A 72,089-nucleotide genomic window follows, 5' to 3' on the forward strand; every position below is an offset into this window, starting at 1 on the left:
TTTATATACATATATATTAATTGCTGATTGTTATTTTTTTCCTTGTGTAGGAAGCATGTAGAAAGATAAATGGTTCTCTTTTAGAGATTGAAACAGAAGAGGAACTCAGTCTTATTGTGAATAATATAACTATCATTCAAGGTACACCGAGTTTTCAAATACCCATAAAGAATTGCATATTTTTTCCTTATGATAGCACTCGATTCCTTTTATTTTGTTTGAATAGGTAAACTTTAATGTCCAAACATTATTTTAATTACAGATATTTGCATTTTGAAAACTCAGACTTGATGCCTATCATGAAATTCATATATATGGCATAAATGGCACTAGAAAGCAAATATATATATATATATATATATATATATATATATATATATATATATATATATATATATATATATATATATATATATATATATATATATAAAGTTTTACGTGGTACAAAGTGCAAAGTGATTTGTTATCTGACTGCTGTGAAATTGCTTTTTCAAAAAACAGTGGATTTCAGATATTTTTCCATTTACTAAAATATTTTTCGTTTATATTTCCATTCAGGCTACAGGAAAACCCCACCCGTCTTTCCATTTTATCTGGGAGCAAACATTATTGAAGATCAATTTGTGTGGGAAACAACCAATATGAGCATTGATTCATCATTCCTTCAAGTGAATCTAAATAAACAAGAAAACTATAAGTGTCTTCTAATGGATAATCAATCAGGCTCAGTGAACTTAAAAAAATACCTTTGCGAAGAGGTAAAAACTGTTCTTTGCGAAATGAAATCTTGTTAAATAAAACACATTCCTTTTCCCCTCAAGATTGTCTCTCCATAAATAAAGCGAAAATTCTAATATCTAACTTATACTTGAGAAGCTTAGTGTTCACATCGAAACAAAGTATAACAGCGTATTTGAGAATACTACCACTTATACGAGCCTGGTCTCGAATAAGTGAGTTTATTTCAGTAACCCTATTAATATTTATCTATTCCGGATAAGTTACGTATATTCGGATATATATAAATTTTCACCCTTAGTCACAAGCTATCATTCCGGATAATTTAAATCAATTTGTATATAATCTAATAATAAGTTCTTTTCTACCTCCTTTCTCAAGAATCGAAAATCGAAAGTCATGGAAAATTTTTTGGAGTTGAATTGTGACAATGTTTTAAATTTTAAAATTAAATAAGTTTGATTTTTAGTATAACTATTGAGGGTTGTAGTTTCAAAGCAAATTAGACGTATCAATGGCGAAATTTGACTTTGGCCTGATTGGACTTTTTCGTAACTGATTAATTTTTAGGCGATATTGTAATGTGTGAGTTACAGATAACAGGAATAAATTAAAATCAGTTTGGGGTCAAAGGATCGTTTAACTTGAGTTATTATTTTTAGGAGCGAAATGTTAAACTTCAAGTTCATCATAGCTATAACGGGAGGGGGGGGGGATAAAACAAGGAATATTCTAAGAAGCCGGGCATACTAGACGGATTTTAGTATGTTTTCTACATAGATTTATCGTGCTCGAAGGAGGTATATTGATTCGCATTTGACAAAATGTAATCGTTGTTAAATCGGATAAAGCATTCACGAGAACTTTTTGAAGTAATCAAAGTACTGTATGTACTGAGAGGAGGTTTATCAAGTTGTATTTAAGTGTTATGCTCTGTTTGCAGACTTGTATCATTTCATTTGTTTTTTGGTCTTTTGAAAAAGTTTGGAACAGTATTGTTTCTTATCTTTTCCTATTTTTTTAATACATGTTATCCTGGCATTTACATAGAACATTTTACCAAGAGAACAAAAAGGTCTAAGGTTTTTATAGGTGATATTGTATGAACTGATTTTCCTATTACATAATGGGAGGGGAGTCAATTTGTATATTATGTTACACAACATTTGGGAACTCATGTGGTCCACATGGTCAATTACTGCATAAAAATCCTACTAATAAAAGCAAAATCGTAGTTTATTGAAATAGGATGAAAACATTTCTTATTAATTTTGCGAACATTTGTCTCACAGTGAGCAGTCAAACCGCAGCGAAGCTGTGGAAATGTATTCTTCATATGCTTTAGAATAGGTATGCAAACTTGTAGGGTTCAGACACAAGCAAGGAACAAATTATATTGGTACAAAAGGTAGTAAGTACAATAAAAAACCTGATTGACTCGATGACAGAACGATCAAACCGTAATACTTGAAGGACTCTGATGTACAGTGTTGGGACAGTTATTGGGTGACGGATTTCATGCTCATAAAGGTTATCATTGAGGTCATTTGAAATTCTCTCCATTCCCTGCAGCTGGACAAAAAAGTTAGTGGATTTATATGAAAGACCAGAAAAGCAGAGGAAAATATCTGACGGTAGATATATCTTTCCAAATATTTCATTGACTTTTTTAATACAAATTAGTTTACTTTAGTTAATCAAAGGTCCTACTCTAAATACGCTGAAATTCGCGGATTACCAATATCACAGATGAATCTACCGTTGTCTCGCTTCTAGACAAGCTTTGAGCTATAAACTTAAAAGCAAAATACTTTTATGAAAAAAAAGTAAGACACCTAGTAACAAACAAAATGATCAGAATCCTTAAATAAATAGATTCACGTGTATTGAACCCCTGAGAGCAATAAAGTTTTGCCTAGAATTCTTTTGAATTATTAAGCTGCTCTGAAATGCCTTTATGTCATACTTTATATATACTAGAAATAATTGAAACAAGAAGCCCATGGGCCACAACGCTCACCTGAATAACCTTGGCCATGCTTTTCTTCACCAGATTTCCCCCTTGTAATACCTATTGTTGCCCCGCCCTACCCCCGTTGAACATGATTTGAACAATTTAGAATCTACACTACCCCAGGATGCTTCCACATAAGTTTCAGTTTTTCTGGCCCAGTGGTTTTTGAAACGAGGGTTTTAAAGATTTTTTCCTGTACATTTCAATGTAAAAATGGGATTCCTTATCGTGGTCCCGCCTTACCCCAGGGGGTCATGATTTGAACAATTCAGAATCTACACTACCTCAGGATGCTTCCACATAAGTTTCAGTTTTTCTGGCACAGTGGTTTTTGAAAAGAAGATTTTTAACGATTTTTCCTAATAGTATATATTTCAATGTAAAAAAATGGACTCCCCATTGTGGCCCCTCCTTAACCACGCGGGTCATGATTTGAACAATTTAGAATCTACACTACCCCATGATGCTTCCACATAGCTTTCAGCTTTTCTTGCCCAGTGGTTCTTGAGAAGAAGATTTTTTAATGAACCTAACCTATTTTTGTCTTTTCTCCCCTTGTGAGGGGACTTGTCCCTTCATTTTAGCAATTTAAACTCCCCTTTCCCCAAGGATGCTTTGTACAGCTTAAGTTAACATTGATCAAGCGGTCGGATTTTGAGAAAAAGTTGAAAATATGAAAAGCTTACAGACGGACGGACGGACGATGGACAATGGGTGACCAGAAAAACTCACTTGAGCTTTCAGCTCAGGTGAGCCTAAAAGAGAGATTCGTGTGCAAAGTTTGTAAAAACCGAGGTCACATGCCTGGCCATCTAACGTGCACTTGATACGAACACCAAGTAAAGGTTGTAGCCTTTGACAGTGATAATCACATTTTGTAAAAATTCTTTCCTCCGTGACCTTAATATTTTTGAAGTGTATAAATCGGCATACCACACATTTCACTATACAAAAGATCTTAGATGTGGAGACTTGGACGCCGCAAAATCTATAAAGAGGCAAAAAATGCACTTTCCGCCAAACGCATTGGCGATAAAGTGAAAGTAAATGATCAGTGGAACGAGAAAGATGTGCGAGTCTGTAATGACAGATATTAAAAACAAATGCGTTCAAGTAAAGAAAAAACTCTTAGAAGGGTTTTCACATGTAATAAACTAATAAGCAGTTCAAAAGATTTCATGGTAATACATGTATGTGATGAAATGACAATTTAAATGCTTTTTCGTTAAATAAATTAATGATTTCTATAACCTGTTGCAGCTTAATTTCTATTTTATTTCGACTTTTGAAAAAAAAAAAATTAATTCAATCATACAATCAAATATAGACTAAAATTATATGAAAAATAATAAATTTTGCCATTACCCTTTACTTTATTATTTGACTTACTACATGTATCCCTTGCATAGCCTGTGACTTGGAAAATGTTATTCTGTTCTGAATTTCATAATTGACGAATTGCCGAGTTTGTGCTCATCGACAAGTGGGAGATGGGACTTGACAAAACCGGTATAGAAAAACTTCAGATTGATTTGGTCAGAGCCTGTTAGGAGTATCTTAAGTATAGTGGATAAAAAAATTAGAAACCGTTAATGAGTGATCAATGGAGTTAGCCTTAGCAGAACTCGTTTGCTCTGGAGTCGCGAAGTCAGGAGTTGATCCTTACGTCGCGGGTTCGAATCCCACTGCGGGACGTGGAGACCGGTCCTTCAAATGAGACCTTATAAACTGAGATCCCGTGTCGGAGTAGGTGCTAGTACGAACAAAATTCCTTACTGCTTAACGGCCGTACGTTCCGAGTACAGGTCTAAATTTGTAGCCCTCCACCGCCAAGTGGTGGCGTCTCAATATGAGTAAAAAATTCTCGATGAGATATTAAGCAAACAAACGAAATCTCCGCAATTGAACGGACTTAGTCTGGACTTCAATACCTGCGGTATAGCTAATTTACATATATATAGGATTTTTCTTATTAGGCAATAATATACATTTTATACTGTTTATTTGATATTACATTACATGAAATTAATTAATTTTTGAAAATAAATTAAATTTTATTTCAGAAAATATTACACTCTATGCTATTTGAAAAAAAGATACATGTAGATATTGCACTTTTTCAAGAAACACATTTTTACCCAAAAATTTGTATTTAGGCATAGTCTCGAATGGTAGGAAAAAAAACATATCATTCTTACAGTGATTCTGTATTTAGAGAGGTTGTAACCATTCTATTGAGAGATATCTCTATATAATGATATATACCATATAACAATGCTTATGTGAGTAAGCGGGAAAAAGGGATTTATCTAGTATTTGTGTACATTGTAATAAAATAGAAAATGTGGAACACCTGTTTTTTGTAAATGTTATCGTGCAGCCTTTTTAGTATTTGAATACAGTGGAAACACATTTTCCCCCATAAAAACAGTTAAACTGAATACTACATATATTATGTAAATAAATCATTTTGTTTTTTACTCTTTGGTATTACGCTATCTAAATGTAAATATTGAGCAAAAGAGTTTTGAAAATCTTTTTAAAATGATATTATACTGCTATATTTATTATATTGTACCACAATACTGAGAAGAGACCTGTCTTCCGGTAGAGATGTCGTTAAGGGGAACAAATAGACTGTGACACGTAATTATGACTTCTTCTATCGACAGCTACATGAAGCAATGATTTACATATTAATTAGTACTGAATGTTCGTTTTTTTTTTTTTTTTGGAATATATGTAGTAAAATATTTATGTATACAAGTATTTAATTTTTAATCTCATGAATATGTTTTCTTATCTAAAATTTGAACTTCCTGTGAGATGTCATAGAGACAAAACTATTATTGTTTAGAAGGAGAATATAGTCAGGACTCTATACCTAGCAGCTGCTTTATTATTTTTTAGATGTTAATGTATAAATGCTGTTATATGTGAGAATCTTGGAAATAAATGGGAAAAATATTAAAAACTGATATATGATTTTGCAGAATTTCCTCCTTAGAAAGAGAAATATGAGTATCTCAAAGCAACAATACCAAATTAGATTTCAAAAGGACATTGTAATATTAATACTAAGACACAGTTTTTACACAGACTATAAAAACACTATCAAAAAGGCTTAACCTGGTATCAAAGTTCACACAATGTAGAAATATACAATTCAGTATTATTTCCATATTCAAATAATTATTGAAAACAAAATTATATGGATTCTTATGCCAAAATATACTAAGCCTTTTTTTACTTTTATTTGGCTGTATGTAGGCCCTATATATAAAGAAACTCAAACAACGTAAGTGTTCTAAACACTGTATGGTTGTATGTATATATAGCAACTCAAACAACGTAAGTGTTCTAGACACTATATGGTTGTACGTATATATAGCAACTCAAACAACGTAAGTGTTCTAGACACTATATGGTTGTATGTACTATATATAGCAACTCAAACAACGTAAGTGTTCTAGACACTATATGGTTGTATGTATATATAGCAACTCAAACAACGTAAGTGTTCTAGACACTATATGGTTGTACGTATATATAGCAACTCAAACAACGTAAGTGTTCTAGACACTATATGGTTGTATGTACTATATATAGCAACTCAAACAACGTAAGTGTTCTAGACACTATATGGTTGTATGTATATATAGCAACTCAAACAACGTAAGTGTTCTAGACACTATATGGTTGTATGTATATATAGCAACTCAAACAAAGTAAGTGTTCTAGACACTATATGGTTGTACGTTTATATAGCAACTCAAACAACGTGAGTGTTCTAGACACTATATGGTTGTATGTACTATATATAGCAACTCAAACAACGTAAGTGTTCTAGACACTATATGGTGGTGGGTCTTCTGTTTCAGTCTCATCTTTCTGTGCCTCGGGTAACATAACTGTTAATCCCTCCGCCCCCATTGTGCTCGTTACAGCTGACTCTGTCCCTGGTATCTGGCGTTGTTGATTAATCAAGGGAGATGCAGGGTTGGTAATGGTATTCTGAGGTGCTGCCAATTGCTGATTTCTCTCGGTGTCACAGGATTGGTAACGGCAATGTGTGGTGCTTGTGTTTGAATGTTTCCCGCTTGTGGGATAAATAGGACTTGCTGACCTAGCAAAAACATGGCCATGTACTCAACTAACAAAATACCAGCTACTAATTTAATCTTTTATCTATATCATGACAAGCACGTACATAAGTTTACCATCTGATGCTAATATATACATATGCACTCTTCTTTAAATTGATTAATTCATAATAATTAAATTCAACAAAAATAATTAGAATGAATGGCTTTTTATGAATTAATAGTGAATGATGGAATTTCCGTTTTGACAACCTGACTGAACGTAAGCGGCATTCGGATGTTGGAGAATAGCTGAGTTGTTTGGTCTACTTTGTCTACTTTTACAGGCAACAAAGATAATTAGAGATACCAGTAGTCCAATTCCAGCAACGGTTCCATAGGCAATTCCAAATCTATCAACTGTTGACCTGAAAAGAAAAAAATGCAAAATGAGATGAAGTAATGCCTACAGACAGGTAGAACTATTCTTAAGGATGGACGTTATAATCATATTTATTGTATTTAAAAATTAATGAAATTTCCAGAGATTCAAGAAGACATCAGAGATTTTTAGTTTGGCTATCTTATTTTAGAAACAATGTCAGGTCAAGGTCATTATCTTTTCCCTGGACACTAAGAATAAAATATTACTGGAAAGAGTCTTTTTATGCCTTCTTATATTTCAAAAGATTATTTTTCTTTCTTTTGCATTAAAAGTTGATATAACGTAGGGTCTATCAGATGACACAACCAATTTGAGATGAATAAATAACTAAAATAGATATTGGGCGACCAGAATTTCCTGTATTTTTTGTAAATTTTAAGGGATTATTATTTTTATTTATACTTGGTATATTTTGTTTTTCTTTAATTTTCACATAGTGTGAAGTACTCATATAAAGGGAAAAAAATTATACAAGCCAAATTTTTGACCGTTTTATAAGAGAGACGGACATTTCTTACTGATTTGTTTTCCTCAAAACTGTTTTAGATATGAAGCTTTCAAAAGCTAAGAAAATTGTAGTTAGTTTGATGTTTTCTATAGTATAAGTTCCTAATCATTAATTTCCTTGACTTAAGAAAATTCCTTTAAGTCTTTGCAATTGATTGTTAAAATATTATGATTCAATTTTAAAAAATTGAAAATGAAATATTTTCATACGTCGTCGGTCCGCCAGAAATATAGTTCCTGGTAGATTTTAAACTCATTTACCATGATTTCTATTTAAATTGCAGAAGGGGAGGAAAACATGTTTTTAAAAAGTCCCAGACATCAAAATATAAAAGACATACTAGTACTATGTACTGTACAAGCAAATGTACTTGGAATATTTCATTTCGTCAAACAGCAGACAAGAATACTTCCTTGATACACAACATTGATTTCACTTTCGGAATAATTACAACCTACCATTTCCTTCTTTATTAGGTCTTTGTTAATTATTTGTATTTCATGGTTCATCAAACACAAAACTGACGTCTTCAATAACTTGTTTTAGAAAATATATTAAAAATAATACAGTACCGCGTAACATTTTTAAGCAGTTATCGCGCATTTTTCATGGGTAGTGTTCATAATGAATCTACTGTATACAGTTGTCATTTTTCTTACAAAAGAAGAACAATTCATGTCGTCGTTAAAGATTTTGCATTCAACGGTGGCAAGAAAAGAAAGCGATAGTTTTACGGAAAAATGTTTCGTAATTGGGTAAATTAAATTTACTCGATTACAAGAAAGTTTAAGTAGAAACAAATTATATCAAAAAATGTGCTTTTCTTATAGATTTGAAATATTTCATCAAGTTTGATATTGAACTTTATGTTTTGTATCGAATGCATGTACAAGTTCATCAAAAATGTCCAGAGTCTAAAATGACGTGAAAAATAAAATCCAACGTTTATTTCGAGGAGTTAAATTGTGTTTTTTCTTCGATTACAAATTATACATATATGTTCATAATGTGCGAATCCAAATGGTGAGAACGAATGTAAGATTGATTAATTTACTCAATTAATTAATATTTTAAACAACACTTAGGATGTTTAACATATTTGTTTTTCTTAAAACATTTTTCACGAAAATGGGTCTAAGAGTGTATAGAGTAAGAGTAATTATAACAATCTTTACCATACATAATCGAAAGCGTTTTTTTTTTTAAAATCATTAAATGACAAGTAGTCTATAAATTTTTACTCATATTTCAAGTTAAAAGAGATAGCGATAGGGCACCAGTCATGCTAGTAGCGGAATTCGTACAAGCGTTACGTCAATACCTCCGTAGAGCTATTAAAGCTTAACGTTATACGTCACCAACATCATGCATAACGTCTCAGTGAATACATTCCATGTCCAGTGAAGTTCATTTTATCAGACAGTAAGCTTTGAGCATATTTCAGAACTTTGCACGGACGCCATCGGACTAAGATGTCCGAATAAAGTACGGAGGTCTGCTTAAAGTACGGTAGGTAAATGTTCCATATTAAACTCATGCACTTCTTCTGAACTTCACCGTCTTGCTTAATTACGTTAGATGTCCCTTGGACGTGAGTAACAACAGGGCAATTACCGGTAGAGAAACGGATAAACGGACACCGGCAGCACGAGCGTTAGTCTTACATTCGAAAACCTTTTTACTAGTTTCCCATGTATTCGACATTCATTTACACGGAACTCATTCGTCATTAAAACGGTAAAGTCCTTTTATGACCATTCCTTGTACTACAAATGTCTGTTTAATGCACCATGTTTGTCCGTTTTATATGCTTCGTGTATTGATTGCAAAAACCTTGAAAAGCGGTGACGGACGACTTTCATAAACGGAAACAAATAAATTGCTTTCTTCCATCCTTTGTTTTTTTATTTGTTTAACGTTCGATACCGTTATCCGGTTTGGTGTGACTGAACTATAAAGAATCCAAGTGTGCATTTATATTATCATAATGTTCTATATGTACCGTGATAATTTAAACATTGCGACATTTTATTCATAGGACAGCAGAAAAACATTTAATGCTATAAAACATTTACATCTAAAAATAAAATATAGATGTAAATTATGTTTGGAAATGAAAAACAAATGATCCAATCAGAATAAATTATTATCCTCCTAGAGTTCGTCTCATACCTCTTGCAAACTCAACACAGATAATAATTGCGTTAGTAGCAACAACTCAATGAATAAAGATTTTAAAAATCCTAATTTTTATTCAGTTATATTTTAAACAACAAAAGTATTTAATTGACGTCCCCATCAAGGATAATTACCTCAGAATTAGAAAAAAAAAAAAAAAAACAACAAACAAACATTAATTAATATATTTCATTATCAAGGAATAATATGCAGACATGTTTGTTTGAATATCATTATACTTTATGAATACAAGTGCAGACTTTAAATTAACAAAATATACTAATTTAAGAGTACTTTGAAGATACTGCCAAAAAAAATCGGGTAATGATGAGGCCCGGTGTAATGTTATTCACACTGAAGAGGATAAGATTGAAAGAATTTGTGGAATATTTAACTCTATTCTTTATTTTAAACTGAAAACAACATGGACATCTGATATCACTGTAACTTGCAATCGGTTTATATAACACAATGCATATGCAACACTGCTGTTTAGAAATATCAATTATTAAAAGATTACTCAAACATATTGGCATACCTTAAACGCTTGTCTGATGTGGACAACATGAATTCCTATGATATAGTTGAGAAAAGTTAGGCTTCATCAACATAAAATCGGAGACCAAGATATGTTGTTAACACGAGGGGACAAGTTGTCTACATGTAAATTGAAAACAACTCACCCTTTTCACTACCCTTAAATACATGTATAATTATATTGAACTACTTAACGTTCTGGAACTAAGACATCATTAATTTGGTACATTCCTAAGTATTAAACAGAAAAAAAAAACTCAAAATGACCCATTTCAGCTGATATTTTCCTTTAGAAAAAACTACGTCTACTGCCATCGATAAATTCAATTTTTTGATATTTACATGTATGTTGTGTGAAGGACAAGATAGGCTAAGACCTCTTTTGGCCCCTGGATTGGAGTGTCTTTTAGAATGATGCAACAGTTTATCAATAAAAACCTGTTGTCACCCCCTCCACAAAATGAGTATTGGTACTAAGTTATGGGAAGCACAGAGGTCACAGGAAGGTCAGAAGATATGTCGTTTTCCGAGTTTTCGCATTTTTATGCAAACTTTCATCGATTTTACACCACATTTTGTTTCAGAAAACATAGAGTACAACTTGCCTATCTTCCAAATTTATATATTTCATACACTAGTGTCAAATGCATCTTGTGTATAAAAATCTCAGATAGGCAAGCTTGTGCTCTATGTTTCCTCCACAGGTACTTGTGGACAGAACCCCCCCCCCCCCCCGATATTCAACCCGGGGCTTGTTGGACATTTTTTTCACAAATTATATTTATTACACTTATTCATCATGTGTACCATAGGAAAAAATCTTGAAAACCCCAAAATAATCGTTCCACTCAAAAATACCACACTATACATTATAAGGGAGAAAGGTATGCCACTCCGGTTTGTTTACGTTGTACCCCCACTGGTCTTTCTGGGTTTAAAAACATGTATTTATTTTATTTTAACCTAAAACGTCGGTTCACACTGTCTCTACATATATTTCTGTCTTAGTTCATGCTATCGGATTGACTCTGCATCTCGTAAGAATCCCACAATTAATCCTTAAACAGCATTGCAGTCAGTGCGTTGAAAAATCCTTAGGTAAACGCAACGGAAGTGCATAGAGAATATATTACCTAATATGATAACACCCGAGAGAGATTATTACGTCAGGTCAAAACTCTCTCGGACGTTATCGTAATAAGTGATACATTCTCTATGCACTTCCGGGATGAATAAGTGTAATGAATATAATTTGTAAAAAAAATGTCCAATTAACAAGCCCCGGGTTGAATATCGGGGGGGGGGGGGGGGTCGGGGGGGGGGGGGTCCTATCCACAAATACCTGTGGTTTCCTCAAGTGAAAAGCATAAAAAAAAATTAACGAAATTCCATCAGAATTGACTAAATCTTGGAAAATGTCCCACTTCAGCACCCTTGTGTCCTCCGTGTAAGCTTTGGATAAAAATTAGTGCTTGTTTTAAAACAAGCATCATTTTAAGTTTTTCACTATAAACTATCGCAATTTTAATTGTGTTCTGATTTTTACATCAAATAAGGGACCAGAATCGGCCATTACCATACCTTGTCCTTTCTTTAAAAAATCACATTGCTCAAAATCTTCGCGGGCGATGCATGTGGTCAATATTATTTGAAAATAAAATCCACTGAAAATTGATATCTTCTGCAACTTTTAAAGAAAAAGAAAATACAGGATAATGCACAGTTCATAACGTCACAATTAGCATTTATGAGGTCATTTTTTTTTCTTTTTGATAGATTCGTTGTCTTATAACAGCACGTAGAATACCGGGAGAGGGAGTAGGACTTGCCCTACATTATTTTTCCGAAAATAGTCTCTTGCTGTTAATTTAGTATGGAATTTCTTTTTTATTAAAAGGCTGGTCCTCCCACTATCTGTTGCAGTATGGACAGACCCCCCACCCACACAAGCACATTAACGAGGTTGGATCCTGATATTTAAAGTCTTAAACTTTTTTGTCAAGTATATTTTTAGTTTCTACACAGCTTAATTAAAAACCAAAACAAAAAATGGGGGTCAATATGCTTCTTTTGGCGCTACAGTACATTTAACATGACCTTTTTGCACTGAAATTTTTGTCTTAATCAAAAATCACATATTCGACCTTTTCCCTCCAATGTTTTTATCCAAATAAATCATGGGACAAAATAAACTATTAGCCTATTTGAAAAAAGATACATTAAAATTGTGACTAAGAAAAAGTTTCAAATTGCTTCGCATAATCAATTATTTGACCTTTCTGCACTCAGAAAATGTGATTTTACTGGCATTAAAAATTTAACAAGCAGGAAAATTATTTTAAAGTCTTAAACTTTTGCTGAATTTAAGCAGATTGATCAAAGTTATCTTATATATTCAGAAAGAAAAACAAAAGTGGGGGGTCTATGATGTAAATTTTTAGATATTACTAAAAAAGTGTTAATTTTATGTTAAAATTGGCTCAATTTTTTCCTGGACTTTCAGAATATATTTACTATATTTGTCACAATATAATGAAAGAATTCATAAGAAATAATTTAATAGATATTTCAGAACCAGAATAAAACATTTCAGTGCAAAAAACAGCTCTGTGTGCAACCAGCATGGAAAAATAGGAATTTAAACTCAACAGTACTGTATATACTTTAAAAGGGAAAAAAATGATCATTTTCTTCTAAAAACCTTCCGCCACAAAATATAGTTCCTGGCTTAATCTTATTTGAATGGAATTTAATCACGTTTTTTTTCATTGGATATAGTTTAATTTGCATTGTAGAATCCAAATTTAATGTTAGAACTTAAAAATGATGCAGAATTTTAGAAATAAAGGTCCAGACCAAAATCTGCTCAAAGGCTCAGGATCGAACCTCCTTAAGTAGATTGTTGAATGCGGAAAGGTTTTTTACTTCAACGTTTATCAGGGAATTCTATTTTTTGGCTAGTCAAAATATTTTTCTGCTCCCTTGCTCTGAAAGTCATTATTTTTTCTGCCCCCTTCCCAAATTTGAATAAAAAAAATATCTGACGTGCCTGCATTATAATAAATAAGAAGAGGAATTGAAAATTTTCAAGTGCAAAATTCAGATGATTTTTGATGAGATGGAAAATGTATATACTAGTATCATCTGCAAATTATTGAACATTTTTACTAACGATGCAAAGAAGAGAGCTTGGGATAACATGCCCGGAAAGGAGAAAAATGTTTTGTGTAAATCATCAGCTCATGCACAGACTGTTGAGGAACAAGAAATTATCGCTTATACTTGGGATACTCAGAAAAATAAGTATCACCACAAACTTAGGATAATCTTAGGACAAGATTTATGTCATTCTAAAGTTAGGAAAAACGTATGGCGAGGTCCTAAATTTAGGAAAACTTCAAGAAACTGAATTAAGACTAAGATATTTCCTAAGACGTTCTTAGGACACATCATAGTCCTAAGAGAGGTTTGTGAATATGTCTGATGGTATACTCAGTAACATTGTCAATATCACACTGTGTGTCGAATACCAAGAAACTGCATTTTCTCGAGCAATGAATCGAACCCTTTTTGTTACTGATATATTGGGAGCGAGAGAGAAATATAATTCAGACTCTGAAAAACAAATAATTATTTCCCTAAACTGCATGTATATCCAACAAACCTTAAGAAAAAAAAACGTAGTATCTTTTGCGAAAAGGGAAGTCAGAAAGTTTCAAAATGTTGAAGGGGGCGAGAGGCAACCGGTCTTTTAATGAAAATTTACGACAAAAGATTATTCTCGAAAAATGGTAAGGGAAGGTGCAAAGCCCCATTTTCCCCCGCTATAGATACTACGTGTTTGAGAGGTAAACATAAACGACAGAATAACATACAAATCTATACTTCAAACAAATACTTACAGAGAATATATACAAACATAGTTGTATCCTGGGTAGTACTCGACGTAGCAGTATGACCCTGCTTCACAGACAAGAGGAAGACAACAAAGCGCTTCAAAACAAACGTAAATTATAAGAACGCAATATTGCTGCGTATGTCCTCATTTTTATACACAGGTATATGTAAATACACCAGGAAAAAAAAAAAAAAAAAAAAAAAAAAAAAAAAAAAATTAATTAATAAATAGAATTGACGGAACAATATTACACATTGAATAAATTATAACTTCATTGTAAAATGACTTAACAGGAGGGTATTTAAAATAGAAAAAAATAGAGCATGGTACACGCTGTGTATATGTTTTACAGAACAAGGAAGTAAAGCCGTCTATTTATTTTGATTCTCAAGCAATGACGTAAAGATAACTTATTGATTCAATATGAAATGATAACGTACTTTGTAGATATAAACATCTTCCTTCATCTCATGTTTGAGATATCATTGTATATATTTACATAATTAATTCTTACCCAAATAAAATGTACTCAACATTTTATATCCTTAATTCGAGATCGTTACACATAGATGAATTCTAAATATAGATAAGATGGTAATTTAAACTAAGGACATCATCACACGTTTATACATGATACCTGTTTTCAGAGAGTATGTCAACTTTACCTTTACAGGTAACCCAATATCAATCCAATACTGCATTAAATTTTACAATCATGCGTACCTGAGTTCTCTTTTTTTTAATGCCGTAAAATTACCAAGAATTAAAAAAATGAACATCTTATTCTCTTATTGGATCCATCTCAATGTGCCTTCATTTCTGTCTCCAGGTAAGTTTTCTGCTACAAAGTCACCATAAACCCTAAACATGTCCTTTTGTACATATTGTCGTCGGCGACAATATGCACTTACATGTGTATCCTGAAAATTATACATGCCTTCTACATATTGTCGCTGGCGACATTATGTATGTACCCTCACTGCACATATTGTTGTCCCACGTTTATTGTTTCTGAATGATTATTTTTCGTAGTTTTGTGAACGTAGTTGATGTGTAAATCACAAAGACTTATCTCGTGGGCTATTTCATGCAGGGCGATTGTGAAGATACATGTAATGTCGTCCTGTACAAATTGTCGCCGGCGACATACCTATGACATTGTTTCAAGTTTAATAATGCATGTACATAGACTCATATTATTCCAATTATACAAAATACCTGTTTGTCCCCGAAGAACATTTTTTAATATCTTATGTTCTGTTAGAAGTTATAAATTATTAACCCAAATCTTTTAAGGGGTAGCGCGGAGCACAAAGGGGGTGAAAGTTTTTACATAGGAATATGTAGGAAAATCTTTGAAAAACCTTCTTGTCAAGAACCGTAAAGCCATTATTAATCACATTAATAAAGAAGCATCCTCAAGTAGTGTAGATTCAAATTTGTTCATATCTTCACCCCGAGGGTAGGAAGGGGCCACAACAGAGGGTCAAAGTTATACATTGGAAAATATATATATATATATATATATATATATATATATATATATATATATATATATATATATATATATATATATATATATATATATATATATATATATACGAAATATCTTTAAAAAAAACTTCCCCTCAAGAACAGCAAAGCCATTATAAGTAATTTTAATACAAAAGCATCCTAAGGTAGTGTAAATTGAAATTTGTTCATATCATGACCCCCGGGGGGTAGGGCAGGACGGGGCCACAACAGAGGACGAAGTTTACAGAGGAATATGTAGGAAATAAATGAATTAAAAATCTCCTTTCAAGAACAGCAAAGGCACTATTAGTCATATTAATATAGAAACATCTAAAGAAAGCTGATCTGGATTGATATAATTTTAAACAGTAATGGCATAATACATGATTGTACGTAGTCTATGTGCTTGAAGAAATTGTTTAAAAAACTTGACATTGTTTTAAAAGGCACCACACAATTTATTTATTTTTAACATAAACGTTTCACGGAATACAAAAATGTTTACAATCTCAAGCAAACAGTAACAAAAAGACACTGTTGATTTAGATAAAATTTTTGCACGCCATAATTATACAAATAGTCTCCAAGGAGAGGGCTTTAACAAACTATCCGGGTCAATTAATAAAATATATAAAACTATAAAACTAAGTATATATATATATATATATATATATATATATATATATATATATATATATATATATATATATATATATATATATATATATATATATATATATATATATATATATATAATGGACCTAGATGTGACATAGTTTGTTAGTTAACAAATATACTGTGCACAGCGTAATTTTTTGTCCTTTCCAAAAAAAACCCTTTTTAAATTCTCCCATACATGGTTGTGCTTACGAGATAACAAGTAATGCTGTCCTCTTTCAATTCACCCCCAGTTAAATTCTCCAACATGCAACGAGGGTGATAAGGGCGAATATAAAAGGGGGCTAAAAATTTTCCTGTACATAGTAAATACATTACAATAAATATTACTTATAAGCTTAATTTTTACATCTCATTAGTATGTTGTCTTCTTTTTCCTGAAATTCGTTCGTTTTGAATTGTGCTAAAAAAGAAATGATTTACAATCATATTCATGTAAAAATAACGTTTTAACAACAATTGTTCATCATTTGGAGTTTCCACAAAAGGTTTGAATATGACAATTGATAATTACACACTCTCTAGTCGATTTATGTCGAGAATGTCAAAGCATAAGACAATCTCAGTATTTTACAGAAATTTAAGAATATTAAAGGTATTATGTGATTAAAGAAGAAGGCACAGTTTTAGCTTCATTGTGCCCTAAAAAATTCAGTGTTTTCAAAAAGTTTTGAAATTGGCTTAAATATTAGTTGAGTATATGACTGTGAAAACTCAGGAAAGAATATTGCATAAAGGAGTACCATTCTGGAGATATGACGTCATTAATTTGATGCCTTTCTCTTAGACTATTTTAGACAGAAAAGTCTCAAAATGACCCATTTCATGGGTAATTTTTCTGAAGAAAATACTGCGCACAGCCGTCGCTCACTTTAATTTTTGGGTATGTTGAGTAAAATTCTTTGAAAAATCACATATCTCAAAATCTTTTCGGGCGATGCCCGTGGACAATATTATCCGAAAAAAAATTCTATTGAAAATTGGTGTCTTCTGCAACTGTTCAAGAAAATACGGGAAAATGCACAAGTTTATGAAGTCACAATTAGCATTTAGAAAGTCATGTGAGAAAAATGATTTGTATGTTCTTACTGCATGGAATTTCAATGATTCAGAAATCATGAGTTTTAATTTTTTACATCACCTTCATTTTTAAGAAAAACACAGGGCAAGATTTGTATTGAAACCGTACCTTGTTCTTTATTGATTGATTTTTTCCCCTTTGTTTAAACACCATAAATCGAAATGCTTCAGTACTTCCAACTATTACAAGATTCTAAACATACTTACTGAAGCATCTCATAGTAATGATACAAAGGTACATCTCAAAAGGGCATTCTAATAATAAGATACAGTATTTGTAGAAATATAAAACACCTTTGAGACAGCTCTAGAACAGGTTTTAATTATTTACCAAGCCCGTCTAATGTATTATTTATGTGTTTCTGTATGTTTCAAAACAAATCCATGCATGATATTTTATTCTGGGTGTTAATTTGTATACCCCCAAAAAGTAAATGAGTGCCTTTACACAATATATGGTGGTGGGCCGTCTGTTTTATTTTTATTTTCTTGAGTGTAGGGTGACATTGGTGAGGTTCCTTCTGCTCCCAAAGTACTTGTAACAGTTGAGTCTGTCCCTGATGTCTGACCTTGCTGGATTGTCAAAGGTATTGCAGGGTTTGTATTGGTAGTCTGTTGTACTGGTGTTAGAATGTTGCCTGGTTGTGGTGTAAATATCACCTGCTGGCCTGTTTAAAAATGGTACATGTACAAAAATTTCCAAACTCCTTTAATTATGTATTTTTATTACGTCATAATTAAAAGCATGTATATGTGAAGACAACAATCTATTAAAATTGTTGATAATATAATACATGTACCTCTGTGTGACAAACTCATTAAACTCATATTTCTTGAGTAAAAAAGGAACAATGCAACAAATTAGGAAAATTAATTTGCGAGATTTTTTCAGTCAATGATTGAAGGATGAAAATAAAAAAAAAACAAAAAAACAAAAAAAAAACAAAAAAAACAAAAAAAACAAAAACTAAACTAAAAAACACCCCTCCCCCCCCCCCCCCAAAAAAAAACCCACATGAGTTTCATTCAAGAATTTACCTGGCTGACCGTAAGCAACATTTTGATAACCAGGTTGAAGAAGTATTGTCGAGTTGTTTGGCCTTTGTCTACTTTTGCAGGCAATAAATATAATTAAAGCTACCAATAGTCCAATTCCAGTGACAGTTCCATAGGCAATTCCAAATCTATCAGCGTACGACCTGAAAAAAATCCAAAACGAAATTAGATAAACTTTTGACTCATATGATAGAGAGACACTGTTGTCTATATCCTTTATTCAATTTGAAAATTCTCGAATGAATGGGACATAAAACAATGTACAATCAATCAGTCCGTCAATCAATCAATCAACCCTTTTAAGACCCTTCTAGACTACATGTACTTACAAACTACTAATATTTGCTGTTCGTGTTTTCATCAAATGCAAACCTGACGTCAAAAATATAATGTAAAATAACAGAAAAAAAATCTTAAAGAAAAATGCATATGATTAAAATAGTGTTTAAATTGTTTTTTAAGAACCCATGTGTTCGTTCATATTATCCTAGCCTACCAATATGAGTTAATCAATTGAAATCTGAACATGTGTAATTCATGGTATCGTAAAGTTCAAGTTCAGCAATTCATCAATTGATGCTTGAACTATTTTAATGAAATTAAAATACATTGTATCTGGAGAGGATATACATTGTATTATGAAAGAAATTTGTGGGGGGAAAAATCAGTGTATTTTTCATAAGGGGAAAATAAGATAATAAGATAAAAAATAAATAAGATTAGCGTCCCTTACAAGGCGATTTCTCACCAATTTTTCATTTAAAAAAATTTAAAGTTCTTTTTCCCCCTTTGTTTTACTTGAAAACTGGTTTTGGGTAAACAATATGGACCTCCGATATATCACTGTACACGTAACTTGCAATGGTGTTAAAACTTTGCAAATGATAACAGAACTAATACATGTGCATCACACGCACTGCTCTTTAGAAATATTATTATTCAATAAAATTGTCATTAAATAACGATTTCCCAACATTAAACCGATTCAAAAATTAAACAAAAATATCTTAAGAAAGTTCAACGTATAACAGTATGTACCTTGAATTCTCACAAATTTTGTTTTATGATATGAAATAGAATTCAATCTATTTTCTTTCCTATGGCTAATAGTATATTTGTCAAATGAAAATAAGATGTGTATTTTAGAATCATTTCTACACGAAATGTACTTGTAATTTCCAAACTTTGGAAAATATTTTCCAAAATCGTCAAACATATCATAGCATACATAGAGGTTTTAATAGGATTTTTATTATAAATTCATTATTATTATTATTTATAGTACTTTTTGCATTTTCACTTTCATGCGTTTTGCACAAAAAGAATAAATTTCGAAATTCTTCATTGTTATTATGCATGCATTGCTTGACGCAGAAACAGAGGGGGAAAATATTCATAACGTCTTTTTTTCGAAGTCAATTTCCATTACATGCGTTGATTTTGTATGGAGGTAAACATAATAAACAGATTAACAGACCAATCAATACTTTAGACATACTTACAGATAATATCTACATATATAGGCGCTATATCTGTAGGAGTAGTAACTAGTGTAGCAGTACGTCCCCGCTTCACAGAAAAGAGGCAGACAGCAAAGCGCTTCAGAGATAAAAGACAACTATAATTAAGGAGGCAATATGGCTGAGTTTGTTATTTCCTCATTCTAATACATGTACACAGGTAGATACAGTACCAACCAGACCCAACCTGACACAAAGCAGTCCCAGAGCAGTCCCGGGGACTGCTTTCTGGGACTGCTTAAGCAGTCCCACAGCGGTCCCAGAGCAGTCCCAAAGCGGTCCCAGAGCAGTCCCCCAGCAGTCCCAGAGCAGTCCCCCAGCGGTCCCAGCAGTCCCAGCGGTCCCAGAAAGCAGTCCCAGCAGTCCCAGAAAGCAGTCCCAGCAGTCCCAGTGGGCGGGGTTAATTAATTTAATGGGCGGAGCTTACTCAGAATGAGATTATCAATAAACAATGTAACTATATAAAAGGCAGCTGAAATTGATGAGCAATTCTTTCTGAGTAGTATCAACAAATATTTACAATTCTTACGCAACAGTCATTTCTGAACTGTTAAGAAAATCACAGTACGCGTATATAAACAAATGGTAATTATTGAATGAAGAAGACGTTCACACCTATTAATAACATGAACATATTTATTTTTTTATATAGAAAATTAAACTTGAATTGTTTATTTCATACCAGAATTAGCTTTAAATAGATAATAATAATTATAGAGCAAGGCCGATTCCCATACTATATTCTGAATGCATTTTCATAAAGTATTGGAGCTTTTGAAAAATTCTTTGTTAAACATTGCCGAGTATTATATTTCAGTCATGATTATTTTCAATGACTTCCCAATTTAATTATCTTTAGATTCTCAGTTTTAAGTGTTTTATTATATAAATGTTCGAGTGTACATCTGTAAATCAGGCAAATGGAACCCTCAGATTATGTTCAAAATTAATTAATCCCGAAATAAATTTATACACAATTATTGAAACTAAGATTTTTTGCAGGACATAGATTGAAATTAGTGTCAATGTTGACCAGCGTGTTCAGTGATGTGTAACACTGATACCCAAATAACATACATTGACTTTCTGTTAATTATGCCCAAAGGCGATTGAAACCTCAGGTGTTGACACCATTTTATACAATCCCATTTTATTAACCGGCCAGGTAAACACAAACAAAAGAAATAAGAAACAAGTCACAATTCATATTTTCAAATGTTTGTTTTTTTAAATAAATGTACTCTTTTAATAACTTGTTCATAAATTAAAAACGAATTCATAAATAAATCCCCGAATAATTGTTCACATTGTTTATGTGACAGAAGAATGGTAGAATAATTTTATTTCATGGTCATTAAATAAATTACATGTATTAGGTTTTATTTGAGGGTGGTAAAAAATAGCATGGAGTGCTCTTTTTTAAGCATTGTATTAGCTTTTTCAATTAAGAAAAAAAATCCAGTACAGTACGTTCCTCTGAATACATGTATCTTACTGAAATGACAAGTTTGTTTGTTTGTTTGTTTGTTTTAAATAGTGCTAATGCAAACTTTGAGTACATATGTAATTTTACAGCATTAATTTATTAAATAGGCCTAGATAATTTTTTTTCAAACACCTGTATTGAAGTTTAATTTAAGGGATAAAAATCATCCCCTGACTTCCCTTTTTAACTACTTTTATTTTCTTAAAATCAATTCTATACTACAATTGTGTATATTTACAGCCTTCTGAAGACATTTAGTAATTACATGTATAACTATCTCTATTTATTTGATTTTTGTAAGAAATTAATACTGGTTTTTTTTAATATTTGTTTTTATCTTAAACACCTCACTGCAGAAAGTAAACAAAACAACAACAAGGAGCTGCAAATTCAGAATACACAAGGGGTGGAGCTATCATGTCACTCAGAACCTTTTTCACGCATGAGTGAACAAAGCAGTCCCAGAAAGCAGTCCCAGGGACTGCTGGGACTGTTGGGTCTGCTTTCTAGAGCAGTCCCACAGCAGTCCCAGAGCAGTCCCATAGCGGTCCCAGAGCAGTCCCACAGCGGTCCCAGAGCAGTCCCAAAGCAGTCCCGGGGACTGCTTTCTGGGACTGCTTTGGTGTCAGGTTGGGTCTGGTTGGTACTGTATGACACCCCCCTCCCAAAAGGAAACATTTTGAAATAGAACATATATATAAATATCAACTTTATTTTGAATGATGTACATGTATAATTAAAACCATTTAAAATTGGAGTAATTGAATTTCCATGGTGTTAAAAATTCAAACAATTCCATTATGGATGATTTATGACGAAACAAGGAAATGAAAACATTATTTGTTTATTCTTATTCTCGAGCGATGACGACTACACAGAAATTATTGATTCAATATAAAATAATTAATAAATAGTTGTGTAGATATACATCTTCATTAACTCATACTTAATAAATTGTTTTACATATTCATTACTTACCTATATAAAATAACAACATTTTTCTTCCCTGATTCGTCAACGTTTCACACCGACAAATTTTAAATTTAGATCATCATGTTATTAAAACTGCATAGGGAAATTATTGTAAATTATAAACACTGCTAACTATTTTCAGTGTATGTAAACAAGAACGCAAGCCAATCTAACCAGGCACATGTGCCGGTTAAATCGATTAAATGTTACAAAATTGTATGTACCTTGTGTTCTCCCTCTTTATAAGTGCTATCTTCCGGAACCCTACGGATTCAAAACGGGCAACAAAAATGAATTTTCTTAAATTGTGATGATATTACAAATTATCAATCTGAAATCACAAAGTTATCAAATGTAATGACAAATTAAAAAAATGTAATTACTAATAGCAATTTTATTATACATGAATTACAACTATTCATTCGAAATAAGAAATTCCAAATTTGCAAATTCAGATTTATAATTTGAAAAAAAAAAAATTGTAATTAAGAAGTACTATTTTCTCATTGCAGATAAATAGTTTAATTGTTATTTCAATTTAGAAAGGGTATTGTGCGACCCCAGCTTCCGTAGGATCCAATAACGCCATTTATCCGTTTTCCCCCTTAAGTTTTAGCTTTCAAAGAGACCTTGAACCTACCTCTGATAATTCTAAATATAATTTAAAGAAAATGCAATATTGAAAAAATAAGACGTAGTTAGATGTCTTGCAGATGTGTGATGCACGAGTTTTCGATGTTACAAATTACAATTATAGATGTTTCAGCGTTCAGAGTTGTGGCCCTTGTTCGGTGATAAAAAGTTTTTATCAGTTCCGCCTAAATGTGAGTTTTAAATTAAATTCAGTTGAGAAGGTGTGTGGAATGGATTTTAAAACGATAAGAACATAAAAAGGTGGGTTGTGCTTTGAAAATTCAGGGAGCAAAGCTGAAATACGTGAGCTATTTTGTGTTTGAATTTTATATGCTGGTATTAACGCTATGAACATTACTCACTGTGACCTGGATATGTGGTATGTTATTGTAGTCGTCCTAAACCTGAATTTTCAGTTATAAGGCTTATTAATCCAGGTACTGTTTAGTATGTAATTAGATTTGATTCCAAAAAGGTGTGTTGATATTATTGAATGAATTAAGTACTTATAATAAGAAATGGGGTCTTGAAGTTAATACAGATAAAAACTAAGTTTTAGTTTTTAGAAATGATAGAAGTTTACGAAATGAAGAAAAATGGGTTTACAATGGAAAAGAACTTGAAATATTAGATAGATTCAGTTATTTAGGAATGTGTTTCAATTATAATGGAAATTTAATATAACCCAAAAGCACGTAGCTGAACAGGGAAGAAAAGCATTTTATGCGTTGAACAAAAAATTATGCAACTTTGATTTTAATGTCGAAACCCAAATATCACTTTTTGAAATGTATGTCTGTAGTATTCTTAATTATGGAGCAGAGGTGTGGGAATTTCATAAAACTCCAGATGTAGAAAAAATACAAAGTCTCTTTTGTAAAAAGTTACTTCGTTTAAAAAAAAAAAGTGCCTGTAACAATCTTGTGTATTTCGAACTTGGAAGAATGCCTATGAGGGAATCCAGAAAATTAAAAATTATAAAATATTTTTTTGAAACTAAAGGGGACACAAAATATACTACTAAAATCATGCTTGGAAGAAAGATTAAAGAAAAATGGTATTTGGATCAGAGATATTCAAAATGAACTTAATTAACGGGGATTTGGCTATATATTTGATGCAGTTTTCAATTATAATACTTATATGTTAGTAAAACAAAGATTCCTTGAGGTGAATGACAATACTATGATTTCTAATATTTATAACAATGCACGTAGCCCGCTATACCAACATTTGGTTGATAATTTTAGTATACAATATTACTTGCGAAAACCTATTAATTATATGTACAAAATACAAATTGCTAGAATTAGACTGTCCATAATCTAAATGTTGAAACTGGTAGATATGTTAATGAAATTAGAAAAAAAAACAGATTATGTAAAATGTGCTCTTTCAATGTTGTCGAAGACGAATTTCATTTTATTTTACAATGTCCTTTTTATCATGACCTTAGATATAACTATTTGAAAAGGTATTATTATGAGAAATCCAGAGTTTGGAAATTAATTCAACTTCTAAGTGTACAAAATATAAAAGGAACTTTGTAATCTTGGAAAATATTTATATCAAGCTTCCATTAGAAGAATGAAACATTTGTAAATTTTTAAGTATTTTATAATTAAAGTTGTCTGTTAGAAAACACGTCCTACATAGTTACTTGCTATTTATTGATTATGCTCACTCTCATATTGTTATATTTTATAATATTGTATGTATGTTTAGTTATTACTATATGTAATCTGATGTGTCGTATGACGCAAAGAAATAAAGAACTTGAAAAACTTGATATCAGTGGTATTGTGGTATTGTGTAGTCCTTAAAAAAATGAGTGGATCTAACAAAAGAACTCTACAGGACATGTCAAAATCGTTTGCTGATGCGGCAGCTTGCACCTCCCAAAAAGTGAAGGAAGGATCGGTATCTTAAAACACAACCACTACCACACAGAAGCATCAAAATCCGTATCTAATATGCGTTTCAACGCCAACATTTTCATCTACTCATGCCTATTTAGATTTACACCACCAGCAGTTTAACCCTGGTTTTCAGCCCCACTATGTTTTAAATGCTCCTTTGACATTATCTCCATAGGATATTCTAAAAATTGCTGAGGCTGTTAGAGAGAGGTTCGTGAATCATTTCGCGAGGGAATTTCTTCCATGATTGAAAAAAAGTAGCCCCACTTCGTGAGGAAATAGACCATATATGAAATGAGAATAACGACATTCATCGACAGATTGATGAGCTTGAAGAGTACGGCAGACACCCGCTAATTTGCGATCGAGTATCAGGAATTCCTTAATCAAAAGGTGAAAACACCAATGAAAAAAATCCTAGAGGCTACATAAACCGCCGGAATTGAATTGTAAAAAAATGATATTATAAATTCTCACAGAGTTCGAAACCCCGAAAAATAACATTCAGAACTACGCCAAATCATTGCCCGTCTGAGACCTGTAGATTCTAAATTCTGTGCGCTCAGAAAATCTAGCAAATTTCATGAATGCGAAGAAACCCAGAGAATATCTCTCAAATCTAAAGATCTGTCTAAATTGCGGGATAGACTTCTCTCTCTCTCTCTCTCTCTGTGCGGACAGTTGTGTAGTCAAACACCTATATCAATAAAATATTCTTTTTCTGAAGAAATGCATTTATTTATTTACTTTATAAATCAATACCAAACGTTTTGGATTAAATTGCAACTGCAATACTGCAATGATTTGCAATGATATTCATGACAATCTATTTCTTCTTGGAGCAACTCTAGATCTGCAAGCTTACAATTACTTCATATGGGACAGAAGTTAAAAAAAAAATCATAGTTTACATACGTTTTACAAAAGTTGTATGAACAATCTAAAAATACCAACTTAAACAACTACAATTGTTTATTACGTATGGCAATGAAAGGTTTACTTAAAGATTGGGAATGCTATTCATCATTCAGATGTCATATTTGTTAAAAAAGAAAAGTATCTTCTAATGATTAATTGTCATGTTATGAAATATACATTCAAGAAATATATGTGTTACAAATAATAATTATTACATGTACATTATAAACATGCATGGCATACATTGAGCATTGTTCTTTCAATGAATGATGAAGGAATTCCATAATTCTATCTCTTTCCTACGGAATTTTAATATATCTAATAAGGGTGTACCTTTGGGGAGAATAAGCGTTTTTGTTACATTGCTGTAACGACTTTTACGCTACATTTATACATATTTGTTTTATATTTTGAAGAAATGAAAGCAAAATTAAAATAAAGAGAACATTCCAACATTTTTTTCCAGAACAAAGAATTCAAAATTCGTAATAATTCTTTGACTATATGATGTCAAGCAGACACGACCATTACCTAATCATTTTGGGTTTGATAAAATGATGTGGAAAAGTTTCCTTTTATTTATATAAAACTTGAAGTATTCTATACTTTGCAAATAGGAAAGGTGTGATCGGGCAATTGCCGAAAATACTTCTCTGCAGGGAAGAATAAAATCGAACAATGCAATGCATATCTAGTTTGCTATAGTAAAGTGGTAATGTCCTATCTGAAACTTTCTTTAATTGTACTCTCATTTTGTACTGCTTAAAATCAGTTGCAATAATTTACGATGTACATTATGATGTACATATTTAAGGGAAAAAATCGAGCTCCTAAACACGTAAGCAAAGGTCGGACAACTTAATTCCTCTGCTCACCTCTAGAGCGTTTATCTTTTAACAACCTTTGGGGAGCAGTATTCTGTGAACTGAACTATGAAACAACTTGCTGTTAATACAACTTCAGATGATGTTTGGACAGGGAAACAAAGCTTATGATAAGCTATATGGTTCAGAGTTTGGGAGAATGTATATACTTAATAATTAAGAAATAAAGCTTAAGAAATAAAACTTTAATTGTGATGTAAATACAGGATGGTCATGTGATCAATTCCCATAAAGCCTGAGGGGCTTTATGAAAGATTTTACTTTATTACTTATATTTATATTTGTGACTGATTAATTAAAAATAGTTGGGTAGTATAGTTTTAAACCCATAACACGATTCATTTTTTTTCAAGCCTCAGCGGAATAAATTGAATGTGTTGAACGTCGATCACTTATGACGTCACAATGAAATTACGTTGATCCTTGATGACTAAACACATGACGAATCTTGTTAAAGACAAGTTTAAATAAGCCTTGTTCAAATAGTGTTATATAAGGGAAAAACGTTTGCAAATATAAGTATTTTAACAGGGGTAAAAGCGTTTGCTCTAGAGTCGCTTAGTTAAGAGTTAATCCTTACTTCGCAGGTCGAATCACACTGCGGGACTTAAACATCAGAGGTGGGAACAGGTGCCATGGAGGAGTAAACGGCCCCTTTTGACCGGTTACACCCGCTGTGTCCTCATTGTCATGATCGGGCAAAAGGAAAAAAAACGTAGACAATTCAGTGTTTGAATAATGGCCTTACAATTAGTATAGAAAACGTCAGCCAGCATAACGATAGATTGCGTTTGCTGACAATGTCATTTTATCGACCATAGAACTTGCAGAATGATGACTTTAAAGAAGACTGTTGATATCCTTGTTTTATCAACTTGTTTGTAATCAGCTTGCCTCGTTCTAGAATTCGTTCATACGTGGAGCATGGTCTTGCGTATTGAATCAACTTGGAGATATAAACCCCATTCACACACATATCAAAAGAAATATTGGGAGGCAAAATCATTTCTGCACATGAAAATTCAAAACGTTACTGCTTAATTAAACACTAAGTGATAAACTTACTATAAAATTACTATACAAAGCACATTGGTCTGAATGGAAATGAAAATGTTTTTTCACAAAATAAGAGAAGGCAACGGAAAATGGCAAAGCTCTCCTCAGGCGTATAATGGAACTCTAAGGAACTCTAAGGAAATGGACACTATAACTAATAACAATGCTAAAAAGTGCTTGTCTTCCACCGAAGAAACAAATGTTTGAAATTGATAACTTTAGAATACATTGTAAGCTTTTTTAGAAAAAGCCGAATGCAGTCTTAACTCTTTGCAAATCATCTCTGTCAAACGACCCCTCCCCCCAAACACACATTTTCAACAACCTTCATTCTGGTTTTCCCTACTTTTTAAAAATCATCTCTAATCTTTATATTTTGAATAGCATTTTACTTTTAATGTCCTTGCCGATAAAAATTCTTGCTGAAAAAACATTCATTCACTTTTTTATGAATACTGTATTTTCATTAAATAAAAATCTTTTACAAGACAGCATAGCGTATATAGTGTTCCGATGCAGACATAAATTTATCTCTGAAGGTTATAGATAGAAATCACTGGCATTTCTATTGCTGTTAAAAGACAATTCCCAACAACCAAATATCAAATGAGCAGTCTTTCTTCTATTATAGAAGACGGTTACATCTGTATTGATCATATAAGAATTCGTAAATGGTATTATTGTTTATAAAAAAATAAAGAATAGTCATTTAACTTGCAGTCTAGAGTATTTTCGTTAATTAAGGTTCACTAACCCTCTGAATAAGAGAGATAATTTTTATTGGGACATATAACTTTTATTTTTCCATTTTCTGTTAAAAAAAAACAACAAAACAAAAAAAAAAAAAAAAAAAAAAAAAAAAAAAAAAAAAAAAAAAAAACAAACATGCATGGTAGGCTAAAATTGTATTATCATTTTAATAATAAACTGAATTACATATACAAATTAGTATTTAAGGAAAGATTTATATAAGTGAATAGAGGAATAAGGAACAAAAATAGCCACCAAATCACATTCCAATATTTAACATTATAAAAACATGTACGTGTATGTGTAATATCAATGCACAGCTCACATACTGCGTTTCAACAGAAAGAACTAGTTTATAGGTAAAGGTGTTATGTCATTTCTTGGGAATTAAGTTTCACAAGGTCTGGTGAAGGAATATAACTAATTCTTTTTTAATGAAATGATAAAGTTTCTGAATTTCTCAGTGTCATCAGGATGTTGATGCAGTTATTAACATTGAATAGCCGTAGACTCTTTTTTTGCGAAAGTTTGCTTCTTTTTAATTGTGCTTAAAACTTTGACCATGTAAATAGAATGATTTGTACAGTTTCATGTAAAAGCAGTGTTGTTTAAACAAAAGGTTTAAATTTGACAATTGGTGCTTACACCAACTCTAAGTGTAAGAAATCAAAAGAAGAGAATGATTTATATCATGAGTGTCACCGTATTTGAGAAAATTCAAGTACTCCCATGGTCAAAGATTTTCAGAAGGGCATTGTTATAATGAAAATGAGATAAAGTATTTGCATGAACTATAAAATATTCTTGGAAGACCTCTCAATAAGGCTAAGCCTTGTGTCTCAATGTAGAAATGCACATGTATTTCCATATTCATGTAATTAATGAAACAGAACTATATACATGTACTTTTTATCCAAATAATACTTTCTTCCATTGGCTTGGATGTACATGTAGCAACTCTGATTAAGTAATAGGGTGCACTAGGCACTATATGGTGGTGGATTGTCTGTTTCATCCTCGTCTTTTTGTGTCTCGGGTAACATGACTGTTAATCTTTCCGCTCTTCCTTCTGGTCCTAATACTCTCGTAACAGCGCTAGCTGATTCTGTCCCTGGTGTCTGGAGGTGCTGATTTGAAAAGGGTAATGTAGTGTTTGTAATGGTATTTTGCGGTGTTGCCGGTTGCTGATTTGTCAAAAGTATTACAGGGTTGGTAATGGCAGGCTGTGGTGCTGGCGTTTGAATGTTTGCCGAATGAGGGATAAGTATGAAATGCTGACCTGTTAAAATGGTACATGTACTCCACTGACAAGTTCCCGGCTATCAATTTTACAGAAGTTATGAAAATTTCTAATTCGTGCTTAATTCTGTATCTAGGTCTCTTATGATTGTAAACGTATATATAAAAAACCATCTGAAGTTGATATGTGTTTTTTTGTTTTACAACATTTATATCATTAAAATCAAAAGAATAGAATATAAGAATAATAAGAATGAAATGCCTTTAATCAGTTAATAATGAATTATGGAATTTTTTAACAACAATGATAAAGATTTCTTTTAAATTATCGGCATTACAGAATTTACCTAATTGAGAGTAAGCAACATTCGGATAAGCTTGTAAATATAATGCCGCGTTGTTTTGTCTTCTTTGTCTTCCTTTACAAGCAACATAGATAATTAGAGACACCAATAGTCCAATTCCAGCAAAAGTTCCATAGGCGATTCCAAATCTATCAAGCAGTGATCTGAAGCGACAATTGCAAGAAGAAATGATATAGCTCCTATGACTAGGTAGAAATTTTATTCTTTATTTAATACATCCATTATTTCGGAATATCAACATTACACAGCTGTCATCCTTCTTAGTTCTTTATGAAATATCTGTCTACATGAAGAACTTCATTCATTTCAGACGGAAGACGTGCATGTAAATTTCAACAATTCTTTGTTGTTCCTAAGCATGCATTGCTTTACCTAGAAAGAATATCAGAAATTGGGGGGAGGGGGTGAATGCTAAGACCTCTCCCTGTCATTCGCTTGTTTCAGGTACTACGTGTCTGGGAGGTAAGCATAAACACCAGAATGACAGATTAATTTATACCTCACACGTATACTTACAGAGAATTCGTACAAACGTAGGATGGAGCTCCTGATGCGTAATAGCTGTAGCAGTCTGTTCCCGCTTCACAGACAAGAGTAAGACAACTAAGTGCTTCAAAACAAACAAAAATTTAGAAACGCAATAATGCTGCACATGTTTCATTTTTAAATTCACCGAGGTTGATGTAAGTACACCAGAAATTGAATTAATATTGAATATGAAAATTTAGCATATTGAATAAGGTAAAACTTCTGAAAATGGATTAATTGAATTTACCAGAGTGGGTAAAATCAAACAATTAGAGAATGTATGAACAGAACACGGAAGTGAAGCCATCTTTTTTTTCCATTTTCAACCATATAGATACGTTATGAATTTAGTATGAAATAATGAATAGCATTGTAGATTTATGTCTTCACTTAATTAACTCATGTTTGAATGATAAAGTGTAGTTTTTCATGATCATGTCTTACCCAAACAGAAAGTTGTCAACATTTTTCTTCCTTAATTCAAGAACCTTATACATAAATGAATTCTATATATCGATCATCTGGTGATTTAAATTGCTCAAGGGAGTCATTACAAACAAGATTGAAAAAATACAATGCCCGTGTTCAGAGAATATAGGTCAACCTGACTTTTTACATGTGACTTACTGTCAATCTAATTCTGATTAAATATGAACATTCATGCGTACCTGACTTGTCTATCTTCATCTCTTAATAGTATATACATTGATAAAGACTTTTTTAAAAATGAAAATTCCCATTTGTGTCTTTTTTTCTGATTCACCTAAATGTGCCATCGATTAGTTTTTGTCTATATGCAAAATTTTATTTCAATGTTACCAAAATACTGTCTCTAGGGATGGGCGATTTTATCGGTATACCGGTATATCGGGATTTTTTTTATTGCGCGATATGTATCGTGATACAGATACTAAAATATCCGTATTTGATATGTAATTATAAAATCCGGAAATAATTTATTTATTTATTTTGGGGGGGGGGGGTAACCTCTTGAATTACAATTACAGAGAATGTAAAAAAAAATTGTAAAACAGTAAAGCATCAGTAAAATTTAGGACAAAAATCTTTAAAAATCCTCTCCTAAAGAACAGCCGGTCATATTCATACAGAAGCATCCATATGGTATTGTAAAATTGAGTTTGTTCAAATTATAGCGCCGAGGGTAGGTTGGGGCCACAATACTAAATCAAAGTTTTACATGGAGATATACTGAGTATTGCGAAAATGTACTTAAGCTGTGTCATGGCTAGTCATATGCATGGTAAGTGTCCATATAGAAATGCAGAATTAAGGTAGTACACAAAAGATAGGCCAAATCTTTCCTCAAATTCAATTTTTTTGAAACTTTGAAATTTTGTTCTAGTGTACAAAATCTCTCTTTATATGTAATTTGAAAGAAATTCAACCGGCCAATTTTTGTCCACATAGCTTGAAATATGGCCTATCACCTCGTCTAAAAAGATTGTGAAATCAGACATTGCACTTTAGAATATGCATTTTTTTAAAAAAAAAAAATACCGATCCATTTATTGCAAATTTGAGTGATGCTTATAATAAATACAACCTTTCTGTAACTTAATTTCAGTAAATTATATTGATATTGGTTTTACAAGTTTTACATGTTACATGTCCAGGAACCTTAACGGTCACCTGAGTATGATACAACACTGTAAAGGATCCATAAAATAATGTGAAGAGGTTTGAATATGATTTTGGCTACATCCTTAGAACCCAAGGGAGCAGAGACTTTTTATTTTCCAATTTTGTTTCCCTTTACTCATATGAACTGTATATACGGAAATTGATTTAAACTGTTTCAACAGTTCCGGAGAAGCTGTAAACGTTCTCAAAGGTTTATTACTGATGCATGATTGACAACGCACTATGACAGACAAATTCAAAGAATTAATTCATTCACCTGATTATCTCAGCTGACCTAAAAATATGGGGAAAAAAATGGGAAAAATCTGTTGGAATCTGACGAAGAAAACGAAGGTCATGGTTGTTATATTAATGTAGAAACATTCACGTTTTTGTAGAATCAAAGATGGTCAAATCAAGGCCCCAAGGGGTAGAGTTGAGCCACAATAGATCAAAATATAAGATGGTAATATATAGGGACATCTTCATTCGAAGAACAACAGGGCCAGATATTAATATGAATATTCACGTAGTGTAGATTCAACTTTTATCAAATCATGCACCGGGGGCCACAAAAGAATATCAGTTTTCAAATGGTATTGTTTTTAAAAAAATCATCTGAATTACGGTAGGCATATAAATAATCTTAATGTTCAAGGTTAGGGCTACAATTAGGGACCGAGTTGTTTTTTTTTTTTTTACATGGAAATAGGTAGCTATAGGTACAAATCTTTTTCAAGAGTAGCCAGGCCATACTATATCATATCAATATTGAAACAGCATCTATGACTGTTTATTAATTTTTATTCCAATTATGAACCTTTGGGTTGAGTTTGGGCTAAAATCTGGGATCAGTTTTTACATTAAATGCTAGAGTACATGTTAAAAAATCTATTACAGCAAGGACATGTTAGTCATTTTGATATTAAAGCACCACAATGTTGTGTTGGTTTAAGCTGCTTAAGTCATAACCCCTTGAGCATAGGTAGGGGCCACAACATTGAATCAAACTTTTTAATTCGAAAAAAAGGAGGAAACAATCTTAAAACTCTTCCTACTTGTATGAAGAACAATGCACCAATGATGAAAATTCTATATATTGTATCTGATATTATTGCTGTCGTTTTAAAATCATTTATATAAAGAGATAGAAATATCTAATTCGTAACAGGTAAGAATAAGGTGCTTATATTTTTGGTCAATTGTTTTTTATAACAATCAAAAGAAAAAAGATGTTACTATTTTTGTATTACTTTTGTTTTGAATGAACTAAATTATTGTCTCCTTTGCTGAACTCTGGAAAGACATTTTTATAATGTTCTTTCGTAGAAATCTGTTTTATTATATAAAGAATCTTTTATAGGACAGTAGAGAAATACTATTACCTATTGATTTCCTTAAATGTCGAAAATTGCAGCCCTTTTTCTTTAAAAGATATTGACAAAGAATTTATATATATTATGACTTGATTTTCATTCATATGTTAGTTTATTAGAGTATGTTTCTTAGACAGCAGCAGGCAAAATTACATTCAAATATGTTAACACATGAATGAATAACAAATAATTGTGCAAATGAATACACATCATTTCATAATAGATATTGCAAACCTTAAACACGATCCTTATCATATCTATGACTTGGACGACATATCGTCAAGATATTGTACTATATTTTGAAGGCAAGTGAAGATTTCTTTGCAACTTTGCATTCCTCAACATACATGTAGTTGCATGTCATTCACATTACCACATTAATTTCAATAGCTGAGACAGTTTTGGATTCGTTCACTTACCTTTGACGTCATACGACGTAGGTTCTACATTAAGGAAAAATTATAGGCCCTATATAATTATTCTTTTCTAAAATCTGTATTCACTATCAATTGGAATTAACATTCCAAAAATAAAAATAAAAACGTGTAAAGTTAATTTCAAAACATCCATTCGAAATTTATATTATCTAGAATGTAAGGTAATCAGACTACGATTTTATGAAGAAACAGGAATTTCTTTTGGCTACTGGATAGATTTACAGAGTTATGCCCCTTTTCTTCTTAAATTCTTATCTATCAGGTAACTTAATTGCACTAAAATTCCTTCTTTCATTTTATCCGATTTTGATGGATATTTTACTTCATTTATTTTTGTACGTTAGATTAAATTCATAACAAAATAATTTCTGTTGCAATTAGTTTGACGTTTGGCCTACATGCTTGCCTAATTGACTCGACTACCAAAAGAATATAGAAATGATTTTGTATGTTTTAGATTGTGAACATATTCAAAAATATCATAGCAACAATACAAAAGAACATTTCAAAAGATCATTGAAGTAACATTTTATAGTATGTGAACAAATATAAGATACTCTTGGGAGAGCACTCAAACAGGCTTAGCCTCCTGCCCAAGTCCATATAATGTACATGTGTTTACTTAAGGTATTCCTTCGCTAATAGCCTCAGATTCAATAAATTTGAATACATAACAGATGTGTATGGGTGGAATACTCAGTATATATAGACATAATTCCCATTTATCACTATTATCATGTAAGAATGGAACGTGTCCTAATTTATGATCTTGACCTTTGTTGAAGAGTTATCTCCCTCTTTTTTTAAGTAATAATAATTAATTTTAAAAAATCTATACGGTAAAAAAATTGTTTTCAATTATCATTCTATTTCTAATGATTTAATGCATCTTTCCACCACAGTATTCATTGATATTTTTATTATTTGAATTTTTATTTTTAAAATATCGCTTGTCTTCATAGACTTCAATGCAATTTCTGTTAATTAATTACTGCTTAGATAATTACGTTTTTGAAATTTTCTCTTGGTAAATCCTTTTCTACTGTAAAAGGCTTTGATTTTATATCAGAGTATTATATACATGATGGATATTTCAGGATAGAGAATTAGGTCCTATTAGGGATGGAAAACCTTAATTAAATATTGAAACAAATTCATGGATACTATCTTCCTTAACGTATTACTATGTACACCACATAAGATGAGTTAACAAGCGCTTCTACACACAATATGGCGGTGGGTTGTTTGTTTTATTTTTGCTTTCTTGAGTATCAGGTGATATTGGTGTGGTTCCTATTGCCCCCATAGTACTTGTTGCAGCTGGTTCTGCCCCTGATGTCTGACCTTGCTGGTTTAAAAAGGGTATTGCAGGGCTGTTGATGGTAGTCTGCTGTGCTGGTGCCTGAATGATTCCTGGTTGCGGAGAAAATATCACCTGCTGACCTGTTTAAAAAAAAAGTACATGTACATGTACGCCACTAGCAAATTTCAATATAATAATTTTTCGAAAGTTATGAAATTTTCCAAATCTGTTTAATATTATGTTTATTACGTAACGGTCTTAAGTATGCGTATGTATAAGCAACTATCTATTATTGATAAAAGTACTGTTTTACAACGTCGGTAAAATCATATTTCATTAAAATTTAAAATAGTAATAATACAAAGAGAAGAATAATTTGCTAAATCATGACCAGTCGATGATTAATAAATGACAATATTTTCATTTGAAAAAAAGATCATTGAGAGGAGTTTCATCCAAGAATTTACCTGACTGGGCGTAAGCGACACCTGGATAACCAGGTTGCAGAAGTATGGTTGAGTTATTTGGTCTTTGTCTACTTTTGCAGGCAATAAATATAATTAAAGCTACCAATAGTCCAATTCCAGTTACAGTTCCATAGGCAATTCCAAATCTATCAACGTATGACCTGAAAAGAAAAAAAAATTACAGACGGACGGGCAGCTAGATAGACGGACCACGGACAATGGGTGATCAGAAAAGCTCACTTGAGCTTCCAGCTCAGGTGAGCTAAAAAGGGATCGGAAATTATACACTTCCTATTGACACATACGTTAAAGAGATTGTTATCAATTCGAAAAAGCTGCCCTATTTTGACCTTATAAACTGCCGATAAACTATTTATACAATCAATCTGATTAAAATCAATTTTTGCTACGCTCCCAAATTGTAATAATACTGTCAGAATTTCGGGGCGTAATAACATAGAACTGATTTTAATCAGATTATTAGTACAATGTTCAAGGCTTGAGGGCGAATTACATTGTAAAGTAGTGGATTACATTACCATTACCTCAAGAATTTGGGCATTAAATTACTATTATCATAATGATTACTTTAATTTCTTAAAGTAGTGCATTACATTACCATTACTTAGTAATGCATTACCATTACCATTACTTTTGGGGGGGTTTCAAAAATAAAAATGCTATACTTTGTAACAATTTCATAAACATGCATCCCACCCTTTAAGAACTAAAAATGATGAATGATAATTCAAATTTTATTTCAAGTACAAGTACTTGTATTTATTACACTGTAAATAATTTACATATCTCTTTATTATTCATAGGAAGTTCAAACTTTTCAATTGCCAATAAGAAAAAAAAAAACATGTACAATATGCACTTTTTGTGTAACTATTGATGTCATAAAGCAATTTAATTTTTGGGCAATTTACTCCCTCCCCAAAACTAAAACTAAACTTCATATGACATTTAAAGATTATTTGGATGTAGTACCTTAAATTATGTCAAAAATTAACTGCATTGACAAACTTGCAAATAGGGTTGAACAGTATATGTACATTTTGCTCTTCTAGCAGTAGAATCCATGTCTTCAATACCTTTTGGTACAATGGATTTGTCATGGTTAGCTCAAGCTAGACCAGCAATGTTTCATATACAGACAGTCAGAAGAAAGGGGTTGGTTTTTGGAGTGCTTCTCACACGATACATTGTTTTAATTGTTTCATACCCATAGAGGCATCGTGTGTTTTGTTGACACTCTATTCAAAAGGTGGCAGTTATCAGTTTACAGTGTACATTAATTACAAAATGTAGTATGCCTCATACCAGAATTATTTTTAAAGGATATTTAGCATTACCCCAAGCTTGCAATGTACCGGTATTTGCTTTTCATATGCGTCCATCAAAAGCAAACCAGAGGTCACTGATAAAATGTGAAGTCAAAGAAAAAGTAGACTTGCTCAAGTCTCTTTGTTTAAGTGCTCTCTTTGATTTAACTATGAGAGATAGCAGAAGAAAAACAATACAAAATTGAACAATGATAGTATTAATGTTAATAGTAATAATAAAAACAAACAACAACAACATAGAGACGTGAGCAAGTCTAAGAAAAAGATTCCATTTCCAAAAAATGCATATGAATGAAATATCAACAAATGTGTCATATCCAGTCTACTATTGACGTTTGTTCTCGGAGTAAATCAATTGAACTATAGTGACCCGCTTATTTGGTCCAAGTACATGTAGTGACGTCACGCCAGTACATCCCCGTTATCGATCGATTCGATTTTCGCTTGATTGGATTTTCAAAACAGGTAAAAATAGGCACTTTCAAAGGACGATAACTCCATTAATTGTGGGTAGATTTCGATGCATTTTTTTCTCCGATTTTATTTCGCCGTAATCTTAAATATTTAAAGGAATTGCGATCCATTTCTGTTACCCTTTAAATTGTTTCTAGGTATGAAAACACTAGTGCACATGCATAGAATCCTAACCTTCTGATATGAATTAATTAATTGAAATCTAAACAGGTATAGTTCATGGCATTGCACAGAGAAACAATTCATCATTTAATGTTTGGAATATTTTAATTAAATTATAATAAAAAAAATTTGGCAGGATACATTTTATATTACAATTAATGAATGATATTTGTGAAATAATCGGCGTATTTTTCATTTGGACATAATGAGTGATTTGATTGACGTTCCCAGCGAGGGTTTTTTCATTATATTGCAAGAAGTTTGAATTTGTTAATTTATTTATTCAATTCACTGAAAACTGGTTTCGAATAAACCATATGGACATCCAATTTCATTGTAACTTACGGTGGTGTTTGCAGTCGATAAAACAACTACAGAAACTGCACCACACAATCATTTACACTGCTATTTAGAAATACCAATCTTTGAATAGAATTGTCATTTTATGAATATATATACTCATTAACAAACCATATTAAAAGAATAAACAAAAAATCATCAATGAGAAAATTCAACTAAAGTACCTTAAACATTTAATCTCAAAAAAATTATATCAACTGTTACATGATAAAGAATTGAATTCAATCTGTTTTTTCTTCCAGCTAGTATGTTTGTCAACTGAAAATTATTTTAAAATAATAAAAATTGAGATATTTTAGAACACGTTGAAATTACCAAATTTAGGAAATATAATTCTTCAAAATCTTCAAACATTTGATTGCAAGTCTGTCGGGAGTAGAAAGGATAGCATAGGAAGTTTTATTAAGATTAAAAAAAATTTTGCATTAATTAATATTCATTGTCACTTTATTTAACATGTACATGTAATATGTACCTCTGCAAAAGATGGGAAATTACTTAAAACTAGTAATATAAGATTTTTCTTATCATTATGTATTATAATTATATCATAATTTTTTACGGAGATTCTTTAGAAAGAGACTCAATTTACTGCATTTAGTATTAGAGCAGTAGATGATATTAAACCTCTGGGATATTTTTCCTTTAACTTCATTCTAGATATAGTGGTATTGTCTGTAAATGTTTCAAATTATTTTCATAAACAAGAATTCAAACGTAGAAATGTGAAGTTTGAAATAAAGGTAAATTTTGTAATAGAACTGAAAATTAAAATGACGTGTTTTTTTTTTTTAATTGATGCCAATTTCCTTTTCATCTGACCAATTTTATCTGCATTCATCCTGTATGGAATTAAACATAAGAGTCAGATCTAGAAAAATATACCGATCAATAATTTTAAGACTTATACTTACATGTAATATCTACAGGTGTAAGAGGTGTATCCATTATAGGAATAGGTGTAGCAGTATGACCCTGCTTCACAGACAAGAGGAAGACAACAAAGCGCTACAAAAAAAAAAAAAAAAAAAAAAGAATTATGAGAACGCCATATTGGTGCTATACTTGGATACTTGGATTTACCCCTGTATATATCTAAAATACACAAACAAACAAATGAATGAATTAAAAAAATCAGCTTTCTAAAAACTTAACATACAGAATAATATAAAGCTATTTAAGGAATTTATTAGAGAGAGTTCTAAAAATTAAAGCATGACATTTCCGTTCTGTATATTACAAAACAAGGAAGTGAATCTATTTGTTTATTCTTAATTTTTAGGCATAAAGAAATTCATCTTATTGATTTAATATGAAATAATAAATATACCAGTAGATATATATCTTAAAAACCATTTCATTATGTCAGGTAAACAAGCGTATAATTTTATATAATCCATCACAACATACCTAAACAAAATGTCAGCATTTTTCTTCCTTGATTTGACAAAGTTTCACGTCAACGAATTCTATTTTTAAATCATCAGGTAAAACTGCAAAGGGAAGTTAATCATTGTAGAATTTAAAGGACTCGATAGAATATGCCAACCTTTTATCTTGTGTAATGCACACTTGATTTATCTCTCTTAGTGCAGCCTGTAAATGAACAGCATCGTATCCTTCGGAAGTTGCCTCGTCGGTGAACCGCCGCACCTATGATTTTTTTCTTAATTTTTTATTACAGTTATCAATATTTGAATTTATCAATTGTCAGTTTGTAATTTCAAATAATTGATTTATAATTACAAATAAATAATTCTTATTACAAATAACTTAATTCTTTGCGAATTATAACAGATTACTAAATTGTAATGACAACTTAATTATTTGCAGTTTGTAATCTTAAATTATAATTTGTAATTACAGAAAAACAACATGTTAATAACAAATATTTACATTTCCAATGTCTTTGTCTGAGATAAAATTACAAATTGTAAAAATACTTTATTTCTACATAAATCCACTGGTTCATAGATAGGCGCGGTTAAAAAAAAAATCACGTGCGGGGCGGGACAAATAGAGACAGAAGCGGGGCTATTAGCACGGGAATTTGCAGAATCAGGAGCATGTAAATATAAGGAATAACTGTCAGATTTTTTGGATTCATGACGATGATCAATCGATTGGCTTGCGTGATAATTTTATGCATAAACGCCTTCGGCGTTTATGCAAATTATCACGCAAGCCACTCGATTAATCACATCATGAATCCAAAAAATTAGACAGTTATTCCTTAAATAAAATATTTTGTAATTTCAGATTCATACTTAAATGTTTGTATATCAAATTCAGAAAATGTATTTTGCGCTCCCCATCTGCATTTTACAATCTTCTTTGGAATCCATTTCAATGTACATATGTTTATATCATTAATTTGTTTTTGTCACCTTTCCTTTTCTCAAACGAGACCTTCAAATTAAACTAATTCAAAGAAAATAGTTCATAAGACAAATAAGACGTGTCTTGCAATGTTTGATGCACGTGTAATCCGTGATACAATTTAGTTGTTCCAGCGCATGCTCTCAAACCGATCGAAAATATTTGTTGTTATCTTGTGCATGTGTGTGAGTTTGATCGTGGGTTTAGAAAAACATCGTTCACAGATGCTGCTGGATTTTTTCATTTACGTATAATGGCTTATGGACCGGTTCCCGTTGATAAGAGGGTAAGCATATATATTTTTACAGCAAAATGTTTTATTTCAGGCATTTTTAAATAAAAAACTACGTTGTGAGTAAATATTTTAGCATTTTACAATACGTAGTAAGTAACGACGATATGCTGAGACATATATACGTGGATCTAGGATTTTTTACCGGGAAGGGGGGGGGGGGAGGGGTTCCATCTCCACTCCTCCCAAAAATCTTTGACTAGCACAAGAAAACCCTCCACCCCACCCCACCCCCAAACAAAAAAATATCACAAATAAATGATCTGTCCACATCTGAATAAAACCTGTTCCGTTGGGTTGGGATTACTTTATTTCCTGCTCTCTTTACTCTACAAATTTCATTTTGTTGGAAATTCCAAGGAAAGGGGATTCCGGACACCCCCACACCCGCTAGATATTTGCATGCCAGAGGTATAGAAAGAGAGCACTGCCTTCTTGTGAGAGCATTAAAAGTGGTTATCCCTTTTTGTCTTTTGGGTATACATATAGGCATTGTCACATGTTGGGGGGGGGGGGGCGTTTCAGCCGAGTAGATGTATCTTGTTTGGGGACAAAATCTTTGACATCTACTATTGTCTACAACTTCGACCAAAAAACAAAGTAGGGAATTTCGAAGGGAGAGGCACTGTCGAGGAAGTTTATCTTCTACTTTTATAGTGGAGTCAAAACCCTTGACGATTAATATTAAAAAAAAATGCAATTTATTATAATTTATGCAATTTATTTACTCCCCCCCCCTCCCCCCCCCCCCGACTACGTCTCAGCTTACTACTTGATAATAGTTAAAGTTATAAATAAACAATTTATTGTTTATCTCTTTATATTTTGTATTGAAGCGCCAAAGTGAGTATATATATGCTACATGTAATGTTATTGAACCCATTGTAATTTAATGGAACTGCATGATTCCAATCTTGATGCAGTATTTTGGACAGAATTATGCATATTGATACACTCTTACTTACAACAAAAAGTACTCAGTTTTTAGCTTGATACATGTAACTACCAAATAAATAAATCACTCCACCCTGCTGATAGGTTTCATTTCAGTAAAGCTCATGTGTGGGCGGAGGTTTGGCAACAGAATTCGCTGGTGCGTTCTCAAGAGAGATAAGATTGAGAATCACATAAAGAAATCAGGGGGAAATTTTGGAAAGAATCAGGAAACATTTTACACAGTTTTAGACTTGAAACAATATTCATTCGATAGCTAATGCATGAATCGAAATATGAAACATGTTGGAGATCTGATAGGCTTAAAAACTTATACGAAAAAAATCTGTAGATTAATAAGATTTCCAGGAAGCTGATGTTCATATGTACACAACAGCAGTACTCAGACGTTTTGATATCAACATGATTACAGGACTCAATTAAATGCTAGTATGATCAACAATAGGACAAGCTTTTCCCTATGTCAGTGTCCGTCGCAGTTCCATTCAGGTTAATTTCTAGGGTGGAGGTGTATGCTAATTAATTTTTGTGGCAGGTTGAGGTGAATGAATGACCCATGTCATGAAATAATGCATATCATTTAGAATGTCTTATTTTTGAAGCGCCCAGGCATTAATTCTAGAACAAAACGTTGTGTTGTCAACGGCATTGTTTCGAAACAGATTTCAAAAGATATAATTAAAACTGTAGGACGAATACAAAAAGAGCTTCCTAAACTGTTCCGAGCCATCGTATTTTTTACCAGAAGCTAAGACATTTTAATTTGCACATTAAGGTTGAATTCCGGATCCCATTAATCCCTAAACACCAGCGCTGTTTGAAATGTGGAGACAACTGTCCAGGCCTTGAACTTCATTACTGGAGGTAATTAATTTTCATTAAAGCTGATATACCTTTCAGTATATATAACATTCTTTATTTTAAGGACAGATGATACCAAACACGTATTTTACAATTGATAAGTCAATCGAATAACAGAATTGTACAAAAAATATATTTATTGTATGATACAAAATGCATTTCAGTAGTTTTAAATGGTGAGTTAGACTTGTAAATAATATAACAAAAATTAAACTATTAAACTTCTTTTTGTGCATTTTATTCAAAAACCGAGAAAGTCTTTAAGTTGCAAATTGCAAAACTACATGTAGTTCTCTTAAGGTATGAAAATTATCTTTATAAAAATTTTCTAATGAAATTATTGAAAATGTATTATTAAAGTCCGCAATTCAGAAGATACATGTATAATTATATTGGAAATAATATATTTTTGTTAGCACTGATATTAAAGATTTTGTGACGAACAAAGCACAAAATAAATGTTCAATAGACCAGTAAGAACCATTAAGAGGAGGGGGCGAAGCTTGACACTGGACCGAACAAAAATTCCTTGAATACGCCCCCTTTAAAAAAACAATGTTTTCATTATATATAGTATATATATATATTGGAATAATCGTTTTCAGTTGTGTCCCCGGTTGTTATTTAAGACCTTTTTTTTTTTAAATTGTTACCAAAAGTCCGATATTTCAACAGGCAGAACTGGTTTACAAATAGTATACTGCGTACAGACACCATTTTTATCAACGTTAAATGGATTTAACTCATTTGAACTTTTAGAAAAATCTGCAAGAATTGCCGCTGTTCCAGAGAAGACCACGACCTCCATGGAAACGAGAGTGATGATGGCCAGCCAATAGGATTGTTTCTGGATAGTATACCACGCCCAACTAGTGACAGCCAATCAACAAGTAGACCTCGCACAACTGACCTTCAGTCCTTCACGTCCCAAGGTTCTGCGAACGGTCGTTTCACGGGGAATTCTGGGACAGCTTATGTAGACGACCCCAAGACTCTTACAGACATATATGGATTTGAGACAGATGTTGTGTTATCGAGGGTTATCTCAGAAAATATAGTAAGTGTTAAATCATCATTACCTTTGAGCCAATGGATTACCTGTACTGTAACATACATTTTATATGGAATCCGTAGTCAAGGATAACTTGTTACGAGTGTATATATTAAAATTAATGTCTCTATAGTCAAGTTTATATGTCATAACTAACTGGTATTTAAACAAACAGTTGATAATTGCAAAGTACAGATATTTAACGTTTAAGTTAATTAAAGACGGATTTAGGGGATAGAGTTAAGGGAAGAGACCATGCACCCGCTCCTCGAACAATGCTTATGAACCAATGCCTAATTTTACAAATTATTATATCAGTATTAAAATGCGATAAATTGAAAGTATATCAGAATGATAATAATGGACTTTTTAATGACGTTCGCAATGTTGTTCACAAATTTTTGTTGACAAAAATAGTTCGACCTTTAACTTGTTTTTCCGCCATTATCAGACACGTAGACATACATGTAGAATCGTTTTTGAAAGCGGGACCAGCCAGAAAGAAATTAACAACTAAACTAAGAGATCTTTAAAAAGCAAAGAAAAAAATGTCCGAAATCGAAAAAACCCATTTTGTGTTGGTGTTTCGGGTCCAACTTTTTCCACCTAACTATTTCATTAAGACATTACCATGGACAATCTGACAACACTGAAACAAAACGTTGAGGGTGAAGGGCAATCGGCCTTTCAATTGACATTAATTTTTCAATTAAGAGTTAAAGGTTATGTTTCGGAAAAAAAGTGATAGGGGATATGCCCCTTCCCCCAATATTATATATGTGTCTCTGATTATGAATCAAAACTGACTAAAATGATTTTTAAAGCTCATGTTATGTAACCAAGATTCCTAATCGATACTTTTACCAGAGATCACAGAAATATATATCGATGATGCCTCCAGATAAACAGTTTTTCGCCGCCCAGCTAAGGAGGAAACAACTCCAAAAACAACTCCCCCTCCATGACCTTCACCCTAAATTCTGCAGCAGCCTAACCGAAAACGAACTCTTCAAATTCCAGAAGTTTTGTAACAAGCGGAAGATGAAGGCAGCGGGAGTGGGGCGGATCATGGAAGTTAAAGAGGCGACCAATTTTGTAGGTGATCATAGAATTAACATTTTTTTGCTAAAAAAGTTTAATATGTTTAACGATCATTATGAATGAGTGATCGCAGTTTGCTTTGATTTCAAAAGTGATGATTTCTTGCATATAAGAAAAATTGAAAAATTAATTGTTACGTGAATGAAAATACAGAAAGATAACAATTAAATTTAAAAAAAAAGCTTTAGAAGACTTAAAAAGTAACTGTATGCAGGCCAGGTTCATTGTTATACTTACATGTGTACCAAAACACACAGGACACCAATACATGTAAGCTTGTTTACGAGGTTCAATAACTTCTCCGTTAAGTCAAACACAGCGTGTGTTTAATAACTCATGAACAGACGGCAAATTATCTGATTTAAACATGTGTCTTTAACATCAGAAGCAGATGCATTACAATGTTTTCTCAGTCAAACCCATAGCAGAAAGGTCTCGAAGAGATAGTGAGCTAATTAAGGGGTCTTGCTTTTTTTTTATCCAGAATATTCCACAAACCAATAATTTTCGGAGGGGAAAAAATGTGGCACTATTAATAATACACTGTAGTTTAAATATATATATAGTCAGTCACATGTACAAGTACTAGTTCTGGAGATGTACAAACATCAGAGAACGACGCATCTCCATCATGAAAAACCCTTAAAAATAAATAAAGCATTTGATAAAACTTCTATTTGCGTCATAAAGAAAACTGACGATTCACATATCCATACGTACGCCGATCAAAGATTTTTTTTTTAAACACAGTTAAGCCAATTTAAACGAAAAGGGTATTGTGAATTCATGCTTACAACAAACTTGCACGTGTATAATGAACTCGATATAACGAATTACAGGTTTACAACAGGTGTTCATGGCGATTAGCTTTAAGCCTGTTTTACAGGATATTCTACACATTGTTATTTTACAGAGGTGTCATCGCTGCATCAAGGACATAAGTACCGGTGGATTCTGTGTTTCCACTGACCATTTTGGATCTGCAACAGCGTGGCATCCAGGCTGTTTCACATGCGCAACCTGTAACGAGCTTTTGGTGGATATGGTTTACTTCTGTAGAAACGAGGAAATCTACTGCGAACGACATTATGCCGACACTATATACCCACGATGCGCTGCTTGTGATGAGGTAATTTCATTACCATTCATTGAACACTGATGTAAAGAGATATTGGAAAGGTAGATTAACAGATCCTATATTAATGCAGAAGTGATCTTGTACACTGATTGAATATTATACTGTCTTCCTATCATTAAAATCATAAAACATGAAATACTAAAACAAAAACAAAAATTCATTTCAATTAACTTTATACACAGACTAATCTTTTGAAAATAATCAAAAAAAAAAAAAAAAAAAAAAAATTCTTTGAATTTTGGGATTGGAATCTGATATATAATTCTGTCCTTTCAGTATTTGATTTTTTATTATCCTTTTATATGTTTGAATTACAGATCATTCTCGCTCGTGAATACACACAGGCTGAAAAACAAACGTGGCACGTGGAACATTTCTGCTGTTGGAACTGTGATGCGCCATTGGCTGGGCAAAGATATATCGCCAAGGACAGCAACCCATTCTGCATGATATGTTTTGATACACTTTATAGCAAGGTACGGCCAAGATATCAAAAACATCGACTATTTTGATTTAAAGATAGATAAGGATGAAATCAATTCTTGTTTGCTTATAGACCACTATAACGATTTAGATAATTACAGAATATTGATTTCAGATTTTATAGATTTAATTGATACTAATGCACTCTTAGAGAATTAATCCCTCTGCCAAACGCTTTTACGGAAAAAAATGATTTATTTTTCAATGATTTATTTTGATTTTATAAGAGAAATCAAAGAAAGAAAAAAAAAAAAAAAACATCGGAGACCGACCATTTTAAACGAGTTGTCTTTCTTTGTGCGGTTTCTAACCGTTGCATCCACATCTCATAATCTGTGTTTTCCTTGCAAGAGTGCACATCTTTTCTCCAATTTCTTATATTCTCATTTTTTGAGACATATTCTGGAAAAAAATATAAGACGAAAAACACTGTGAAATAAAAGATGAGAGTATGTACGATAATTAAGTTAGAGAAATAATCATATACATTATGTATTTCATTGTCGATGATCTCGGAAGAAAACATTTAAAAAAAAAAAAAGAACACATGCAAAATGTGTGATGTATTTTCAAAGTTTGTATCTAATAAATGAGCTAATTAGAGAATTTTCAGGATGAATTGAGGATTGTGTTTTTTTTAACATTGTACTGATCTTAATAATTCGATGCGTTAAACACAGTTTGCTAAAATACGTTCTACATTACAAAAGTTTTGTACATGCTATTATAACTTCTATAATCTACTATTGAAATTTTTTAGGAATATTTAATAGCTCATAAATCTCTCTCTCTCTCTCTCTCTCTCTCTCTCTCTCTCTCCACAAGGTTTCTTTTCTATCTTTCAGAATTGTAAAACCTGTGGAAGAACAATAACAGCTGATTCTCCCGGACTTTCACACGGGGATTACCATTGGCATGCTTGTCCACACTGTTTTAGCTGTCACGGATGTGGCCGTAACCTAATTAACCAACAGTTCCTGCTGAAGGAGGGACAACTTTTTTGTTCTGTGGACTGTAAACAACGAACGGCAATTGACTGGTCACAAAATGGAATTCAAAACTTGCATATTCATTGACCTGCAGATAATTTAAAAAAAAAAAAAAACAAAAGCCAAAAAATTTGAAAAAAATTACAATACTTATTTTGGCTGATGAAAAACTTCATTCAATGTATTTGAATTTGATTTCCTGTTGACAAAAATCACTTTATACTGCAAGGACCACTTTCATTTGAAACGATGAAATATATAATTAAGCCTGTTTTCTATAAACGATAGAACTATCGGACAAATTATGTGATGTCTTTATCCTTCATCTTAAAGTTATTCGGTGTGTGCGAGTCTGATCAATATGAAATGTGTATCTTTTCATTTATCGGGCAAGTGTTCCAATATGACTACATGATCTTTATACATACATACATATATTTAAAAATTCATGATTTTTAAATGCCATTTAATACCTAAGACCATGCTATAGGAAAGGTTAAAACAGCTGATCAGCAAGCACATTAATTTTCTCCTGTAGAAAATCCTAGGTGATCCTCATTTATTTATTGTGTTTATTCCGGTCAAAAGAAGATTTATATGTAGTTTGACTTGAGAGATCTGAAGTAATTTGCTCAGATTACAATGACATCAAATATTTATTCAGATAGAGGAAATACCTACGAATATTTTGCCTTTACCTGGTGATTAAACTTGGTCATTTTTTTCTCAATCTCTCACATTGTATTTCATAAATTTAGGTTGGGTTTCAAAAACAAAATTTCAAATTCCTACTTATCTGATACTTATAAACCGAAAGTATAATAGTCTGGTCCGATTTACAGAAAAAAATACTTCTAACGGCAAATAATTATTATTTGGTCCAGCATAATTTTTTCACCTATTTCGAGTATGTTGAATCTAAAAAAAAATGTGCTGGCCTTCATGAAAATTGCGTTAAAAAGGTCAAAATGGCGATTCAAAATGGCGGACATCCAATTTTTCTAATTTTCTCTTAATGTCGTTCAAATAGGAGAAAGAATGTGTGAATATCTCACTGAGTGTAATGCAACTGTAAAATAATAAAAGAATGCTTATATATATTACTTCAATTCAGAAAATTTAGTCGTTTCTACACTTAATTCGAATTTTCTCTGATGTATTTGTCTATTGTTTCTATATTCTGCTTTGTTCAGAATTTTACATTTGCAAATATCCATACACTGCAGATTGGTTTATTTCCTCTGCATCTCACTATTCTACAACTGAATGATGGTACAGCTGTAAGTTATAATTTGAATTTCGGAAAAATCTCTGCAATGGCCCATTCATAAGTTTGCAGCAAACAACCAAGAACATCCATTCCATCTCATTGGACTTAGTAATGTGAGGTAACCACTACATCAGCCTATCTTTATATCACCTACTGCCTGGCATTGTGCTCGCTTTCGTTAACGCTAGATGGTACAATGTACAGGTAGGCGAACACGAGTTATCGTTCATTATGTAGTAGATATATTCACTCGTGCGTGGAATATTCGACATGTGTTAAAATACATGTATACGTAAATAAATGAAATATTCTTCATTAATATTAATATTCACAGGTAATTTACATTTATTTCACAGGCAATTTACAATTGGTAATTATATATTAAGTCGTACAGGTAAAAGTAGAAATACTAATCCATATAAACAATGTATCCATTTGAATTAATCATCAAATATGGATAAATTGATGACAAGCGTGGATTTATTCAAATTCAAAATAAAATTCGTTGAACTATATTATTTGATATATTTTTTTTCGATATCCATTTGTATTTCGATTGATGCAATGTTTATGTGTATTGGGAATAGAAAATCCGCGGGGGGGGGGGGGGGGGGGTATTTTCCCCTGCAAACAGGCACGTATCGTTACATATGAACATTTAAAAAACATATGTCTAAAGGCTGCTTTAAGATCTCGCCCCCATTTTTACAGCCAATCCAACCCTGATGACCTATGCTCGGCACTTAGGTCCATTGAGCAGTGAGGTATCTTTTTCGTGCCAGCACCTAGTGGGATACGGGACCTCGGTTTATATGGTCTCATCCGAAGGACCGGTCTCCACGTCCCGCAGTGGACCAATTCGAACCCGCGACGTAAGGATCAACTCCTTACTCCGCGACTCTAGAGCAGACGCTCTTACAACTGCCCCATGTAGGCGACGATTCCATAATTGAAAGATGGATTTTTTTTTAAATCGACTCAAGTTGTAAGATAGAAATTACTGTAGTATTATTTTTCTTTATTTTAATAATATACTCATACCTAAACTACTACTGAGAAATATGCCTATATTAGTAAAGAAACATTTTCTATCTTCTTTTGATTTCAAAAGTTTTTTTTTTCTATTTTACCTGAATGTCTTACTTAGCGCCAAGATTTTATTTTCACACAAAACTCACGGTTTACCGAGGTATATCCGAACGCAATACAGCAAGACATTTGTTAATATATCAACTTATATTCCTCGTCATTTGCTACTCCCAACTTTTCTAGCTCATGTACATTTCACACTAGGTGATTTCGAGCTATTTTTTCTCTCGAAAGTACAAATATATATATTTCTAAACAATGCACCTAATTTCTCTACCTATTTTTGACAGGTATCAGATTAATGTTAGACATTTGTTTGTTTGTTTAACGCCCCTTCGAGATTGTTTACTCATATTGAGACACCAGCATTTACCGGTGGAGGGCTGCAAATTTAGACCTGAACTTGGCACTCTGGGCCTTTTTAGCAGTGTGGGATTTTTCTTCTTCTTCTGTTTATACCGTATCGTCCGAAGAACCAATCTCTACGTCCCGTGAAGTGAATGGAACTCGTGACGAAAGGATCAACTCCTTTCTCCACGACTCAAGACTTAGTCGCTCTAACCACTGCGCCACACGGGCGACAATTTAAACTGATGTTATAGATGTCATTATCCCAAAATCCCTGAATTATGTATCATCTGAGAGTACCTCATAAAATACGCTTAACCTACATCGCACAAACATAGGGATACTGTCTTGATCCCAGATGGTTTTTTCCAAGCTATCCGTAACCAGCTAAAAACTAGCATAATATACACTATTCACCTATATATTTTGGACAGTCCCAGATTAATTAACATTGCAGATATATACTAGATTTCAGATCATTTCTCTTATCTACGCAGTGATGAAGCATCGTTTTTGAAAGGCGGGGGGGGGGGGGGGGGGAGCCAGAGGAAAAAAAAATACTTACCTGAAAAGGTTGACAAGCAGATAAAAAAAAGAAAAATTTGCCCAAACTCGAAAATCCTACTTCGTGGGGGGGGGGGGGGGGGGTAATTACAACATCTTGCAGTACCAAATTTATAAATACAATACTACATCATCCGTATTTGACCTTTACTGTAACAAAAAAAAGGGGAGGCAACTGGCCTTTCAAAGAACGGGTGGGGATCCCCTACCCCTGTTCCTACGTGCCTGCTACGTTAGTTTGTTCATGTTTCAGCTAATATTCCTGCAAAAAAGGCTAATTTTCTTACAGACCTATGACAGTCAAATGGTTAATCAAACATAAAGATATTACGCTCTCTCAAAATGTTTCTCCCATGCATCTACGTAGAATGTGCATGCTGAATTCATTTTAGCATATCCTGGAAAAATTACGATCTGAAATCCCAGATCAGTATACGCTTCTAATCAAAATACTTTTGCTTTTTACAAGATTAACATGAAAATATAGCCCTGATCGCAGATAATTGTAGCTTGTACCAGCTTAAAAAACTGTACAATATCCACCATTTCTCTACGTACTCTGAATGGAAACAATATTTATTTTATTTAAGAAAATAACCTTGATCCCAGATATTTTTTGTCACCTACCTCTAGTTTCATCAAACTAATAGCAGGGTTCGACACTAACTTTTTTAGGCTTTAGTCCGGCCGGACTAGTGCTTCTTTACTTTTACTAGTCCGCAAGCAATTTTATGAGTCCGTCAAAAAATGGAAACATCAATGTTTTGTAACATTAATTTAAAAACAAACATTGCAATATACGTTTTTATACTTTTTTTTAAAATAAACAAAGCATTTACGTGAAATGGTTTATTCCACAGCACAGATTTGTTGAAATCTCGCGATCAACAAGTACGATCGTATTCCCGATCTCGTTCTTTTTCTCTTTACATTACATCCAAAATGTCTGACATCTTTCTTTTATGTGTCATATAAATTATAATCGCTAAAACGTTTTACTTCATATCAATCAGTCGAAATATTAAGCGCTGACTCGAAATTGTGTAACTACCCGCCAAGAAGGTAGAAAGCTAAAAATAAATGTGGGGTTTTCCAGTAAAAGTCGTATCTAGAATCGGACATTGGTAAATTATTCATATTGTTTTCCAGGAATTTTTATTGGTCCGTTCGGACTAATTAGCCGCAGATTTTATTAGTCCGAATGAAAATGTATTAGTCTGAGACTAACGGACTAACGTTAGTGTCGAACCCTGTAATAGTCCAAGACAATACCCTACCTTCTATGGAGAGTCAGAAATAAAATTAACCTGAAGATAAGTCCCTGATCTCAGAGCTTTCTCCGACCTACCTGTACTTTGTACCAGATACGCAAAAATCCTACTTTCCATTGATAGATGCAGAATATATTTGGTATTGAAAATATTACCCTAATTTCGAAGGGTTTCCCCAACCTACCTGTAGCTTGTACCAGCTAATAGTTCAGGTCAAAGCTCGGTAATACCCTACCTTCTATGGAAAGTCAAAAGTTCAAACTTACATCAAGATCTGTTCCTGATCTCAGAGCATTCGCCCACCTACCTGTACTTTGTACCAGATAATATCCCTGTTAAATATGCGCCATAATCCTACCTGCCATTGATACATGCAGAATACATTTGGTATTGATAATATTACCTTGATCTCGAAGGGTTTCCTCAACCTACCTGTAGCTTGTACCAGCTAACAGTTCAGGTCAAAACTCTGTAATACCTAACCTTCTATGGAAAGTCACTAGATATGTCCCTGATATCGGACTTTCCTCCACCTACCTGTACTTTGTACCAGATAATATTCCTGTTAAATATACACCACAATCCTATGTGCCAATGATACATGCAGAATATATTTGTTATTGATAATATTACCCTGATTTCGAAGGGTTTCCCCAACTTACCTGTAGCTTGTACCAGCTAATAGTTCAGGTCAAAGCTCGGTAATACCCTACCTTCTATGGAAGGTCAAAAGTTAAAACTTACATCAACATATGTCCCTGATCTCAGTGCTTTCTCCCACCTACCTGTACTTTGTACCAGATAATATCCCTGTTAAATATGCGCCAAAATCATACCTGCCATTGATACATGCAGAATATATTTGGTATTGACAATATTACCCTGTTTTCGAAGGGTTTCCCCAACCTACCTGTAGCTTGTACCAGCTAATAGTTCAGGTCAAAGCTCGGTAATACTCTACCTTCTATGGAAAGTCAAAAGTTCAAACTTACATCAAGATCTGTTCCTGATCTCAGAGCATTCGCCCACCTACCTGTACTTTGTACCAGATAATATCCCTGTTAAATATGCGCCATAATCCTACCTGCCATTGATACATGCAGAATACATTTGGTATTGATAATATTACCTTGATCTCGAAGGGTTTCCTCAACCTACCTGTAGCTTGTACCAGCTAACAGTTCAGGTCAAAACTCTGTAATACCTAACCTTCTATGGAAAGTCACTAGATATGTCCCTGATATCGGACTTTCCTCCACCTACCTGTACTTTGTACCAGATAATATCCCTGTTAAATATGCGCCACAATCTTACCTTCCATTGATAAATGCAGAATATATTTGGTATTGATAATATTACACTGATCTCGCAAGGTTTCTTCAACCTACCTGTAGCTTGTACCAGCTAACAGTTCAGGTCAAAACTCGGTAATACTCTACTTTCTATAGAAAGTCAAAAGTTAAAACTTACATCAAGATATGTCCCTGATCTCAGTGCTTTCTCCCACTTACCTGTACTTTGTACCAGATAATATCCCTGTTAAATATGCGCCACAATCCCATCTGCCATTGATACATGCAGAATATATTTGGTATTGACAATATTACCCTGTTTTCGAAGGGTTTCCCCAACCTACCTGTAGCTTGTACCAGCTAATAGTTCAGGTCAACACTCGGTAATACCCTACCTTTTATGGAAAGTCACTTGATAGATTTTACATGAAGATGTATCCCTGATGTCAGAGCTTTCTCCCAGCTACTTGTACTTTGTACCAGATAATATCCCTGTTGAATATACGCCACAATTGTATCTGCCATTGATACATGCAGAATATATTTGGTATTGATAATATTACCTTGATCTCGAAGGGTTTCCTTAACCTACCTGTAGCTTGTACCAGCTAGTTGTCCAGGTCAAAACTCGGTAATACTCTACCTTCTATGGAAAGTCAAAAGTTAAAACTTACATCAAGATATGTCCCTGATCTCAGAGCATTCGCCCACCTACCTGTACTTTGTACCAGATAATATTCCTGTTAAATTTACACCACAATCCTACCTGCCAATGATACATGCAGAAGATATTTGTTATTGATAATATTACCCTGATTTCGAAGGGTTTCCCCAACCTACCCAGATAGATTTTACATGAAGATATGTCCCTGATCTCGGACTTTCCTCCACCTACCTGTACTTTGTACCAGATAATATCCCTGTTAAATATGCGTCAGAATCCTACCTTCCATTGATAAATGCAGAATATATTTGGTATTGATAATATTACACTGATCTCGCAAGGTTTCTACAACCTACCTGTAGCTTGTACCAGTTAATAGTCCAGGTCAAAGCTCGGTAATACCCTACCTTCTATAGAAAGTCAAAAGTTATAACTTACATCAAGATATGTCCCTGATCTCAGTGCTTTCTTCCACCTTCCTGTACTTTGTACCAGATAATATCCCTGTTAAATATGCGCCACAATCCTATCTGCCCTTGATACATGCAGAATATATTTTGGTATTGACAATATTACCCTAATTTCGAAGGGATTCCCCAACCTACCTGTAGCTTGTACCAGCTAATAGTTCAGGTCAAAGCTCGGTAATACCCTACCTTCTATGGAAAGTCAAAAGTTTAAACTTACATCAATATATGTTCCTGATCTCAGAGCATTCGCCCACCTACCTGTACTTTGTACCAGATAATATTCCTGTTGAATATACACCACAATCCTACCTGCCAATGATACATGCAGAATATATTTGGTATTAATAATATTACCTTGATCTCGAAGGGTTTCCTCAACCTACCTGTAGCTTGTACCAGCTAATAGTCAAGGTCAAAACTCGGTAATACCCTACCTTCCATGGAAAGTCAAAAGTTAAAACTTACATCAAGATATGTCCCTGATCTCAGAGCTTTCACCCACCTACCTGTACTTTGTACCAGATAATATCCCTGTTAAATATAGGCCACGGTTCTACCCGCCATTGATACATGCAGAATATATTTGGTATTGATAATATTACCTTGATCTCGAAGGGTTTCCTCAACCTACCTGTAGCTTGTACCAGCTAGTTGTCCAGGTCAAAACTCTGATATACCCTACCTTCTATGGAAAGTCACTAGATAGATTTAACATGAAGATATGTCTCTGATCTCAGTGCTATCTCCCACCTACCTGTACTTTGTACCAGATAATATCCCTGTTAAATATGCGCCACAATCCTACCTTCCATTGATAAATGCAGAATATATTTGGTATTGACAATATTACCCTAATTTCGAAGGGTTTCCCCAACCTACCTGTAGCTTGTACCAGCTAATAGTTCAGGTCAATACTCGGTAATACTCTACCTTTTATGGAAAGTCACTAGATAAATTGTACATGAAGATATGTCTCTGATCGCTCTTAGAAAACAGACTATAGCAATCCCCTGTTTACTGCCAATTTTATTTATAAAACCGGTTCTACCCTAAATAACCTATGAATGGGTCAACCTAGACCACGTGTCTTGAATTTAAGTCACAACAAGCAAATTCAAAGAATTGTGGTCCCCCGCTTTCGGTGTCTTTGTGGGCGAGGAGTCATTATTTATGGCATATAGTTCAGAAGTTATCACCAAAGTTGAACTTTTTGAAAATTAGGTCAATCGTGAAGGTCAAGATCAAGGGGTCAGAAATCATAGCATGCTTGGAAGTATCTAGTCACAGGTAATGCAGAGTTCAAATATGAAAGGCCGGTCTCTTCTCAATCAGAAGTAATAAGAAAAATTAACATTTTTGAAAAGTAGGTCAAACTTCAAGGTCAAGGTCACGAGATCAGAAACCATAGTGTATTTAGAAAGGTCTTGTCACAGACAATAAACAGGTTTAAAATGAAAGCCCTATCTCTTCTCATTCAAAAGTCGTGACCAAGGTTAAAGTTTTTGAAAAGTAGGTCAAACTTCAAGGTCCAGGTTACGATATCAAAAATCATAGTGTATTTAGAAAGGTCTTTTCCCAGGTAATATACAGGATTAATATGAAAGCCATATCTCCTATAAATCAAAAGTTATAGCCTCTTCAAAGTAATGTTTAAATTTTTTAAAAGTAGGTCAAACTTCAAGGTCCAGGGGTCAAGAATCATAGTGTATTTATAAAGGTCTTGTCACAAGCAGTACTCGGCTTTAATATGAAAGCCCTATCTATTCTCATTCAAAAGTCATGGCCAAGGTATATATTTTTGAAAAGTGGGTCAAACTTCAAGGTAAAGGTCACGAGGTCAAAAACCATAGTGTATTTAGAAAGGCCTTGTCACAGGTAATAAACATGTTTAAAATGAAAGCCCTATCTCTTCTCATTCAAAAGTTATGGCTAATTCAATGTAATGTTTAATTTTTTTTAAAAGTAGGTCAAACTTTAAGGTGAAGGGGTCAAAAATCATAGTGTATTTAGAAAGGTCTTGTCACAGGCAATACACATGTGTAATATGAAAGCCTTATCTCTTCTCATTCAAAAGATATGACCAAGGTCAAAGTTTTTGTGACGGACGGACAGACTGACAGACAAATGAGATTTAATGTCCCCTCGCTTTCGTGAAAGCGGGGGACAATAACATTAGTAGGGGTGCATTTGGCAAAACACTGCCATTCTTTCTATTAAAATGAGGGGTACCTATTTCTTAACCGCAACTCCTCCTATACCACAGAATTAAATTTTATGATACTTTCACAGATTCTTTAATACATAATGCCATTGTGCACCTCTTATTTTAATTTTTGATCAGACACTTAGGTCTCCCATAGCATAACATAGATTTTGCCATTATAAACCTACATGTATCTGAGGCGCGGGGTATAATTTTGTGAGCTCAGTGCTCACAGTACCTCTAGTTTACAAATAATTTATTGACCATGCGACAGAAATAAATTCTTTAAATAAAATTGTTTTTGTCCAATTTTAACAATGAACTCTTCATGTCAAAATACAAATAACCTCATAAGTAAGGGGTGTTTCTAAAAGGGGTGCAAGATTGGTCATCCTCTTTTGTTTGTCTTTGACATGTATGCAGACAATGCAGTCATGTTGCAGCTTCTCCTTTTATTTACTTTCAGTTCATTAATTCCACTGTCAGATTTGCTCAAAACTCCACTTGGGTAAAATTTAATGTTCAATGGAAGTTCTATTGTTTTTGTTGATGAACAGTTGTCAGGCATTTCTCTGTCTATTTTACTGATAATACATCATCTTTTGAACTACTAGTAGTTAATAAGGGGATGTCTAGTTTATGGTCAATGAGCTAAATTGCTGCATGTATAATTAATATTGTAATTTTCATTTTATAGACTACACTCCACCTTGGTGACGTTCTTGATAAGCATTTCAAATGCTTCAAACCCATACCTGGGCTTTTTTTTAAAATGTACTTCTATCCTGTTCCCATGATCTTTCATTTAAATTGTAAATTTTATCAAACACCCATAAATATAAGAATATTTCTTCCTAATTTGCCAATTTCTTGCAAGAATATGTAAAGCAGGCTACATTTACATCTCAAGGATTATTAAATACTGAAATGGATAACTTACTCCTTGAGTATCCTCTGTACGTTAACCTATTTGTATTTTGTGCTACATTGAATTGCACCTACTGGGAATTATCAAGGCCAAAAATGATAAATTGTTTTAGTGATAAAAGAAATACTAAACAAAGACGGACAATCAGGATTTTTATGCCCCCTGATCGAAAGATCCCGGGGGTATATTGTTTTTGTTCTGTCTGTCTGTCTGTCTGTTGTCAACTTTAACCTAGCCCATAACTATTGCGCTGTCAATGGTAAGGCTTTAATATTTGACGTGAGTGTTCATTATGACAAGACCTTTCCGTTGGTACAGATATTTTTGATCATGTGACCTCAACTGTGACCCTTGACCTACATTTGAAACCCCTAAAACATCTTATAAGTGTATACCACTTCAGTCTACGTCCCACTCCCTCCAGAACTGTGTTACCATCGGGGGCATAGTGTTTCACAAAAACACGTCCTGTATTCCAATGCAATAATTAAAACAATTTTATTAATTGTTACAAATAAGTCTGAATTATAAACCGTTTCACTTACTCCAAAGGTTTAAATATATCTGTACATATTGCTTGGTGTAGTTTATGCAGTATACTTTATAATAAAATAAGCAATCATCATATGGTAAAATTTATGTTGAATGATAAATAAATTTTTGGTAGAATGGGGCTGCAATACCTGACTCATGTGTTGATGAAAGAGGCAATTGTCTTGGGAGTAGCACTGTTAACTTGCTCCGCATATAGAGCTGCTCTTAAGAAATGTAAAGTAACAGAGACAACTGTCAGGACAGAGATTGAAAAGAAAATTTAAAAACAAGATGTGTTTGTGAAACACTGATGCCCCCGTATGGCAGCTTATGGCGAGGGTTGAATTCTCTCAAATTCATGTCAAACTCCAAAGGTCAAGGTCAAAAATGTTGGTACCCAAAAGAAGGTCTTGTTACAAGGAATACACCTGTGAAATATGAAAGCCCTAGTTCTAACTTATCAAAAGTTATGACCAAGGTTAAAGTTTTTTAAAAGTGGTCAAACTCTTAGGTCAAGGTCAAAAGGTAAAAAATATTTATACGAGCTGAAAGGTCTTGTCACAATGAATACACATGTGAAGTATGAAAGCTCTACCTCCACCTGTTCAAAAGTTATGGCAAAGGTTAAAGTGTGGTATTTTTTTGTAAAAGTAGGTCAAACTCCAAGGTCAAGGTCAAGAGGTCAAATTTGGTGGTACCCAAAGAAAGGTCTTGTCACAAATAATACACCTGTGAAATATGAAAGCCATAGCCCTACCCACTCAATAGTTATGGTCTAGGTTAAAGTTGACAACAGACAGACAGAGAGACAAACAGATAAACAGACAAACAGACAGGCAGACAGGACAAAACAATATACCCCCGGGATTTTTCGATCCGGGGGCATAAGAAGTAGAATCAATTGGACATGTTTTATGTAATATTTATATTGTAATACTAATACTCCCCACAATCGAAGTTTAGTGAGATGTAGGAATAACCTTGCTTGTCTGTTCTTGAAATTTTGTCCAAGATATTGCTCATACCTTGTACAGCGATTGTTTATAACCCGAGTGTCTTAACCTTAACACAAGGTTATTCTGGTAATATCAAGGTCATTCACAGAAAAGCTATATGTTTAAAATTTTTGGCTGGTCTGGAACTTCTTTGTCCAGGAATATTGGAGTTTCTTACTTCATACACAGATTTCTTATGACCTGAAGTTGTGTCATGATCTTCACCTAAGGTCATTTGATCGAGTTCAAAGTCAATTATAGAAAAAAAAATTACTACTGTCTTTAACATATCTGGTAATGGAAAACATTAAGGCTATACTTATTTCTTATATTGCATGAAATATATAGAAATAACGAACAGTATTCAAGCTGCATGAAATATATAGAAATAACGAACAGTATTCAAGCTCAAAAGTCCATTAAAACAACACAATTCAGGAGCAGAGCAAACACGGACCTCTTAAACATCAGAGGTGGGATCGGATCAGGTTCCATGAAGGAGTAAGCATCCCCTGCCGATCTGATCTAAGAGTATGTATTAATCATGACTGAGTTATATTCCAGCAAGTTAAGGGTCACTGGCAAAATAGTTTTTTTTTTATCTTATTCTGTCTATAACTCTCAAACGGGGGCTTATGAAATTGATACATAACACAAATACCTAACCAAAGGTCCTTTTTGCAAGTTTAGAGTCAATTGCAGAAATGTTTAATCCATAACAGATTTATAAAACATTGGAAGTTCATTCTTCACAAAAATAATACTTATGTTTTGTGGAATGACCCAAGATCATTTCGTCAAGGTCACTGCTAAAAGTGGTATGAATGGTTTTGGAGGTTGAAACTTCAAACAAAGAATATATGAAAGCTAAAAGTATATTATGACCTTGCCTAGATATTCAGTGTCAGTGACAGAAAAAAGTAAAATTCATTTAAGATCCATGATTATGCCCTCGTAATGGAAGATTCATGGGTATATAATTTTTGTCTTGTCTGTCTTTCTGTCTGTCTGTTTGACCATTTGGTCGCAAACACTTTAACATTGTCCTTAACATTTGATTGGTCAAAGCTATGGTTCTCATATTTCACACGTGCATTCCTTGTGAAAGGCCTTTCTTCGGGTACCTTATATTTGACCTCTTGACCTAGAAGTTTGACTCAATTTTGCAAGAATTTACCAGTCTTTAAGCGTAATTATAACTTTTGAACTGTAGATGTTAGGATTTTCATACTTCACATGTTTTTATTATAAGATCTTTCCAAGGATATAAAAATATTAATGACCTTTTGACCTTGAACTTTGAGTTTGATCCACATTTAAAAACATTGGCCGTAATTTCATAATGGTTAGTGTTTTTGGGCTTTCATATTTCACAAGTATATTCATTGAGAACAAGTCCTTTCTTTGGGTAACAACATTTTTCATCCCTTGAAGTTTGACTTGCATTTGAGAAAACTTTAACCTCTCCAAAAGCTGTCATACGGAGCATCAGTGTTTCACGAACAAAAATTGTTCTCTGTTGGAAACACATTGTTGTCTATATTTCACTCAAAGATAACTTATGACCTGAGCATCTGTCATTTTTAGCTCTACTAGTCAAAGACGAGAAGAGATTATTCAAAAGCAAGGTGTCGTCATTCGTCCCTCTGTCTATAAACAATTTTTCAAAGTCCTACTCCTCCTACAGTTTTGGTCTGATTTCAATATATCTTAATCACAGACCTGTGGATCGCTTTAATCCGATTTAAAAAAATAGGGGTGTATAAAAAATGTAAAGGTATGGAATTCCTTACACTGTGTACCCTCTTTCGCTAATGAAATACTTTTTACTCAAAAGCTCTAAAATTTTCCTTTCTATTTAAATTTACTGATATATAAACAATCTTTATTACTACCAAAGTTCATTTCGATATTCTATATACATGTACCTCCCGAGATATTCTATAATCAGTTTCAAAATTGACCTACTTTTTTTTTACTCGACATTAGCTTGAATTGGGCCCCTGGTCATTCACATGTATACATACGGTGTTTGAAGTGCAACGAAGAGCTGCATAGTACTTGCACAATCTTTCAACATTTTAAAGTTGATTTTTCTTATTCCATATCATAAGGTTAAGTCCGTAATAATTCCTTTCGCGAAAAAAATTAGAAAACGACTGCATCAACAACTGCACCGCAATGTTGTTTATGAATATAAAAAGAGCTAAGATTGAACGAATTTCCCAGAACGTATAATATAATTTTTAATTTTTTTTAAAAATTAGACCGCTAAAATGTTCTTGGTGACTAAGCAAGATCATACGATCAAATAAAAGAAAATTTTGTAGAGCTCGTATGCAAATATTCATTGAGTATGAAATATATGGAAATAATGAACAGTATTCAAACTCAAAAGTCCAATAAACAATACAAAATAGGAGCAGAGCAAACACGGACATCCGAAACATCAGAGGTGGGATCAGGTGCCAAGGAGGAGTGAGCATCCCCTGCCGACCGGTCACACCCGCCGTGTGCTCCTTGTCATGATCGCGAAATAACGGAAAATCCATAGTCAATTCAGTGTGTAAATGATGAATTAACAATTAGTATGAAAAACATCAGTCAGCATTTGACTCAATGATAAATTGTATTTGCTGACAAAGTCAATGTATCGACCATAGAACTTACGAAATGATGACTTTAAACGAGACTGTTGAAATTCTTGTTTCATCAACATGTTTGTCGATAATTTACCTCGTTTTAGAAATTGTACATACGTAGAGCATGCTCTTGCGTATCGAATCAACTGAGAGATATAAACTTCGTATACAGGTGATGTAGGATATTGCTGCATAAGTAAGGGAAGTTGACGATTGAAAAGTTAAAGTCATAAAGTTTATCATAAGGCTTGGTTGTTAGATAACCATTAACTAAAATATCCAAATATGAAACAGATGTGTCAGACTCCGTAGTATCTTTTATCTCAAGCTCACCGGGATATAGAATAAATTCCGGGGAAATTTTTTCCGTTGTTCCCGTTAACAGTTCGTGTAACTTTTCAAAGACCCCAGCTGATGTCGAGTAAAAAACTAAGGTGAATTTTTAAATTGGTTTCAGAATATATCGGAAAGTATACGGGATTTCAGAATGAACTTTAGTTGTTATGAAGATTGCTTATATATGAATAGATATGGATAGAAAGTAAAATTGTAAAGCATTTGATTTAAAAGTATTTTATTGGCGTAATCTATGTAAATAGTTCCAATACTTTCATACCTTTATTTTTTGAACACCTCAATTTTTTATGAGCGATCTAAAGACCTGTGATCTTAGTACACAAGTAGACTACATTAAAACTACATTAAACTGAATACGAATCGTAAATAGGCATACACCATTTTCGATGTTACATGTACTTTAATTTACTTATCGTGTGACTCTCCAAAAAGGTAGGGCATTACTGAGTATTGACCTAGACTATCAGCTGGTACAAGCTACAAGTAGGTTTGGGAAATTCTTCGAGAACAGGATGATCTTTTCAATACCAAATATATTCTGCATCATTTGATGGCAAGGTAGGATTGTGGCGCATAATTAACAGGGATATTATCTGGTACAAAGTACAGATAGGTGGGAGAAAGCACTGAGATCAGGGATGTATCTTGATGTAAGTTTTAACTTTTGACTTTCCATAGAAGGTAGAGTATTACCGAGTTTTGACCCAGACTTTTTGCTGGTACAAGCTACAGGTAGGTTGAGGAAATCAATCGAGATCAGGGTAATATTATCAATAACATATGTATTCTGCATCTATCAATGGCAGGTGGGATTGTGGCGAATATTTAACAGGGATATTATCTGGTACAAAGTACAGGTAGGTGGGAGAAAGCTCTGAGATCAGGGACATATCTTGATGTAAGTTTTAACTTTTGACTTTCCATAGAAGGTAGAGTAAACATTAGCTGGTACAAGCTACAGGTAGGTTGGGGAAACCCTTCGAAATTAGGGTAATATTGTCAATACCAAATATATTCTGCATCTATCAATGGAAGGTAGGATTGTGGCACATATTTAACAGGGATATTATACAGGTAGGTGGGAGAAAGCTCTGAGATCAGGCACATATCTTCATGTAAAATTTATCAAGTTACTTTCCATAAAAGGTAGGGTATTACCGAGTATTGACCTAAACTATTAGCTGGTACAAGCTACAGGTAAGTTGGGGAAACCCTTCGAAATCAGGGTAATATTGTCAATACCAAATATATTCTGCATGTATCATTGGCAGATAGGATTGTGGCACATATTTAACAGGGATATTATCTGGTACAAAGTACAGGTAGGTGGGAGAAAGCACTGAGATCATGGACGTATCTTGATGTAAGTTTTAACTTTTGACTTTCCATAAAAGGTAGAGTATTACCGAGTTTTGACCTAGACTTTTTGCTGGTACAAGCTACAGGTAGGTTGAAGAAATCAATCGAGATCAGGGTAATATTATCAATAACATATGGATTCTGCATCTATCAATGACAGGTGAGATTATGGCGAATATTTAACAGGGATATTATTTGGTTCAAAGTACAGGTAAGTGGGAGAAAGCACTGAGATTAGAGACATATCTTCATGTTAAATTTATCTTGTTATTCTCCATAGAAGATGGAGTATTACCGAGTTATATCCTGGACTCTAAGCTGGTACAAACTACAGGTAGGTTGGGGAAACCCTCTTTGATGAGGGTATATTTTCAATGCCAAATAAATCCTGTATCTATAAATGACAGGTTCATTTAGGGAGTATATTTGGCAGAGATTTTATCTGGTACAAGGTGCAGGTAGGTGGGAGAAAGCTCTGGGATTAGGGACATATCTTCATGTTAAATCTATCTTGTGACTCTCCATAGAAGATGGAGTATTACCGAGTTATGTCCTTGACTCTAAGCTGGTACAAACTACAGGTAGGTTGTGGAAACCCTCTTTAATGAGAGTATGTTTTCAATGCCAAATAAATCCTGTATCTATTAATGACAGGTATATTTAGGGAGTATATTTGGCAGGGATCTTATCTGGTACAAAGTACAGGTAGGTGGGAGAAAGCTCTGGGATCAGAGACATATCTTCATGTTAAATTTATCTTGTGACTCTCCATAGAAGATGGAGTATTACCGAGTTATGTCCTGGACTCTAATCTGGTACAAACTACAGGTAGGTTGGGGAAACCCTCTTTGATGAGGGTATATTTTCAATGTCAAATAAATACTTATCTATCAATGGCAGATACATTTAGGGAGTGTATTTGGCAGGAATCTTATCTGGTTCAAAGTACAGGTAGGTGGGAGAAAGCTCTGGGATCAGAGACATATCTTCATGTTAAATTTATCTTGTGACTCTCCATAGAAGATGGAGTATTCCCGAGTTATGTCCTGGACTCTAAGCTGGTACAAACTACAGGTAGGTTGGGGAAACCGTCTTGGATGAGAAGTTATGTTTTCAATGCCAAATAAATCCTGTATCTATCAATGACAGGTACATTTAGGGAGTATATTTGGCAGAGATCTTATGTGGTAGAAAGTACAGGTAGGTGGGAGAAAGCTCTGGGATCAGAGACATATCTTCATGTTAAATTTATCTTGTGATTCTCCATAGAAGATGGAATATTGTCGAGTTTTGTCCTAAACAATTAGCTGGTACAAACTACAGGTAGGTTGGGGAAACCCTCTTTGATGAGGGTATATTTTCAATGCCAAATAAATCCTGTATCTATCAGGGTAATATTATCAATAAAATATGTATTCTGCATCTATCAATGACAGGTGAGATTATGACGAATATTTAACAGGGATATTATTTGGTTCAAAGTAGAGGTAAGTGGGAGAAAGCACTGAGATCAGAGACATGTCTTCATGTTAAATTTATCTTGTGATTCTCCATAGAAGATGGAGTATTACCGAGTTATGTCCTGGACTCTAAGCTGGTACAAACTACAGGTAGGTTGGGGAAACCCTCTTTGATGAGGGTATATTTTCAATGTCAAATAAATACTTATCTATCAATGGCAGATACATTTAGGGAGTGTATTTGGCAGGAATCTTATCTGGTTCAAAGTACAGGTAGGTGGGAGAAAGCTCTGGGATCAGAGACATATCTTCATGTTAAATTTATCTTGTGACTCTCCATAGAAGATGGAGTATTCCCGAGTTATGTCCTGGACTCTAAGCTGGTACAAACTACAGGTAGGTTGGGGAAACCGTCTTGGATGAGAAGTTATGTTTTCAATGCCAAATAAATCCTGTATCTATCAATGACAGGTATATTTAGGGAGTATATTAGGCAGGGATCTTATCTGGTACAAAGTACAGGTAGGTGGGAGAAAGCTCTGGGATCAGAGACATATCTTCATGTTAAATTTATCTTGTGACTCTCCATAGAAGATGGAGTATTACCGAGTTATGTCCTGGACTCTAAGCTGGTACAAACTACAGGTAGGTTGGGGAAACCGTCTTGGATGAGAGTATGTTTTCAATGCCAAATAAATCCTGTGTGTATCAATGGAAGGTACATGTAGGGAGTATATTTGGCAGGGATCTTATGTGGTACAAAGTACAGATAGGTGGGAGAAAGCTCTGGGATCAGAGACATATCTTCATGTTAAATTTATCTTGTGGCTCTCCATAGAAGATGGAGTATTCCCGAGTTATATCCTGGACTCTAAGCTGGTACAAACTACAGATAGGTTGGGGAAACCCTCTTTGATGAGAGTATGTTTTCAATGCAAATAAAACCTGTATCTATCAATGACAGGTACATTTAGGGAGTATATTTGGCAGAGATCTTATGTGGTAGAAAGTACAGGTAGGTGGGAGAAAGCTCTGGGATCAGAGACATATCTTCATGTTAAATTTATCTTGTGATTCTCCGTAGAAGATGGAATATTGTCGAGTTTTGTCCTAAACAATTAGCTGGTACAAACTACAGGTAGGTTGGGGAAACCCTCTTTGATGAGGGTATATTTTCAATGCCAAATAAATCCTGTATCTATCAGGGTAATATTATCAATAAAATATGTATTCTGCATCTATCAATGACAGGTGAGATTATGACGAATATTTAACAGGGATATTATTTGGTTCAAAGTAGAGGTAAGTGGGAGAAAGCACTGAGATCAGAGACATGTCTTCATGTTAAATTTATCTTGTGATTCTCCATAGAAGATGGAGTATTACCGAGTTATGTCCTGGACTCTAAGCTGGTACAAACTACAGGTAGGTTGGGGAAACCCTCTTTGATGAGGGTATATTTTCAATGCCAAATAAATCCTGTATCTATAAATGACAGGTTCATTTAGGGAGTATATTTGGCAGGAATCTTATCTGGTACAAAGTGCAGGTAGGTGGGAGAAAGCTCTGGGATTAGGGACATATCTTCATGTTAAATTTATCTTGTGACTCTCCATAGAAGATGGAGTATTACCGAGTTTTGTCCTGGACTCTAAGCTGGTACAAACTACAGGTAGGTTAGGTCTAAATTTGCACCCCTAGACCGAAAAATGGTGGTGCATGTATTAATAGGAGTGAAAATAATCTCGAAGGGACGTTAAATGCTTCAGGTAGGTTGGGATAATCATGTATTTATTTTTTACTTTTACAAATGTCAACCTTTTATATGACCCTTTCTAAGACTTCAAAGAACCTTGAATCATATTCAGATACATAAAACGAAAATTGTTGCACAAAAAGTTTTCAATTTCAAACTTCATGTTGAGACTTTGTTTAATAAAATTCTTTACGGGATATATTTTTCTTTTATTAGGAAAGCCGTAAAACAAAGTATTCAAAAATGACGTTTACATGTTACATAAGCACTGTGAAGGGGTGACGTAAACAGGATTAAAATTTCTTAATACTGTTAAGTGGTCATGAGAATTCTATTTTCATAAATTAATTGCTAAAAATATGTATATATTACTATATCGACTGGTCAAATAAGGATCATGGATGTCTTTCAACTTCACAGAAAATTTCTACACCAAACAATTACTTAGACTAGAATACGTGTATCACCGAGCAAAATTAACATTTTTGAAACAAATAACTTTTTCATATATTATACTAAATTTGGACGTTTATCTGTTAAATTCTCCATCTATTTTCATTGTATGTCTATTATTTAGTTAAGGGTGTCTTATGCTCTTTGACATTCCAATTGACTTTAAGTGACTGTCAAAAGAATATTTACTTGTTAGTTGTAAATGCCTTAGGACCTGTTAATCTTTTATCAATAACTTTGTTTATATAGTTATTTAGCTATGTCTTTTATGTCCATTCTATCAAAGAAACACACCTGTCCATCAATTAATTCAGCCAGTGTCATAATTCAATTATTGTTTAATCTCTATCTAACAAAAAGCTATGTTATACGTTCTTCAGTTTGGAGGCCCGATGCTCTACCGGCCACATCCAACTCAGTTAAGACTCGTAAGCTATTGTTGAAATTTACGTTGATTGTTATTTACCATCGTCTATAATAAATTCGGAAACCTGATTTACCAATTCTTGGACTTTATATTGGAAGACCATAAGGAATACGGCACCTTTCTCGTTTGCATTGTATTACGGCCCCACAGCGCCGTTACTGTATTACCCGCCAACATTCCTTCTTCCCCGTTTACGCTAGGGCAACGGATATAGTCCAGGAATTACTTTCATAACTTTATAACCAAAATCTATTTGGTTATAATTGGTGGATGAATCCTAAAGGTAAAACAACGCCCGGGGCCGCTGCATATATTTTGCAGTGGTCAGATCCCGAACCCCTACATCAAGCGAGTTCCCTCTATTGAACCACTCTGCTCAACGTGAACTGTTCGACCAATGCATCAACGATGGACAACACCAGTTCAACATCCATGAACAACGCTTTCGGCATTCCTTTGTTAACCACCAGGATAGTTTCATTAACTAGTGTTTACCGGTGTGTACGTCTACAAGAACATCAAAGAACAGAATCCAAAAAATAATTTAAGTGAAATTTCTTTCCAAACACAAGGACGTGTTTTTCCCGGAGCGGTGGGAAATTATCACAGTGTAAAATTCACTGTTCCAGAAAAAAAAAACTTTATTTTGGACTTTACCTATCAATTTCTTATTTATTTGTCATATTTTATTTCTCACGATATGTTCAACGAATCTAATTGTTTAATTTAATTTACAAGTGACACTTTTGTCCAAACATCAAAGAGTCATTAAATATATTTAATAACTCTATACCTGTGAATCTTTCACTCATTTTACTTAATGTCAACACCTGCCATTTATTTACTCTTTATGTACATTCTTATAAATAGTCATGTATAATTTCAATCTTTAGTCTGGAATATACGAAGGCCAGTCTCGGCCACGTCCGACTCGTCAGGACTCTTGAGTCCGGGACCACTTCGGCCAAATCCGACTCGATCTATTTTATTATGTCTGTTTGTTGATTCATGTAAACTGCTGCCATCGTTGAGACTCATCTAATAAATACGGAATCCTTCATCATTTGTTTTATCTCTGGAATTGCATATTGGTGGACCTTCGGGAATACGGCATACCTATACTTCGTTTTTACCTTACGGCAACACAGCGCCTCTACCTTTACCTCGTACCCCCTACGCCAACATTCCCTCACACACGTGTAAAAATGTAATATAAATAGCAAACCAAAATAAATCCTTTCTTTCATTTTTCTTGACATACAATTGCACCATTCTGGTCTTTTTCCGTATTTTTTTTTTCGAGGATAACCCCCCTCCCCCTCAGGAGAAGTGAACCTTCTTATATTGACACTTCTCGCCTGTTGAAGTCTTCGCCTTTACATTATTCTACACATGAATAGAAAGGAATATTCGCATATATATAGGTATGAATATTTTATGAAATTACAAGGAAAAATCTAACTTACAACTTGAGTCGAAAAAAATTGATTAATCTTTAAATTATTGAGTGACATGTGATCCACCTGATTAAGAATATATTGTATTCCACGTGTTTAACGCGACTTAAAAGATACTGCTTACACGGTGGCTCTCTTCTCAATCCTTAGGTAATGCTATATCAGGGTTGGATTGGGTGAAAAAATTGGGGAGGGGATCTTAAGATAGCCTCTAGACGTATGTTTTTGTTTTGTTTTGTTTGTTTGTTTTTGTTTTTTTTTTGCAACGATACGTGTCTGTTTCCACTCGATAATACCCCCCCCCCCCCCCCCCCCCCGCATTCTCTATGCGCAATTCACATAAACATAAAATTGCATCACTCGAACAACAAATTAATATTGAAAGAAAAATAAATATGATTATATAGTTCAACGACTTTTATTTGAAATGAAATAAATCCACGATTGTCAACAATTTATCAATATTTGATAATTAATTTTTATTTATACATTGTTAATATAGACTGGCATTTCGACTTTTACGCGTACGACTTAATATATAATTACCCATTGTAAATTAACAGTGAAATAAATATTATTTAGGAATATTTCATTTCTTTCCGTATATTTTATCACACGTTGAATATTCCATGTACGAGTGAATAAATCCGCACATATTCACCCTACGTAATCAGCACACTTATGAAAGATAACTCGTGGTCATGAAAGATAACTCGTGTTCGCCTACCTGTACATTGTACCATCTAGCGCTAACCGCTCGCTTTACATGCATATAAAAAAATGGGAAGCGTAATTCCTAAATTATTTTCGATGCACGTTAGTGGACACTGTATTTATTACTCAACTTAAAGACGTTTGGGTTTTTTTTTTATCAGTTAATTTTCCTTCTCCTCAACCTTCTATTGATATGTACTACAATGAGTGAATTGTATTAAATATATTTTTCTGAAGCTCTGGAAAAGACAGATTTATCGCCGAAACACTTTAAGGAATAATTGCAGGCTTTCAAAAGGTTCCACTCATATTCTACAGGTGTCTATTTCTGGAAAGAATGAGCAATGGTACGTCCCTATATGATATGCTAGTATGAAAGGTGCAAGAGGGCACTCGAGAACAGTACTAGAGCACTGCTTGAAGAACTACAGACTGCTTCTTCACTTTAGCGCAGAATGCTTTAACCAATATCATTCTCGCATTTCACTCATCTTCAACCATCCGCTCACACCTTCCCCCTTCCACATACATAGCGAGCAGTAACAATGTTTTTCATAATGGGTGAGGGGAGGTGGTATGTTTTTTCCCCAAGGTATAGCAAAGTTAATAGGAAGAGGAATTTCTCTTAGTGTTCCTTTGTTCTGGGTGTTGCTGATTATATTGATCACTCCATTTAATGATCAAACAAATACAATACCAGAAAAGATTCATTTTTTTTCTGGAAATAGTTAAATCAAACTTGACCTGTTTTCCTCATATTTGACAGTGTTCCAAAGCTCTGAACCCCTGTCCACCTAAAATCACTGCTGAATCGCTGTCATTATCAACTCGCACCTCCACTTCAACATCCCTCAGCACACCATCAAATATAATTGAAGAAATTCTTGCACGACTTCATTGAACCCTTTGCACTAGCTTTTGAAATTAGCACTTGTAAGAGCTTAGTATTTTCCCCCAACATCCTCTATTCCAGCTTTAAATGCTCTATGTTCAGTCAGTCTTCGGAATTTTGGTCTTCTCAACAGCTCAAGGAACAACACATTTATGTTTAAATATTAAGGAGGCTGGGGGGTCAACAAATTAACCATCAGATATAACTTATTTTTTAGATATGATATCTTAAGCTGTCAACTATCATTTGGCAAAGAAAAAATTCATACATTTTAGTTTTAAAATTTGATCATTTTTTTGTATATCTTTGTATGGAGCTCTTCTTCTATAGGAGATCAATATAGTCTAAAAATGGCCACGACCACCCAGCCCTCTTTAAACACTATTTTGTTTTCCAAAACCTTATGCAAAATGGAAAAAAATCTCTGATAAGGCATGTAGCTTTCTCTTTTGTGACCATATAGATTTCTTGTCTTTTTGGGTAGAAAGGTCATTCCATTAGCAAGAAAATTTTCAAACCTTATCATCTGGAATCACATTGTGTGCATATTTTGGTGAGAAAAGTTGTATAATTGTGCGATCTAAGAGCACCTGCAGATTCCTTGTGATTTCTATCACGTACAAGCCGAAGCCATTCTAGACTTTGATCTAGTCAACACTTCTCTTGACAACAAAATTTTCTTGAACACTTCAAGAACTTTACAAGGCAACTTGATCCACACTACTTTGTTAGGATAGTGTATGGTTGTATCAAGAATCGATTAAACACAAACATTTTCCTCTTTCCGATTTTGTAAATTTCAAAACAATAGGCACCGAATTCCATCCGAATATGACAAAAAAGTATGTCTGGATTATCGATTTTGGTTTTGAACATATACAATATTCCTTTAAAAAGGGAATTTTGTAGTCGCTTAAATTTAAATCTAACAATGCAAAATTATCCATTCACAACATCAAATATTTGTGAATACAGTTGATTTTCGTTGGCTATGAATAACAAAATGCAAATGCAGGGACGCGGAATCAGAGCTAGGCAATCAAGAATATTTATGGTTTACGTATATTATACTGGTTTTGATAATTCTTAATAAATATGTTGATATATTAATACAATGTAGTATATTAC

General features: G+C 33.3%; 5 protein-coding genes across 6 annotated transcripts in view; 2 read left to right on the forward strand and 3 right to left on the reverse strand.

Moving 5' to 3' along the window:
- The window catches only part of LOC133184895 (uncharacterized), a 17,406-nt gene extending 16,489 nt beyond the window's left edge, over positions 1-917 (forward strand). Inside the window, exons 5-6 of the mRNA XM_061319969.1 lie at positions 51-141; positions 559-917. Of these exons, the coding sequence (XP_061175953.1) occupies positions 51-141; positions 559-794 (327 nt within the window). The 3' untranslated portion in view covers positions 795-917. The remainder of the gene's footprint in view (positions 1-50; positions 142-558) is intronic.
- Positions 918-6,580: 5,663 nt separating this feature from the next.
- LOC133184896 (uncharacterized) lies at positions 6,581-14,954 on the reverse strand. The gene is made up of 4 exons (XM_061319970.1): positions 14,915-14,954; positions 14,405-14,495; positions 7,108-7,262; positions 6,581-6,878 (listed from the first exon to the last, which is right to left on the reverse strand). Exons 1-4 carry the CDS (start codon positions 14,934-14,936, stop codon positions 6,736-6,738), a joined length of 411 nt encoding a protein of 136 aa, XP_061175954.1. The 5' UTR covers positions 14,937-14,954; the 3' UTR covers positions 6,581-6,735.
- A 2,168-nt stretch (positions 14,955-17,122) lies between these two features.
- On the reverse strand, positions 17,123-21,398 carry LOC133184952 (uncharacterized). Its single transcript, XM_061320021.1, has 3 exons — positions 21,391-21,398; positions 18,712-18,872; positions 17,123-18,341 (listed from the first exon to the last, which is right to left on the reverse strand). The coding sequence occupies exons 1-3, from the start codon at positions 21,396-21,398 to the stop codon at positions 18,118-18,120; spliced, it is 393 nt and encodes a 130-aa protein (XP_061176005.1). The 3' UTR covers positions 17,123-18,117.
- A 12,707-nt stretch (positions 21,399-34,105) lies between these two features.
- On the reverse strand, positions 34,106-40,044 carry LOC133184897 (uncharacterized). Of its 2 annotated transcripts, XR_009720863.1 has the most exons (5): positions 39,979-40,044; positions 39,483-39,576; positions 36,224-36,384; positions 35,585-35,896; positions 34,106-35,074 (listed from the first exon to the last, which is right to left on the reverse strand). XR_009720863.1 is itself a non-coding variant. In XM_061319971.1 (4 exons), the coding sequence occupies exons 1-4, from the start codon at positions 39,995-39,997 to the stop codon at positions 35,673-35,675; spliced, it is 498 nt and encodes a 165-aa protein (XP_061175955.1). In that variant the 5' UTR covers positions 39,998-40,044; the 3' UTR covers positions 34,106-35,672. The 2 variants fall into 2 exon arrangements, 1 of the variants encoding a protein (XP_061175955.1); XM_061319971.1 differs by having other exon boundaries at positions 34,106-35,896.
- A 1,087-nt stretch (positions 40,045-41,131) lies between these two features.
- Positions 41,132-48,223, forward strand: LOC133184898 (testin-like). Its single transcript, XM_061319972.1, has 7 exons — positions 41,132-41,233; positions 42,969-43,057; positions 43,814-44,111; positions 44,973-45,200; positions 46,120-46,335; positions 46,662-46,820; positions 47,673-48,223. Exons 1-7 carry the CDS (start codon positions 41,201-41,203, stop codon positions 47,901-47,903), a joined length of 1,254 nt encoding a protein of 417 aa, XP_061175956.1. The 5' UTR covers positions 41,132-41,200; the 3' UTR covers positions 47,904-48,223.
- The last annotated feature ends 23,866 nt before the right edge of the window (positions 48,224-72,089 follow it).

This window comes from Saccostrea echinata, unplaced genomic scaffold (genome assembly GCF_033153115.1).
Source record: "Saccostrea echinata isolate AGI-Se365-2 ecotype Australia unplaced genomic scaffold, CSIRO_AGI_Sech_v1 ptg000011l, whole genome shotgun sequence".
In the NCBI taxonomy this organism is placed as follows: domain Eukaryota; kingdom Metazoa; phylum Mollusca; class Bivalvia; order Ostreida; family Ostreidae; genus Saccostrea; species Saccostrea echinata.

Excerpts from the sequence above, each read along its gene's own strand:
- LOC133184952 (XM_061320021.1), bottom strand. Across the intron at positions 18,342-18,711 it reads TGTTGCTTACGGTCAGCCAG|GCCAGCAGGTGATATTTACA; the intron begins GTAAATTCTTGA and ends ATTTTTAAACAG.
- LOC133184898 (XM_061319972.1), top strand. The coding sequence starts at position 41,201 with ATGGCTTATGGACCGGTTCCCGTTGATAAGAGG. Across the intron at positions 44,112-44,972 it reads GGGTTATCTCAGAAAATATA|AGATCACAGAAATATATATC; the intron begins GTAAGTGTTAAA and ends TACTTTTACCAG. Across the intron at positions 46,821-47,672 it reads TTGATACACTTTATAGCAAG|AATTGTAAAACCTGTGGAAG; the intron begins GTACGGCCAAGA and ends TCTATCTTTCAG.
- LOC133184897 (XM_061319971.1), bottom strand. Across the intron at positions 36,385-39,482 it reads TACACCTGTAGATATTACAT|GTCATACGTTGATAGATTTG; the intron begins GTAAGTATAAGT and ends TTTTCTTTTCAG. Across the intron at positions 35,897-36,223 it reads TGTCGCTTACGCCCAGTCAG|GTCAGCAGGTGATATTTTCT; the intron begins GTAAATTCTTGG and ends TTTTTTAAACAG.
- LOC133184896 (XM_061319970.1), bottom strand. The coding sequence starts at position 14,936 with ATGTTGAGTACATTTTATTTGG. Across the intron at positions 14,496-14,914 it reads GTTGAGTACATTTTATTTGG|CGCTTTGTTGTCTTCCTCTT; the intron begins GTAAGAATTAAT and ends TTTGTTTTGAAG. Across the intron at positions 6,879-7,107 it reads TGCCGCTTACGTTCAGTCAG|GTCAGCAAGTCCTATTTATC; the intron begins GTTGTCAAAACG and ends TGTTTTTGCTAG.